This window comes from Chiloscyllium plagiosum, unplaced genomic scaffold, assembly GCF_037043375.1.
Source record: "Chiloscyllium plagiosum isolate Xiang-an unplaced genomic scaffold, Cpla_swu_hap1 HiC_scaffold_52, whole genome shotgun sequence".
Taxonomy (NCBI): domain Eukaryota; kingdom Metazoa; phylum Chordata; class Chondrichthyes; order Orectolobiformes; family Hemiscylliidae; genus Chiloscyllium; species Chiloscyllium plagiosum.
The window spans coordinates 28,194,179-28,266,267 of record NW_028270190.1 but is presented as its reverse complement, the minus strand read 5'-3'; the positions used below and the strand labels follow the sequence as shown (position 1 = coordinate 28,266,267).

Sequence of the window (72,089 nt, the reverse complement as noted above, 5' to 3'; positions counted from 1 at the left end):
ACATAGAACAACACAGCACAGAACAGGCCCTTCGGCCCACGATGTTGTGCCGAACTTCTAACCTAGATTAAGTACCCATCCATGTACCTATCCAAATGCCGCTTAAAGGTCGCCAATGATTCCGACTCTTCCACTCCAACGGGCAGCGCATTCCATGCCCCCACCACTCTCTGGGTAAAGAACCCACCCCTGACATCTCCCCTATACCTTCCACCCTTCACCTTAAATTTATGTCCCCTTGTAACACTCTGTTGTACCCGGGGAAAAAGTTTCTGACTGTCTACTCTATCTATTCCTCTGATCATCTTATAAACCTCTATCAAGTCACCCCTCATCCTTCGCCGTTCCAACGAGAAAAGGCCGAGAACTCTCAACCTATCCTCGTATGACTTCCTCTCCATTCCAGGCAACATCCTGGTAAATCTTCTCTGCACCCTCTCCAAAGCTTCCACATCTTTCCTAAAGTGAGGCGACCAGAACTGCACACAGTACTCCAACTGTGGCCTAACCAAAGTCCTGTACAGCTGCAACATCACTTCACGACTCTTGAATTCAATCCCTCTGCTAATGAACGATAATACTCCATAGGCCTTCTTACAAACTCTATACACCTGAGTGGCAACCTTCAAAGATCTATGTACATAGACCCCAAGATCCCTCTGTTCCTCCAACTGACTAAGAACCCTACCATTAACCCTGTATTCCGCATTCTTACTTGTTCTTCCAAAATGGACAACCTCACACTTGGCAGGGTTGAACTCCATCTGCCACTCCTCAGCCCAGCTCTGCATCATATCTAAGTCCCACTGCAGCCGACAACAGCCCTCCTCACTGTCCACAACTCCACCTATCTTCGTATCATCTGCAAATTTACTGACCCACCCTTCGACTCCCTCATCTAAGTCATTAATAAAAATTACAAACCGCAGAGGACCCAGAACTAATCCCTGCGGAACTCCACTTGTAACTGGGCTCCAGGCTGAATATTTACCATCTACCACCACTCTCTGCCTTCGACCGGTTAGCCAGTTTTCTATCCAATTGGCCAAATTACCCTCTATCCCATGCCTCCTGACTTTCCGCGTAAGCCTACCATGGGGAACCTTATCAAATGCCTCACTAAAATCCATGTACACTACATCCACTGCTCTACCCTCATCCACATGTTTGGTCACCTCCTCCAAGAATTCAATTAGACTTGTAAGGCAAGACCTACCCTTCACAAATCCGTGCTGGCTGTCCCTAATCAAGCAGTGTCTTTCCAGATACTCATAAATCCTATCCCTCAGTACCCTTTCCATTACTTTGCCTACCACAGAAGTAAGACTAACAGGCCTGTAATTCCCGGGGTTATCCCTATTCCCTTTTTTGAACAGGGGCACAACATTTGCTACTCTCCAGTCCCCTGGTACCACCCCCGTTGCCAGTGAAGACGAGAAGATCATTGTCAACGGTACTGCAATTTCCTCTCTTGAAAGGCACAGTTTTGAAATAAATTGATTCAGTACTGTAAAGTAGACACCTCAAGACTTTCAACTCACACCAGCAGTATCACTAAGCTAATACATATTTTTTAAAGAGTATAATATTGGCAACGGGGTCAGCATTTAAGAATACGTTTTGCAGCGTAGAATAAGGTCAACTCACACAGATATATACAATTTCAATGATTAAAGTCACTTACCAGGAAGACCGATAACACCAAGAATTGTGTATGATATTTTCCTCATATTGCGCCGTAAAGGAGTCATTTTCCATGTCAGGTAAAGCGTTTACTGCAATCAGCCTCTCTGCAGCATAATCTGAGCTAACATGCATTTGAAGCTATTATTATCTGTCGTGTAACCTCCATAGGGATTTTGAAATTGCAGGATCGTTCAACTTCATTCAAAATAGAAATCAACAATTAGATTGCAACACTGAATGCATTATCACTCGCAAAAGAATACTTTCTCCATGAGATTTAATTGCAAAAGTCAACTATAATAATGAACGAAAGAATGCACTTGATTTTTGATCAGCACATGAAGAATAGAGTGGAAACAGAAAACAATCCCAAACCTTTATGTTGAAATATGTTTCAATTGATCATGACCATTCATTATTACAATTCAAAATCTTGGACAGAATCTCTCAGTGATGCCTCACTGATGAATTAGATGTAAGCTCTTGTGCTACATATTGGCAGTGTGCTTCCAATTAAACCTGTTGGACTATAACCTGGTGTTATGTGATTTTTAACTTTGTACATCTCCACAAGATCGTTTTCTTTGATGGACTCAGATGAGATGCATGAAAACGGAAGCGTAACGGGACTGAAATGTTATGACTGATTGGTTGATGATGGCCTTATTTTCATTTCTCCTGCAGTGTAATTATTTTCGTTCGTACAACGTTACCTGACATAAAAGACAATGTTTAAAACAACATAAATGGGGTGAAAGGTGTAACTTTCTTGTAGATAATAAAATGAATATCAGTGGCAACGCATTAAGCAATTGTAATGCGAGCCAATGCTGCATTTCATCCAAATCCCTAACTACCGCGACACCATCGTGCTCCTATGCAGCCAGGAATCCAATCATTCTTGAAGTAATATGAGCTCTCAATTAACGAACTGGCGGACAAACGTTGATCACAGGCATTCGTTATAAAAATACAAAGTTATTTGTATATGTGGTTCTGAAAGAAAACACATCTTTTAGACAATGTTCTTCTGGTTACGTCAGGGACAGGATATTATCACCATGGATGAGGCTGGTATTGACATCAGTAAGTAGAAGAAAAGCATGCAGTCTTTGAAATGTCTGGTGGTTTCCAAGTTCTTCACGTGTGATCTTACGACACTGATAGCTGTAGATTCGAGGAGAGAAAGGAAAATGGCTTCGTAATGAAAACACTTGGGCCCGTGCTGTGGGACAATGGAAAGGAGTACGAACACTCCATTCATTGAGATAGATATAATATCTGCTGTCTGTGTGTCCACCAGCCTCCATTAACTGGCACTGTCCGACTTCGGAATTTCCGAACAACTTTGGAAAAGAGGCTGCTCTGGAAGTTGTTGATCACTTTGTCATGGTTACTACCTGCACTGATGATATTGATTTGACTAAGAAGACGATTCTGCTTAAATAATTGTACGCTTCTAGGAGATTCCTGTTTTATTTAAATGACATTTATAAAGGCAACGATCTTTTTTTGAGGAAATAATAGATTTTCTCAAAAAAAAAGGATCCTTTGCTTGCTCAAGTATTTGTGCTGTAGAAGTGATTATTGATTTTAAGTCATGGGGCACCAGTACTGGTTCTGTCAAAACTGGGAACCACAAGGAGATCATTAAGGAGCCAGTAAAGAAGAGCAAGGATGGCTCATGAAAACAAAAAAAAGTGGTGTTCAAGGTCAGGAAGAATTACAAAATATTCTTTATTGAGGGGAAGAGGATGACCAGGAACATTCGGGTATCCACGATCGTACTGTGCTTGACTTGGAAATAGAGGCAATGGCGGATTGAGAAACGAATATCACTCGACAAAACAAGGATTCTGTAAGAGCAGGTGTGATTTCTTAGCAGAGGGAATGAAGAGATATGTGAAAGCAAATCCTCACGTCCGAATGACGTGCATCCCAAGCTTGGTGTGAGACAGTGGAAGAAATCAAAGGGATTGTGACCCGCATCTTCATTTCTCCTCTGGCCACAGAGCAATACCAGAAGACTGGAGGAAACAATATGCTTTAACTGTTCAGTAAGTGTGATGGAATAAAAATAAGCAATTACAAATGAGAGACACTGAAGTCAGATCAAGTGAGAATATTAGATAAAATTCTGAAGGAGAGAATAAACCTTTACATGAAAATGCAAGGTTTGATAAGCTATAGACTGCATAGCTCTGCCATGTGTACAATATCCACAAAACATTATTGACATATCTTCTCGAGAAACGGATCTACTAAGTATGGGAGGACCTGAGCGTTTATGGCATTTCATTGAGAAAACTGTGTCATTGACAATGTCCTGTATGGAAAACTGAAAAAGGAAGTCAAAACACACAGGACCGATGCAAATTTGATAATTCGGACATAAAATTGGGTTAGTGATCGCAGAGAATTTGGCGTCAGTGAGAAAAGTCTAATTAGCTATAATGCTCAGTCGTTCTTGCAATATCCTAGCTGCAATTGGTCAGTGTGGGGTGTGAAACGTCACATGAAATAACAGGATGTCCCCCTTCGGCTCTGCATTCCCATATTTGCTTTTACCTTGTCAGAACCCACGCAGGATTTTGTTCTTCTGTTTGTCGACACAATTAAGTCGAGTGGGAGTTTGGGGGTGGGGTGTTTGGTGGGGTGTTTAATTTCAAAGACCTCATGTCAACAACTTCTGAACGATCAGTTACATCACTCTTACAGTGTTTTTCTCTAGGTTACCGCCTTCTAAATGTTAAATCGGGACGGGTAATGCATTTCGACCATCCAGAAATGTTCCAGTCTGACGAGTGAATAAGAACAAAAACTATAAATGTCACTTTTTTTCGACTGATTGTTCAGCCAGAGATATAGTCTCAGGACAACAAGTAGATAATTGAACGTTCTACTGACGAGTTTTGTCTTCCGATTTATAGGTTGTTGACACTTTTGACTTCTCTATTCCAGAAGAATGTGCCATAAAAATGTATGGCAGATGGAACAGAAGACTTAACTTACGAGCAATAAAATGATTGAAATGTCTGGCATAAACGGCATTTGAAAGATAGCTTTTAAATGTTGCCACTGTTCTCGCCTCCAGGGCTTCATCTGGCAGCGCATTCCATACATGTACCACACTCTGCACGAAAACGTTGCTCCTTAGGTCTGTTTTGTGTCTTTCACCTCTGACCCTAAAATTCTAATTCTGGATCCCCCCCCCCCCCTCGCGAAAAGATTTTGTCTATTTATTCTACCATGCCCCTTATAGATTTTGTAATCCTCTATGAGGTCACCTCTCAGCCTCCGCCTCTCCCGAGAAAAGAGCCCTAACCTATTTAAACTCTCCTTATAGCTCAAATTCTCCAACACATGCAAAATCTTTGTAAATCCATTCTGCACATTTCAAGTTTCACAATATCCTTCAGAGAGGAAGGAGACCAGAATTACGCGAAATATTCCAAGATTGTACGAACCAATGTCCTATACTCAATACACTGACCAATAAAGGAAAGAAGGTCAAACGTATTCTTCACTATTCTACTTACCTACGATTCAATTGTCAAGGAAGTGTAAATCTGCAACACCCCCTTGGACCTTATTCATAAGTGGATAAGTCCTGTTAAGATTTGCTTTCCCAAAATACAGCAAATCACATTTATCTAACTTAATGTCCAACTTCCAACTCTCAGCCCATTGGCCCATCTGATCAAGATCCCGTTGTATTCAGAGGTTAATCTTTCGCTGCTTGATGGAAGAGGCTGTAGGAGAGCATTACTGAGGTGAGATCGTTTTTTGATGATGTTGGCAGCTCTTCCTCGGAAGCGGTAAGTGTAAGTGGAATCAATGGATGGGAGGTTGGTTTCTGTGATGGGCTGTGCTTTGCACTCAGAATTCTGTCGTTTCTTCAGAGCAGTTGCCAACCCAGGCCGTTACGAACCCAGGCGTTATGCTTTCAGTAGTGTACCTGTGAAATTTGGTGAGGGTCCTTTATTGAAACTCCGAGGAAGAAGAGGCGTTGCTGCTCTTTCTTGAACGATAAAAGAAAGAGGTAAGCAAAACAGGTAGTAGATCCAGCAATGAATCGATTTGTACAACTAATAATAGGAATCAATAATGGCAGACGAGTTGAGCAAGTATCTTTTATCATTCATCACGTTAGAAGATACGAACAACACTCTAATAGAACCAAAGATGCAAGAGGAGAATAAATAAATATAATAACTATCAGTTAAATCAAAGTGTAAAGGAAACTAAAGGCGCGAAGTAGCGTTAAGTAACCTGTACCTGATGAAATGTAAGCACGAGTCCCAAGTTCCTGCTCTGGAGCCACTGCTTCTAATGTTACAGATATTTTGAGTAGTTGTCCCAGTGCTTTTAAAGTTATGTGGTATCCCGGCTTCCCGAAAATTGCACACACCCACCATACTCTCTGTGGAAAAAAAAGAGTATTTTTACCTGTAATCAACTCTCAGGTTTCAAGAGTTTAATGCAAATGCAGTCATCATTGTTACTGACCTTACTGCTGAGGCGAACATCCGTTTGTTTTATTCTCAGCCTGTCCCTGTCCACCATAATGAATCTCTAACAAGTACCAAAACTAAAATGCCTCTGCTCCAAAGAAAGCAGCCTTAATGTGCCTGAACGTATCAGTCTCTCCTCCGAGGTAAAATCTTCCATCCCAACCAACCTCAGTGTGACCTTTAAATGCACCAACTTCAGTGCAATCATAATCTTTCCACAGTGTGGTGAACAGTCATGGACGCAATACGTAAATTGGAACTTTAAAAAAACACAGCTATACAGTTACAACATTGCCTCCCGAACATATCATCAGTGAAGCTTCCTGTATGTCTTTTCAATTAACCCATTTTTCATCCTCCTACATTCAGGGACCTGTGCGCAAGCACTCCAAGTTCCCTCCTTTCCTTCAAGCATCTCGTGTCTGCTATAAATTTACTGATTCCTTTCTTCTTCTTTTTTGGCCAAAGTGCATGTCCTCACAATTTCCATAGATAGTTGTTTTCAGCCATTCGTCTGCCCACCGATCCATTTGGTTTATGACATACTATACCCTAACACACGTCTCCACACTGCCATCCATCCTATCAATCTCTGTGTCATCTTCAAACGTACTTAATCCTTCTGCATTCTCATCCACATCGTTACTGAATAACACAAAAAAAATATCCAGCAATGATCCCTGGTTCGATACTGCATAACGGGCCCCATGCACACAAACAGTGTTTTATTAATATTCTCTATCTCCTGTTATTAAGCCAATTTTGTTTCGATCTGGTTAAGTTTCCATTGACCGTCCGGGTTTGTTTTTTTTTAATCAGCATCTCAAGTGCGATCTTGGCCACGGCCTTACTGATATCCAATTAGATGACATCAAATACGAAATGCAGATGGAAATCCTTGATCATTTTCTCGAAATATTTCATCAGATGTGTTAAGCATGGTATTTCTCCGGAAATGTGATGCTGACCACCCCTCTATAAATAGAGAGTAGTGCTGTGCCTCATCATTTTCCACAACGGTTTCCAACCCCCAATATTAGAGTCGCTGATCTATGGTTCTCTCGTTTATTTCTACCAATCGTCCTGTAACGATGATTGATAAATATAATCCTCTAGCCTTTCCACTGAGGCCAGACATGATGTGAACGTTTTGTTTATGTCCCGCGTAATTTCCTAAACTCTGTGAAATCCAATAAAATTTGTCTCCTTATCGCAATCAGCTGCAGAAGTTCACATGTAACATCTCTAATTCTATCCTAACAAGTCCTGGCAGATGAGATTTAATGTAGATATAAGTGCGATGTTGCAGTTTGGTAAGGCAATTCAGGGCAGGACTTATACACTTAATGTCAAGGCCCTGGGGAGCGTGGCCAATCAAAGAAACCTTGAGGTGCAGGTTCATAATTCTTTGAAAGTGGACACGTAGGTAGGCAGGGAGCGAAAATGCATGTGGCACATTTGGCTTTATTGACCAGTGCATTAAGGATAGGGTTTAACATGCCATTTGCGTTCGTACAGGATTTTCTTAGGCGTTCTTAGAATAGCCTGATCAGTTCTGCTCGCTCTACTATAGGAGTGACGTTGTGAAAATTAAAAGGAAAAGGTTCAGAATCACTTAACCAAATTTGGAGTGTTCGAACTAAACGGAGAAGCTGAATAGACTCTGATTGTTTTCCAGGAAGCGTCGGAGGCTGACAGGTGACATTATTGAAATTTATAAAATTATGAGGGACGTGAAGCCTGTGAATAGCCAAGTTATTTGTATCCCCGGGACGGAGCAGTCCAAAATTAGAGAATATAGTTTTAAAGTGTGCGGGTAAAGATTTAAAAGAAACCCAAGGGGCATGTTATTCACACATAAAATAAAACATGTGTGGGATGAGCTGCAAGTGGAGGATTTTACAATTCAAACATTTAAACCGTATGTAGATGGGTAGTCGAATACAAAGGTTTTACAGAGATATGGGCCAAATACTCGCAAATGAAACAAGATCATATTTGGGTGGACGAGTTCGAATGAAAGATGTATTTCCATGCTGCACATTTCAATGACTCTGTGACATATGTCTTTACCTTTATATGTCTTTCGTCTCCCAAATGAAGACAGATGTGAAATATTCATAGAAGACGCTGTTAATGGCTTCCAGTTTATAGCAGAGACTATGCGATTGCCTCCTGAAATGATTAACTCTTTCCCTGGTTATTCTCTGCTGCAGAATGGTTGCGGCACTCAAAATGTTATGGCCGCTACCTCTCTACATGTGCCGTAAGATCTGCTAATTCTTGCAAAATTTTCTGGTTTTGGTTTCAGTGAATTTCCATGTTCAAGGCTGGGTAGTATTAACCCATGAAAGTTGCAGGGGCCTGGGTGAGAATGCTGGGCAGTTGGCGGCCTGAAGAAGTTGGAGTGATCATTGCACTCAGCGCAAATGTGTGTTTTGTTGTTCCTTTTCCAGAAAAGTACAGATGAATTGGAGCAGATGAATAATTTTTGATACTGACATTTATTAGGGGTAACGACGACTGAGAGTTGCAATGTAAATTCAGCATAGCGTTTCTGACAGCAGTTAAACAATGTGGTAAATTATGTGTTTCATGAGCCTGCACAAGTTAGACTAATGCAAGCTCTGTGCAAGAGCGTGAAGCTGTTTATTTTTAAATGCTGAAGACAAAGAAAAGAACATTCCACATTGGAATTACTTAATTAATCCCTATTTACTTTTATCAACAATCTGTTACAATCCGAAAAATATGTTTTAATAGGGATCCTTCAAGTAATCATAGTTAAAGCATCTGAAGCAGTCACAGATTCACCTATTTGGAAAGAAATCACTAAAAGCTTTAGAAAAAATGATTCAAATAAACCAGTCCTAAGTAATAAAAACAGCCCCAATATCAATACAGGATGAACTGAATTACAAGTACAGAAACGAGCAGACATTAGAATGTGAGTTGAATGAACACATTGTCCGACACCCACGGATAACGTTAAACATGGTGTAAGTGGCAAATATGTGAGAAGGAATATTCATCAATAAGTATTCATTGTTAAGAAAAACCTCAACAAGGTAAACAAGCCATTTTGGGAAACATCATGAACCATGGAGCTTTACTCGAAATATACCTATCTCCAACCGTTCAGCCACATGAGTGGCTTCATTGGAAATGTGCATCATCATTGTATAATATGATTGGTTGACAAATGTTAAAGGCAGGATAGTACAAAAGCATGAAAATATATGTTCTCCTTTATTTGGCAAAGACCAGTCAGAGAGTTTCTTTCCACTGCTGTAATTTCCATTGACTTTTGACGCTTTGTGTTAAGTGCATCATTTGGTCATTCCACTTCAACAATTTGGTACTGCGAGCAGTGCACTGACGAAAAAGGAATCAGGCGAAGCGAGTACTTTGTATTCATTGTGATGTATTTCCCCAGCTTTCTTGGAGATCTTTATGACCCCGTACACACAACTAATTTGGGTACAACCAGTCTTAAAGAACGAGGATACCAGGATGACGATGGTGTGTCAATAGGACAACAGTCTGTAGTTCGGACGTCGAGAGTGTTGTTCGCGCTTTGACTTCAGCTAAAATGGTCGGACCAGACTGTCTTTAATCAATGGATAATTAACCTGAAGTTGATATATTTTGGCACTGCAGCATAATTACTACACGGGGCTGTGTCAGGTGAATGGGGCGCACTATTTCCTGTCCAGGGAGTTGGTAGGACCTCTCACTTGGCGAAGAATTTAGTGGAATCAGTCGAGAATGTTGTGTGTGTGGGTGTACGGGGCCTCGGTGATTTCTCTTGATGATGTATGTGTCATGTCTATGTGCAGGGTCTGTTTTTTGTCCAGCAGTCAGTGGATCAGACACAAATACAGATATCAAGTTTATTGTTCCTTAATAATAACCACGAGGGGAGAGGAAGAAATAACTTGGGAGCCTGAGGACCCTCTCACCCTATTTTTAGCAGATAGCACAAAATTAACTGACTTAATGATTGACGATAAATGGAATCTGTCATTTTTATGCATTTATTAAGGGGTTTGTTGGAAAAGATTGTTGCAAGTAATTTGGAATAGCAATAATTAGTTGTGATAGCCGGTTGGGTTCGGATAGGATAACGTATATGGGCATTGTATTTTCGGTTCGTTGTGTTTCATTCCATAATTTTGTAAACAAAAAATCTGTTTGTTTTAATTCGGCCATCTGACCAACTAATTCAGTCTAAAAATATCCATTATATCATTTCCTGAAACAAACAGCAAGGTTAAGGTCTAGTCTACTTACATAAAAATGTTTTGAGGGGTGCGGCCTCGTCCATAATACAGCCAGCTGGGGCACCTTACTGGTTAAGTAGGGGAATCAACAAAATAGTAAGGAAAGGTCAAAGTGGAATCTGTATGGGTGAAGTTGCGGAACACAACAGGGCCAAAGACATTCCTGGAGTTTTGTACAGATCAATAAACAGCAGTTGTGAGTTTGGAGATGGCAGCAAAGGGGAAATTAGCAATGCTGCCGTAATAGTACACAATTTATTATGGATGATTTCAGTCTTGATTTGACAAATCAAACTGTGAGCAATATGATAGATGAAGATGTTCAGAAACGCAAAAGTTATGATTATCGCTATCAATATATCAAGGAGTCAACTAGAGACCAATAAATCGATACTAGGGATTGTGTAACAACAGAAGTTAATTAAAAACGTTGTGATGCAATATCCTTTTTGCATGAATGACCATGATAGGGCAGACGTTTTCTTTATGTTGGAAAGAGACACACTTAAGTTGGAGACTAGGATTCTGAATTTAATGATAGCTAACTTTGTTAGCGTGAGGCATACATTGGGTAGAATAAGCTGATCAAGGACACTTTTGGAGTTGACAACGGATAAGCAATGGCAGACATTAAATTAAACTTCACGATTTACACATCGTTGTCCTATGTAAGCGGAAAAGAGGAAAGGCGCGTCATCCACGGACAACAAGGAAAATCAGGGAAACATATGAAGCCAAAGAGGAGGCATACAAATTAGTCAGAAAAAGAAGCAAATCTCTGGACTGGGAGAAATTAAATTTATGCTGAGGAGGACAAAGCATTTAATTTGAATAGATAAAATAGAATAGCTCACAGCAAACATAAAAAGCTGCCAGCAAAACATTCTCTGGATAAGTGAAGGGAAAAAGACGGGTGAAGACAAATGCAGGTCCGTTATATTTGGAATCAAGTGAATTCATAATTGACAACAGAGAGATTTCAGAACAGTGGAAGAAATACTTTGAGTCTGTCTTCACTAAGGAGATTACAAATACCTTCCGGAAATGCTTGGGGACAAAGGTTCAAGCATAATGGAAGAACTGAAGGGTATCCTTACTCGACAGGAAAATTGACTTGGAGAAATTGATGAGAATAAATACCCACAAGTCTCTAGTGTCTGATGCTCTGCAGTCCAGTGTACATAAGGAGTTGTCGCTAAAATGTGGATGCATTGGTGATCATTTTGCAGCATTCTGTAGAGTTTGGAATTACTAACAATCGACGCAACTGTTCATATTACACATTATTGACGAAGGAACTGAATGCAATGTCTCGAAATGTTCAGATGACACTATGTTGGGTGGCAGTCTGTGCTATGGGAAGGATGCTGAGAGTAACTTAGACAGGCTGGCTGATTAGGCAAATAGTTGGCAAGTGCAGTAAAATTGGGATAAATGTGAAGTTATCCACTTTGGTCGCAAAAATATGGCAGAATGATGGCAGTTAAGGAAAAGGTGAGGTGGAACTAAGCAAGAGTTTCGCGCTGATAACGTTGCTGAAGGTGCACCATGAGGTAAGGAAAACAAATGCAATGGCTGCCTTCTATAGCCATTGGATTTAAGTGTAAGAGAGGAATGCATTTGAGCAGTTCATGGAGCCTTATCTTGAGTATTCTGGGCAGTTTTTGGTGTCCTGGGCTCAGAAACGATAATATTATAATTACAGGCAGCGAGCAAAGGTTCAGCACACTGATTCCGAGAATGGTAGGAATGGCATCTGAAGAAAGATTGGATCGACAAAGTTGTGCGACTTTAATTTAGAAGAATACGTTGGTTGGATCTCATAGAAACATAACATCCTAATGGAACTGAACAGGCTACATGTATGGGATAGTGTTACTGGTTTTGAGAAGATTTTTAACTCTGTTTGAGATTCTGGATGTAGATTTGTTTGCTGAGCGGGAAGGTTAATTTTCAGACGTTTCGTCACCATACTGGGTAATATCTTCAGTGAACTTGAAAGAAACTATACAGACAAGTAATACTAATATCATTTACAAAATATCGTGCAAGAGTTGTAACAAACAGTACATTGGACAAACAAACAGAACGTTAGCCACCAGGACACATGAACATCAACTAGCCACAATATGACATGACCATCTCTCACTAGTATCCTTACATAAAAACAAGGAAGGACACTACTTCGACTGGGACAACACATCCATCTTAGGACAAGGCAAACAGAGACACATATGAGAATTCATAGACGCGTGACTTTCCAACTGGAACTCTATCAACGCATGCATTGACTAGGACCTCATTAACCACCCCCTGAGAAAAATAACAGGAAATGGTATCACCATAGGAAAGGACATTACCACAGGAAATGATATCACCAACTCAAAGAAACATGTAAATAGAAAGCAGGAATCATCAGCAGTACTTCGCCCAAGGGCTCACTGAAGATGTTACCCAATATGGTGACGAAACGTCTGAAAATGAAACTTCCAGCTGAGCAAGAAAACCGACATCCAATCTTTCTGGTTTTGCAGAAGACAAGAACTAGGAGTCGCAGTCTAAGACAACGGTGTGAACCATTCAACCCTGAGATGAGGAAGGAATTCTTCACTTCGACAGTTGTGAACCTTTGGAATTCTCAACCATTGGAAGTTATTGGTGTCAGATCGTTAGAAAACTTCAAGACGTGGAGATGCTGCTTTTGGACTGTGGTGTATAGAGACAGAAAACGCATACCAACATGTTAATTTCAAATAAACAGCTTTTGGACCGCTGCTCCAAGTCTCCCCCTATTTCAAGCAAGGATTGGGAGATGAAACGTAGTAGCACAAGGAGCCCTTTTTGCCCATCAATGAATTCCTTGCTGATATGATGATCCTCAGCTCTTCTTTCCTGCTTTTATATCATCACACTTTGTTTTCTTCCTGATTATCAATCTTTCACACTTCGCCTTGAATGGACGAGACATGATCGTATGAGGTATGATCAACAATCTCACAAATGGCATAATGATTGATTTGGAGTTAAATAATGAAATAGGAATGCCTGAGAAAGGAAGCTCAGATTATCTTCAGGCACAAATAAATTTTATCCTGAAAATGTGAGAGGAAACCTTTTTGGAGAAATAAAGGTATACTTGCTATCGTTCCCGTTAAGGATGGTTAACGGAACAAGGTTATCATTTTGAATCGTGAGACTCAGGAAAGTTCGGTGAATCAGAAAAACCTTAAACTGGATGTACACAGATCCTTGAAGATAGCAGATCAGGTACAAAAATCGTTCAGAAGAATTGCTTTATTAGTCGAGCCATTATATACAAGAGCAGGGAGATTATGATGGAGTTGCACATAACTTAAGTTTAGCCACTGTTCGAATAGTGTATAGAGTTCTGGTCATCATATTATTGGAAGGGAGGCTTTCCGCTGGAGGATGTACAGAGTAGATTCATCAGAATGTACTCTGAGCTTGAGAAATCTAGATTCAAAGAAATAATTAGATTGTCTTCGGTTGATTTCCGTAAAACATAAAGCCTGAAGAGGGACCTGGTTGGAATGTACAAAGCGCTGAGAGACACAGACATGTTTGATAGAGAAACATTTCCCCTTCGTAGAGAAGTCAATAATCAGATGGCAGGCTGATTTGGGGGGCCGAAAGAAGAAAGAGTTTACCTGCATGTCACTGTCTAAAAAGCTGGCAGAAGCAGTAACTCTGAATAAATTAAAGCATATCGGTTCAAAGCGTACTACATCTGTGCCAAAAGCTGGAAAACTAGATCAGAATAGATGCTTGATTGATAACAGGCATTCGCACAAAGGAGGGAATTTCCTCTTTCACAATGTAGAAACGTTATGATACGCTCCATCTGTCCTTCTCCGACCCCATTACCTCAGTCTCCGATATTTCTCTCTGTTTTATTAGCTGATACTATATGATAGACAGCAAAGAATCGAATGTATTGTAGAACTGTAAATGTTACTCCATGAAGTTCACGTTGTCACTTAATGCTACAAAAAGGTGTTATATTACTTTTCTAATAACATCTTTCCCACTGTGGCACAATCTCCCTGCATGCAACTTTTGAAAGTATTTATTTTCCTTTCTATTCCAAGCAACGTGACTCATTCACACCCACATACATTCCAATTAGTTTTTCCTTTTCCACTCCTAAAATGTCCATATCCGTTGAGAGCGTCTTTGCGTCCTCTGAGCTTCGTTCTCACCGACCATTTACTTTCTGTCAATCTGGACATATCATTTCAATCGTTTATTTAGGATGTCAGCAAATTTTCAGTGACACCGACAGTCGGAAGAAATTATCAAACACACAGTAGTTAGCAGATACAGAGTTAGGGCTGCGCGAAATAATTCACTACAAACATTACCTCCCAGGCCAGGCACAGTAAATAGTTTATTTGTTAAATACTGCAGTGTAGCAAGAGTCAAAACATTGTGAGTTCTATATTATCAACAATGGTTAAACTGTTTCACAAATTACCATCAAATTTCGTTCTTTGATGCCCTCTGAGCTCTCCTGATCCCTGTTCGATTTCTGATTCTTAAAATGCACGAGAACAATCAAACTAATCCCACGTTCTTGGTCCTGCTCCAAAACATAACATCTGATTCCAATAATTGACTCGTATAACATAATGGAGGGGGTAGTTGTCGAGCCTGACCCAGCTGTGTGAATATGCTGTATTAATCCAGGGGTTGCTTCATGAAGCTTCAGAATTTCAAAAACCCAATAAACTTTTGTCATTCCACGACCCTTAACAGCTGCGTATGTGAATGTGCTTGTGAGAGTTTAAGCCAGTCTGATCGACGGTGAAATGTCTCCAACCATACCCGTCTATTCCCCAGCCATCCCTACTCCATTTTCTAACAGACGCTGGTCGTACATCATGTTTGTTGACTTAGTGATGGCCTAATTACCTATTAATGCCCACTGGTCACATTCCATTAATTTTCCGTACTAACCAGCAATGATACAACACTCGCTGTGTTTCCATTAACAACCATCATAGACTCACCACTGACCTATTTCCGTAGTAACACACTGCTGATTCACCACTACTCTGTTCCCCTGACAACTTTTAGATTCACTCCCACTCTGTTTATTGGCAATGGTTTGTGACCCCACAAATCACCTAGCAATAAAATAGAAATAACTGCCGATTCTGCAAAGCAGGAACAAAATCAAAAGTTGCTGGAAAAATCACTGTTAACTTTTCGGATTCAGTGGCCATTCCAAATATTTGAAGAATATATTTCCTCACCGATGCTGTCAGACCTGCAGACCTTTTCCAGTAACTTCTGTTTTTGATCGCCCAGCAATGTCCAGTTGTCCCACATCAACTCTGTTCCAGTAGCAATGGTCTGGGCCCCACCCAGATTCCTGCCCCTTAGCAACAGCCAGTGGTCCCACCCTTATCAGATGTCAATGAAAAAAGTCCTGTGGATAACACCCATCAATTTCTCTGACCAACGGCCTGCTGCTCCCATACCTACTCTCTATTGTCCCAACCTAGTCTGCTTGCCTACCAACAAACTGCAGCCTCACATATACTCTAGTCCTCTAGATATGGTCGGTGTACCGACTCTAACTCCATTCTCCTCACACTGAGCTTGTGCGTCAACTTCCACTGTTCCCTTGTCAACGGCCCATATCTCCAAAACGTTTTGTTCCTCTTGCAATGCCTTGCGGCAATGAACACTTTGTTCTGCCAGCAATGATCTGTGAATCCATAATCACTCTGTTTCCTTAACAAGAGTTTTCCCACTGCATCAGCGCTCTCCTACTAATTGTCATTGGTACAAAATCGTCTAAAATCTCCGACCAACGTCCTGAAATCCGAATTTCACTCTGTACCTCTAGCAATGGTCTGTGGTCCAAGATGTTCGACTCTGAACGGCCTCTTGCCAACCATACCCTGTTCCTCTCGCAGCGACTAGGCATTACCCCACCCACATACCTTCCATAATATCATCCTGTGACTCCTTACCCTAATGAGTTTCCCAAGCCAGTTTCCCGAGCAATGGCCTGCATTCTCACCCCATAGTAATTGCCAGGCAATGCCCTTGCATCCACCCCAAACACTGTAGCCTGTGAACTCATGTGAACTCTATTCTCTCAACAACATTCAGTGGTGCAACACCCACAGTTTCGGCTCGAAGGCGTCTGAGGCCCCATCCGCAGTCTGTTCGCCCTTCAAAGGCAGCAGCGCAGCACAATTGTATTTCCCTTTCCACACGATTCCCAAAGAATGAGCTGAGCTCACATATCCACCCTTTTTCCCAATCAAAGTCGGCAGCCCAAATCACATCTGTTTCGCCTTGAAACTGATTTTCACCCAACTCCCATAATATGCCCTAACAATGACCTGAGGACTCACGAATTCATTTTCCCCACGGCAATGACCTATGAATTCACCGCACTTTAATTGGACGGGCGGCACGGTGGCACAGTGGTTAGCACTGCTGCCTCACACCGCTAGAGACCCGGGTTCAATTCCCGCCTCAGGCGACTGACTGTGTGGAGTTTGCACGTTCTCCCCGTGCCTGCGTGGGTTCCCTCCGGGTGCTCCGGTTTCCTCCCACAGTCCAAAGATGTGCAGGGCCAGGTGAATTGGCCATGCTAATTTGCCCGTAGTGTTAGGTTAGGGGTATGGGTGGGTTTCGTGTCGGCGTGTTTTAGAATGTAATCTAAAAAAAAACTAATCTAATCTAAAAAAAAAATGGCCAGTGATTACGCACCCAAGGTTTCAAGGTTTTCACTGAGTAACTGGCCTGTACCAATCATACCATTCCCAAGGCAATGCCCTTCAGAACCAGCTTCACACTGATCACTTAATAAAGGTAATTTATTCCACAACCCAGCCTATTACTTAGCAAAATACATTTATTTCACTTTATTCAATTAATCACAATTTTTACCCCACCCACACTTGGTTCTGTCATATGGGCTTTGATCCCATTCACAACTGTGATTATCCCTGAAACTGCCTGCAACCCAACTTCCTCTCTGATACCCTAGCAATGACCGCACCCCCACACCTTTCCACTGGGAATGGCTCGTTGCATCACACATTGATCCCTCGCAAAATGAGTATGATCTCAAAGCAACATGATCACTTGTAACGACCTGTGACCCATCACAATTGTATTCCCCTCGTAACTGACTTAGTTCCCACATTGAACCTACTGCTATTGCAAGGACTGATGATCCAACAGCTACTTTTCTAATCTAGCAACGGCTGGATCACCCACTCCCACACTGTTCCAAGGCAACGAACTTTATCGCACCTCCACAGTACTCCTGCAAAAAAGGCCAGTCCTTTACCCACAATTGTGCCCTCCAGTGATGCTACACTCACTGTGCCCTTAAGTTGGCCTTGGACCAAGCCCCAGCAACAGCTTGAGTCTGCACACTTGTTTTGTTCCCCGAGCAGAAGACTGTTGTCCGTCATCCATTCTATTCCCTCTACAATGAAAAGTGAGAAAGGATTATATAAAGAGAGTTATGAAGTGTGTGAGGGAACTCGTAGAGAGGGAGATTGGGAGATAGATAGATAGTGCAAGAGGGAGATAGAGTGAAGAAAAACGGGCGAAGGAGGAGAGACAGAGAAGCAAGAAAATGGGAGGGAATCACAGGAGGAGACATCAATACAGAGAGAGAGATTCTGACAGTGGAACGAATATATGGAGAAAGATGGAGAAAGGGAGAAATATGGATTTGCCCGAGCCGAGGTCAGAGCCGATAACACCGGAGGTGAAGGCAAACATAGAGTGACTTTAAACCCAGCACCTAATTCTGGCCCAGGTCCTCCGATTTCCCTGAGGCTCGAGTTTGTCTTTTTTGAGCTCAGTTATTTTAACAGGAAGGCAAGTGAAATACTGTTAATTCTGTCGCCTGGCTGTTCTTAATTATCATGATTATCATTTACAAATGGAAGTTATAGATCCAGTAAGTGGAATGGTAATTTTCCAAACAGCATTGAGTTGATAGAAATCTTGAAATGTGTCCCAGTAACCTGTGCGATAAGTTTGAACAATCAGGACTACCATCAGTCTGTTAAAATAGGAAGAGTTTGCTTTGTCTAATTTAGGTAAAGGGATATTTCAACACAGTCATCAGCTGCTGTCTGAACTTAGTCTGAGTCACCGCATAAATTGCGGTGTTTGTGCAGCAACTGAGGAGCTGCAGCATGAAGCCCAGTTGCATAAGACAGTTATCCAGATACACAGACATATACCCAAACCAATACATTCGGAAACATATGGAATACACCATTAACATTGACCAGAATAGGATGAAATTGGCCGAGATCACAAACATTAAAATAATTGCTCTTTTTCGACTTTGCATTTCTGTGTCACATAGAATGTTCCTATTATTGTCAGCCTGAAGTCTCCTGCGAGCTCTGCTAGTCACTAAAATGTATCTGATGGTGAAACTATTGAGCAGTAGAATGAATAGAAATGGGAGGGCCGGGGTTATAATGTGGTGGAGGAACTCGATTGTAACCCAGACTTGAGACTCACGTACGTCCATTGTTATCTCACAAAACCAGGGATCGTTCACCAGCCAATACCGATCTGTGAGCATAAAATACCAGAAAATGTTCTTTAAACAGCTCAACACAGTCAATGTTCCCAGCACCACAGCTGCCGTTTTCTCACTGCAATATTTACTTTTTCGCTTCTGGCAGCAAATGGCCACAAATCGATCAAAGGTGAAAGTGACGGTAAACCAGACTGAACAGTCAGTGGCTGCATAAAGCAGGACGGCGTGGATATTACACACAGGGATAGACCTCAAGAAATCAAAATGTTCCTGATAAGTAATAGGAATGTGTCTCAATATCAGATCGAGGATCATGACCAGTAGATCCGCTACAGCCATAGCCTGCAGGTAACGATTGACACATGGAGACAATCCACAATCTTTATAAAGCAGAACGAAGATCGTCACTATGTTAACTGTGAGGAAGGAAAACAAACAAATTACCCATCAGCCTGGAAGTAAGGCTGTCAGTTTCACTGAGAGTCTGTTCAGATTTTCTGACAAGTTACTGTCGTCAAAGATTTATTGAAATAATTGAAGCTGAATTTAGAAAATCGAAGCTCTTAACTGTTTAAAATGTGAGACAAGTCATCAGAAACACTCCATCTTCAATCACACAGGCACACATTCATACGAACAGACCATTTCTATAAAACGTCCGTGGGCTTGATTACTTGAGAGCAGACACAGTTCCCCTCTTTACAGTTCAAATTACAGTGTGAAAACGTTGCCAAAAAAAAACCAAAAGAACTGTTGATACTATAAATCAGAAACAATCAACAAAAACTGCTGAAAATGTTCATCAGGTCTGGCAGAACACAGCACGTCACAAGTGCCCACAGATCTGCTGAGCTTTTCCAGCCACTTCCGTTCTTGTTTCTGAAAACCTTCCCATTCTGAAGGGTTCTGTCTGCTTTATTTGAAAACAAAGGGATTTTAGTCTAAGTTGTTGTCGATCCTCCAAAGTGAATAGCTGCACAGACAGGGAAATTGTGTTCAACGTCGCAAGTACTTCAGGGAACTTCGAAACAATTTCTCGATGTCCCTGGAACAGGACCTCTTCCGTCTGGATCCTTTGTTTAATTAAATTCTGTCTGACCGTTCAAAATGATTACAGTTAGAAATTGTTTCATGTAAAACGCTGTTAGGAAGGGTTTAAGTTAATCTGGCAGAAGATGGGAATGAAATGAAGAGATTAGTGGACAGCAAGGAAATTGTAACTAAAGCCTGGAAGGAATTAGATAATGAAGTCAAAGTGACCAAAGGGTAGAGTAGGCAGGGAGCAGAGGATGAACGCAGAGGGGCTGGTGGTCTGAGGTGCATTTGTTTAATGCAAGAGGTACCGAGGTAAAGCAGATGAACTTACTGTTTGAATTAATACCTGGGAGTATGATGTTATTGCTTTACTGAGACTTGTTTGAGTCAGGGCATAATTAGCAACTACATTTCCCAGGATATCGATGTTTCAGGCGGGATAGAGAGAAAGGTAAAAGGGGTGAAGGAGTTGCATGACTGATTAAAGAAGATATCACAGCTGTGTTGAAGGAGGACACTATGGAAGACTCGAGCAGTGAGGCAGTACGGGCAGAGTTCATAAATGGGTAGGATGCGGTAACAATGTTGGGACTGGAAAACAGGCCTCCATATAGCGAACGTGAGATAGAGGCAAAAATATATAGAGAGATCATAGAAAGATGTAGGACCAATAGGTCAATCTTTATTTTCCCAAGATATTTTAATTTTCCCAAGATTGACTGGGATTCACTTAGTGTTCGAGGTCTAGATGGAGCATAATTTGTTGGCAGCTTCCAAGAGAGCTTTCCACATCAGTATGTCATTATTCCAACTCGGAAAGGAGTCACACTGGACCTGGAGATGGGAAATGAGACCAGCCAGGTGGTTCAAGTTTCAGAAGGGGGTTACTTTGGATATAGTGATCAGAATTCCATAATCTTTAGAATATTAATGGACAAAGACGAGAGTGAACCTGAAGGATGACTGCTGAATTGGTGAGGCTATTATACGAACATTTGGCAAGAGCTGGATAATGTTGATTGGGAGCAGCTGTCTGATGGGAAACGTATATTCGATTTGTGGGAGGCTTCTAATGAGAGGTTGAGTAGAGCTCAGTAGAGATATGTTTCTGTGAAAATCAGGATGAGAAATGGCATGATAAGGGAACCATGGATAACAGGTGAAGTTGTGAGACTAACTAAGAGGAAACGGGATGCGTACATAAGGTCTAGGCGACTGAAGACAGACAAAGCCTTAGAAGAATATGGCGAATGTAGGACCAATTTTAAATAAAGGAAATAAGAGGGCTCAAAAAGGTCATGATATGTCCATACTGAGTATAATTAAGGAAAACGTCAAAACCTTTTATTCATATAAGGGGGAAGAGGGTAACTAGGGATAGGGTTGGCCCACATAAGAACAAAGGATGAAAGATATGCGTGGAATCAGAGGAAGTCGGTGAGGTTCTTAATGCATACTTTGCATCAGTGTTCATAACGAGAGGGACTTAGCGGATGTTGAGGTTAGGGATAGATCTTTGATTAGTCGAGGTCAAGGCGGCATAAGAAGGGAGGAAGTTTGGAATATTCTAAAAGGCATTAAGATGAACAAGTCCCTAGGTCCGGACCGGATCTATCCCAGGTAAGTAATGGAAGCAAGAGCAGAAACAGCTGGGGCTTTAACAGGTACCTTTGGAGCATCCTTAACACGAGAAAGGCCTCAGAGGACCGGAGATGTGCTAATGCTGTCTCGTTGTTTAAGAAGGTAGCAGAAATAATCCAGGTAATTACAGACCTGTAAGCCTGACATCAGCGGTAATGAAACGACTGAAGAACAAGGGATAGGACACATACACACATGGAAGAAAATGAGCTTAATCTGCAATATGCAGCATTGTTTTGTTCAGGGAATGTCATGTCTTACAAATCTAATAGAATTCTTTGAAGAGATGACAAAGCTAATTGATGAGGGTGGGGGGAGTAGATGTCATATATACTGACTTTAGCAAAGCATTTCATAATGTTCCCCATGGTATGCTGATGAAGAAGGTGAAATCGCATGGGATTCAGGGTGTTCTAGCCAGATGGATAGAGTACTGGTTGGGCAATAGGAGACAGAGAACAGAAGAGGGAGGGAGAATCTGAAAATGGATATCTTTGACCAGTAGTGTTCCACAGGGAACCGTGCTGGGACCAGTGTTATTTGCGATATACATAGATGGTTTGGAGGAAAAAAGTAGGTAGCCTCTAGCCTCATTAGCAAGTTTACAGATGACACTAAGTTTGGTGGATAGCAAATTGTGAAGGGAACGGTCTGAGAATCCAACAGAACATAGATATATAGGAGAGTTAGGCACAGCAAAGGCAGTTAGGCACAGCAAATCCGAACAAATGAGCGGTGATGTAGTCTGGAATATCCAATTCAAGAGCAAACTACACAGTAAATTGAAAAGTCTTCGGAAAAATATTGATGTACAGAGAGATCTGAGTGTTCATTTTCATTGTTCCCTGTAGATGGCAGCGCGGTCAGTTGAGTGTCCAAGAAGGTGTGCGGCATATTTCCTTCATCAGACGGGATTCTGAGCACAAGTGTTGGCAGGTTACTGTACAGCTGTATAAGTCGTTGGTTCGGACACACTTAGAATACTGCGTACAGTTCTGGTCGCCACCATAGCAAAATGATGTGCATGATTTGGAGAGGGTGCAGGAGAGGTTCAGCAAGATGACGCTTGGTATTGAGGGTGTTAGCTATGAGGAGAGTTGGAGTTATTTAGGATTGTTTTCATTGGAAAGAAGAAATTTTCTCGGGTGAACCGGATGAGTCCTACAAAATTACGAGAGGCAGAGACAGGGTGGATAGCTGGAAGCCATTTTCCCAGATTGAAGGACTCAATTATCATGGGTCACGAGTTCAAAGTGAGAGGGGAAAGGTTTAGTGGACACATACGTGGAAAGTTCTTGAACCTGACGGGGTGGGTGCCTGGAAGTAATTGCTCGTAGAGGTCGTAGGGCGAGAACGATTGTGTCATTTAGGATGTATCTAGACAGACACGTGAATGAACAGGGAACAAAGGGATACAGATCCTTACAAAATAGGCGGCAACTTTAGTTACAGGACCTGGATCAGCGCAGGCATGGAAGTCCAAAGGGTCTGTTCCTGTGCTGTTTTGTTCTTCGTTCTTTTGTCTATAATGTCTGTTTTATAATATTCTAGAACGTGTCCATTTTAGAATGTTGCAGATAGTGAGTGTTCAGATCGTGCAAAGTTTGTGAAGGATTGTACCTCAGACTGAGATTTAGGGCGTAGGTTTGCTCGCTGAGCTGTAGGTTTGATATCCAGACGTCTCGTTACCTGGCTCGGTAACATCATCAGTGGGGACCTCCAAGTGAAGCGAAGCTGTTGTCTCTTGCTTTCTATTTATATCTTTCTCCTGGATGGGGTTCCTGGGGTTTGTGGTGATGTCATTTCCTGTTCGTTTTCGGAGGTGTTGATAGATGGCATCGAGATTTATGTGTTTGCTTATGGAGTTGTGGTTGGAATGCCAGGCCTCTTGGAATTATCTGGCATGCCTTTGATTAGCCTGTCCCAGGATAGATGTGTTGTCCCAGTCGAAATGGTGGTTTTTTTCATCCGTGTGGAGGGCTACGACCGAGAGAGGGTCGTGTCATTTTGTGGCTAGCTGGTTTTCGTTTATCCTGCTGGCGAACTTTCTTCCTGTTTGTCGTATGTAGTGTTTGTGGCAGTCCTTGCATGGAATTTTGTCAATAATGTTGGTTTTGTCCATGGGATGTCCTGGGTCTTTTAAGTTTGTTAGTTTTTGTTTGAGAGTGTTGGTGGGTTTGTATGCTACTGGGATTCCGAGTGGATTTAGTAATCTGGATGTCATTTCTAAAACTTATTTGATGTATGGTAAGGTGGTTAGGGTTTGTGACTGTGTTTGGTCTAGTTGTCGTGGTTTGTTCTTGAGGAATCTGTGCACTGTATGTTTTGGGTATGTGTTCTTTTTGAATACGTTGTGTAGGTGGTTCTCCTCTTTTTTGCGTAGTTTGTCTGTGCTGCAGTGTGTGGAGGCTCGTTGGATTAGTGTTCTGATACAGCTTCGTTTGTGGGTGTTGGGATGGTTGCTGGTGTAGTTGAGTATTTGGTCAGTGTTTGTCGCTTTTCTGTTTTCGCAGGTTTATAGCTCTCCGTTGTTTTTTCTTTCGACTGTGACATCCAGGAATGCAAGTTTGTTGTCGGTTTCTTCGTCTTTGGTGAACTTTATGCCTGTGAGGGTGTTGTTGATGATGTTAATTGTCTCTTCTATTTTTGAATTTGAATTTCAACCCAAACTCTGGGTCAGATACGTTGATGACACCTTTGTAATCATTAAAAACACGGAAATAGAGAATACACACCGGATCATCAACTCCACACTCACAGGAATCCGATTCACGAGAGAGGAAGAAAAGGACAACCAACTCCCATTCCTAGACGTGAGGGTACAGAGAACACCAAACGGAGAATTCACCACTGAGGTACACAGGAAAGCCACACACAGAGACCAAGTCCTGAACTATGAAAGCAACCACCCCAATACACACAAACGAAGTTGCATCAAGACACTATTCAAAAGGGCCACAACACACTGCAGCACACCAGAACTGCGAAAAGAGGAAGAGGAACACCTATACAAGTATTCGCAAAAAACGGATATCCTCGCAATTTCATCAACAGATGCCTAAGGGAAAGACAACAGAACGAGGACATGCCGCAACCCAAAGGACTAGCCACACTACTATACATCAAGAACATCTCTGAAATGACAGCCAAACTACTGCGACCACTAGGACTTATAACAGCACACAAACCAACAGCCACTCTCAGACAACAACTCACCAAAACGAAGGACCCGATACCCAGCATGAGCAAAACTAATGTAGTGTACGAAATCCCATGCAAGGACCGCACAAAATACTATATCGGACAAACAGGAAGACAGCTAACGATCCGCATCCACGAACATCAACTAGCCACGAAACGACACGACCAGCTATCCCTAGAAGCCACACACGCAGACGACAAGCAACATGAATTTGACTGGGACAACACTACCATTATAGGGCAAGCGAAACAAAGAACAGACAGGGAATTCCTAGAAGCTTGGCACTCATCCACAAACTCCATCAACAAACACATAGACCTGGACCCAATATACCGGCCACTACAGCGGACAGCTGAAACTGACAACCGGAAGCGGCAGGGACAGGCCACTATAAATGCCGGAGGAAACACCACAGAAGCGCTTCACAGGAGGCTCCCAAGACTGAGGATGTCATCTAGACCGGGGACGAAACGTTTGCAACAAACACTTCCAGCTCGGCGAACAGTACCACAGCAACGAGCACCCGAGCTACAAATCTTCTCACAAACTTTGATCTTGATAACTGCCAGATTGATTGGGCAAAACAGCATTGCTATCACGTTGCCCCTTGGGGGTTAAAAATCTTGAATGTTCCCACAAGGCTCTGAAATAGTGGGTCATACTAAAACCATCATGAAGAGTCAGTGTAAATTAGTAGATTTTCATTTTGCTCGGATGAAAGCATGTCGATTCTCCACATCAGCTCCAATGTAACATTAAAAACACATCTCTTCCCACTCGCCACATTTCAACAGTTAAAGCAAGGGCCAGGCATTTGTCCTTGGGGGATTTTGCTGTTTTGTTGCAAGTCTCAAAGGTGAAATGGTGGGGCCGGCCTGGCCCCATTGTCAGAGTTCCCTCGGGAAAAGGTGGCACAACAGTGGTCGTCGGGTGGCATCTGAGGTAGGTTCCACCCCCAGTGGGTATACTGGTTCCAATCAACCCTTCAGGGCTGGCATATGGCATTTGCGATTGCGAGGGCGCTGGACATAATTGGTTTTACGTGTAACCTGCATCGTGGTTCAGTCCGTTTCTGGCCATCCCAATAGAAAATTACTGCTCATTCATTTGCAACTGGAAATTTCTGGACTACATTGTACCGATGTCTGGATCATGTCAGTGACTCCAGGTGAAAAACGTTACAAACGCATAGGGTTAAACAAAGGTAATTGAGCTTCTTGGTTATTGACAATTGTGGATCCCTTCTGTCAGACAGATAGCCACACATTTCAGTCTTGTAACACAAGCCTTGCGTATTCAGGCTACTTCCAGAATTTTACTGCATTTACATTCATGTCACCCTTGGGCATGTCGACCAAATTGAGCCAGTTTTGTTTTGTGTCAGGGGCATGCTTCATTAACATAACTCTAATTCACAGGATGGGATCCGGTTTAGGAAGCAGAGATCACTCAACCCTGTGATATCGGGTAAGAAGACTGGAAACTTCAGTTTCAAAAGAAGGAAAGATTTGTAACATGTCGGTGGTGTGCTGTGGATAATCAGGAGTTGTTAGGGGCTCAGTGGGTTTTCTAGGAACAAAATCCCCATCCTCAAAAAGGGTTGGTATGCCAGATATTGGCTCTGATTCCTGGTAGAACCTAAGTTCTCTGTTTTTTTGTTTTAATCCTGTTTGTAAATTATTGAAATTGTTCAATCGTTGAAATTGAATATGGTTGGCTTTCTAGTAGGGATAAAGGAGATTAGTTACAAACTGCCTGGAGGGTAGTCATGGCTTGTAAGAAGAACAGGAATCAATACTTCATTTCATAATCACTGAACGATCCTTAAACGTAAAGAAATCATGTTAAATTTCCAAAATGCAGATCAGATTCAAAACTGTCCCAGATCTCGAACTCTCGGCAACAAAACCCAAACATTCAATCACCAACAAACGCATGTGCATTCAAACCGAGTCACAAAGGGTTAAACTTTCTACAAACTCTCAGTCTCTCTCTCCTCCTCCTCTCTCTGTCTCACACACACACGAACATTTTCCAACTTTCTTCATATCTCAGTTTTTAGCTATGTTTATTCCATTCTTGTAGGGTTAATGATGCCCTCACATTCCTGAACATTCAAAGTTAGGGAGTTTATTCTCATAAATTCTGACTGTGATACATAACTTGTTATTCAAGTGTGCAAAATCTAAATTCCTCTCAGGATTTCCGTTTGTAATTTTAACAATATTTTCAAGATAAGATTTCATGCCTCTGCGTTCGCCCAGAACCCAGGTGAAATACAATTGCGTCTTTAACAATTGTCCAATATGTCCAATATGCCCTGTATGCCAAATCCATTAAAGTCCTGAAGCAAGCAGGTATAATTACAGCAGATTTGTACTAGCTAATTAAAACTAATGTTGGGCACTCAAATAGATCATGGGCATCTTGAAGCATGACGTGGACCTTGGTGTGTGTCCAGGGCTTATCAAAAGGGGTTTCACTTGTCATAACCCTGGGGCAAGCAAAATCCGTGTGACTAATTTTGTAAATCTTAAGATGTTTTCAGCAGAACCTTCTGTCCAAATGCTAAGGCCCTGTTGAGTACACAAACTAGTATTTTGTAGCCTAGTAGCAAGAATTGTATCAGCATTTTAAACAACATTTTGTTGTCCCTGGCCAGCTTACCTCTTTTTTAACACGACAAGAACAGCAATCACCCTCCACATTTCAGAAACAAATAAATGTGCATTCAAACCGAATCACAAAGGGTTACATTTTCTGCAAGCTGAAGGGCTCTCTCCTGCTGTCTCTCTCTATCCCTCTCTGTCTGTCGATCTCTCTCTCTTTCTCTCACACACACACTCTCTCTCTCGCACAACACGCACACCAAACAAACAGAATAACAAAACTAATCAGCAAAGCAACACAAGCCGCGTCAAACATATACGACAGGTACAACAAACAAAAAGACTAATGAGTAGCCAAGTATCGAACATTTGACTACCAGTCATTGGTGCCTTTTGCTTTTGTTTCTATTGATGTTTAACTCGAGGACATTCATTTTAGAGGACCTCAATAGATTTCATGGTACCATTATTAGTTGATTCAATTCCCAATTTGGTGGCAGTATCCTGCCATAAGCACAAACTGATCTTTTGTGACTTTTGTCACAGAATTGTCCCCACAGTCTAATTAATTGCCAAATCAATTACTGGGCTGACTTAATCAATTGAATAATTTTATGGCCAGCTAGTAGCTACTTCTCATCACTTAATGCCATTGTTAAGGCGCCAAAAGCTTTCACAGACTGTCAGATTTCTCCAGAAACTTCTCACACACATCTCATAGAATAATTTAAGTGACAATTCAAATAATGCCATCCGACTGAATCACCCTATTCAGATCCGTCTCTCAACTCTGTCCTGAGATCCCCCATCTGAGGTGGAGTTGTTGCCTCTCACAAAGGTTCACGACTTTCGTTTCACTTTAAAACCTGGAGTTTCCAACTTCAGACGTCGCTGACTTCTATCTGTTTAAAAATGAAGTTCCCAACCCCAGACGTTTCCGACTTCTATCTCTTTAAAAAACGGAGTTCCCAATCCCGAATCCTCGACTTCTATCCCTTTAAAAATGTAGTTTCAAACTCCGGAAAGCTGCGATTCCATCTCTTTAAAGAACGGAGGTCTCAGCTCCAGAAGTCTCCGACTTCTATATCTTTAAAAACGGAATTCACAACTCAAAAAGTCCTCGAATTCTATCTCTTTAGAAAACGGAGTTTCCAACTCCCAACTCACGCTTATTCCACCATTCCCCTTTTTCATAGGATCCCTCTGACCCTATCCTTGCCAAGACCAATCCTTTCTGGCTGGACAAGACAATAGACAGCGAGGGTTCAGTTCAGCCACTTCTTGAATGAGAGGAAAACCAAACGGATATAAAACACCCACGTCTGGCTGACCAATTACTCAATACCCAATATTAGAGGAATCAAGGCTCTTACAACACTGCCCACGATCCGTCCGGCCCGAATCCACGAGGCAAGGCACCATATGAAGACCTAGACCCCCGGGAGGGGCTTCTCGTTTCTGTAATCGGTCAAAAGAATCACTAGGAGTATGGTCTGCTTCAGCAAGGTTTCACAATTTATTACAATGCCGGGCACATGTTTGACCCACAACAAAGAGGTTAACATTTTCAGTGCTCCTTGGAGATAACTGCGCAACCGACTTTCAACAATAAGCAGTTTTATATGTTTCTTAAGAGATAGTTCAATCTTAACTGCAAAAGAAAACCAATGAAATGTAATGAGGTGACGTAATGGACAGCAGATTAATACAAAGATATTTCTTGGGAAACAATATTGTCTTACGTACATTATTGCCTCATACTTATGGTTCAAGGTTAGCCAGGGTAGTCAGCAAATGTTTTATGATTTGTATCATGAAGACTCCATTGTCTGCTTTATCTTTTAATTCAGCTAGCTCAGCAAAGCAGGAAGGCAGCTTCCAATCATTTTAGCATAGTGTTAACCTGAAGCCATTTTTTATATTACTTCAAGTTGAAAAGTCATTTTTGGTTAAGAAAAGCTTGCACAGATTTGTTGGTCATGACAACATCCTGAATCTAGATTTTAGATCCTCAATATCTCCAGTGATTTGGAGCCTTCTGTGGAGCGCTCTTGTCCTGTGTCTTCTGGAAAGTATTTGGTTCCGTTTCTGCTGCTGGTGGTTAGCAGTTCTGGTTGTTCATTGTAGACGCTAATATATTTGGTCAACATCAATGTGTTTGTAGATCGAGTCCTGGCAGAGCGACATGTTTCTAGAAGTACTCAAACTGTCCTTTGTTTAGATTCTCCTGTGACCTTTGTCTTGTCCCAGTCAATGTTGTGGTTCTTGTCATCTGTGTGCATGGCTATTGGGACAGCTGGTCATGGCCTTTAGTGGCCAGTTGGTGTTGGTAGACGAGGATTGCTGGTTGTCTGCTCGTTTGTCGTATATAGTGTTTTTTTGCAGTCTTTGCATGGAGTCTTTTAAATTATTTTAGTCTTGGCACATGATGGGTATAGAGTGTCTTGGTCTGATGATTTGTTGTCTGAGTGTCGCAGTTGGTTTATGGGCTGTTATGAATCCGAATTTTGGAGACGTCTGGCTGTCTGTTCAAGACAATTTTTCATGTGAAGTATCGTGGCTAGTGAGTTAGGGTGCGGCATTTCCTCGCCACGTTGTTTGCGAGTTAAGCGTACATAGCTCCTTGAAAGTGGAGTCGCAGGTAGATAGGGTAGTGAAGAAGGCGTTTGGTATGCTTTCCTTTATTGGTCAGAGTATTGAGCACATCAGTTGGGAGGTCATGATGCGATTGTACAGGACATTGGTTAGGCCAATGTTGGAATATTGCGTGCAATTCTGGTCTCCTTCCTATCGGAAATATATTGTGAAACTTGAAAGGGTTCAGAAAAGATTTACAAAGATGTTGCCAGGGTTGGAGGATCTGAGAGACAGGGAGAGGCTGAACAGGCTGGGGCTGTTTTCCCTGGAGCGTCGGAGGCTGAAGGGTGGCCTTATAGAGATTTAAAAAATTATGAGGGGCATGGATAGGATAAATAGGCAAGGTCTTTTCCCTGGGGTTGGGGAGTCCAGAACTAGAGGGCATAGTTAAGGGTGAGAAGGGAAAGATATAAAAGAGACCTAAGTGACAACTTTTTTCACGAAGTGGGTGGTACGTGTATGGAACGAGCTGCCAGAGGATGTGGTGGAGGCTGGTACAATTGCAACATTTAAGAGGCATTTGGATGGGTATATGAATAAGAAGTGTTTGAAGGGATATGGGCGGGATGCTGACAGGTGGGACAAGATTTGGGTTGTGATATCTGGTCGGCATGGACGGGTTGGACTGAAGCGTCTTTTTCCATGCTGTACATCTCTATGGCTCTATGACTCTATAGTTGTTCTTCTTCATTCCTTCTCAGGTTTGATGTGGTGCAGTCTTTTGTAGCCCGATTGAAGACGGTCGTAATGCAGCTTATTTTGTACATGTATGGGTGGATGCTGCTGTAATTCCGGACCCTTTGTGGCTTTCCTGTACACTTTTGTGGTGCATTTACTGTTCTGTGTTCTTTGTGCCATTACATCCAGGAACGGGAGATGATTGTTTGTTTTCGCCTCTCTCATAAATCTGATCGTTGTGAGCATGGTTTTGATAATCCGGCGTGTATTCTCGATTTTTATTCTCTTCATGTGTTGTCTTCCTATCTGATCTAGAGTTTGTGTTTGGTGTGTGATAAGGCTGTTTGGTCAAATCTTTGAATCACTGTTTCTGTTGTCAGTTAAAGGTGGGTGAGCTAAGTAGTGTTCCACTGATTTATTTATATATTTTCTGTTAAATGTGACTTGAATCGTCAAGCACAGGTCTAGTATTTTGAGCATGTATTCTTTGTTGTTCGGTTCCCCGTCGTGCTATCTGTTCTGCTTATCCAGAAGGTTTGTTGTTGTGTCTCTGTCTGGAAATGTGTTAATTGAAATGAACAATGCCATTACATTAAGGTAGACCATTGTATCATCCGTGTCTGCATTTATGTTCATGACTTTGTCTCAGAATTCTTGTGGTGATTGCTTGAAGTGTTCCGATCCGCTAATAAAATGTTATAGTTTGCCTTGGAGTTATTTTGCCATTTTATGCGATGGCAGTCCCGGGAGTGCCACAATGTGTGTAATTTGTATTTGTAGATTATGTCCTTTGGGTAATCCGTTAAAACTTGGGATGTTGTTGCTTTCTGGTTCATCATCTGTAGATCAACCCTTGTTATTAGTCCCTTTATTTTACGGTTCTGCAGTGTGTGGTTTGTTCAGATGATGAGCTGTGGAGTGAGGCCATGCTCCCTCTGTGGATATGTGACAGTATCTGCAAGTAGCTTCTCTGCTTTCTGAACATATTCTGTCTTGTGATGATAACTGACATTCTGTCTTCTCCGCTGGTACTATGATGGACTCACTTTCAACTTCTGCAATCAATCAATATAATTGAAGTCAGGAAGATGCATAACTGATTGTATAATGAGAAAGAAGGAAGAAGCGAATATTCTCATTTGTATCCCATGCGTTTCTATGCAGCACACTGTTCACTTCCTTCCAACATTTTGACGCACTTAGGAACAATGTCCATCGGTCACGTCTGTAAATTGTAATAAGAATATTAGAATGATTGCAAAGAAAATTTCAAAGGATGATGCCAAAAACTGAGAGACTGTAGCTTTTCGGAATTGTCTGAAACACCTTGATGCTATTTCTTCTGGAAAGTGGAAAATCAAGAATCAGATGAACGACATAGTTTAAAATTAAGAAGGGAATCGTTGAGGCAAATGTCCAGAAGGTGATTTCCACTTGTGACTTCCATTGAATATTGGTCATCAATAAATTGTAGTCATTCCTAAAGTTATTAAGTTATCATGAGAAACATATTTACACACAGAGAGGCCAGAAGGTGGCGCTTGCTACTAAATGAAGCAGAGGAGGCAGATTCACAGATATATACACAGTGTGGCCACAATGGGTCATATAACGTTTTTTTGTACTGGAACGCTTCTATATATGTTACAGGGAAGCTTTTCTGATTCCAGAAATATTAAAGGATAGGAAACAGTGAAAATTTCTGGATGGACTGGGTGGCAGAAAGATCAGGTGGAACATAAACAACAGTTCAGAAAGATGGAGAAAATAAATTGGCATGTCTCAGTGCTATATATCCTACGCAGCAAGTCTACAACATAGTGTGTGACGCACAAACTCCGCTAACTGTGTCACTACAGATGTAGAAAAGGAAGATGGTTGGTTTTGGCAGTCAAAACACAGCATGCTTCATCAAACAAGCAGCTGTTTTAGAAATTTTCTGTCTGTGCATGCGCGAAATAGAAACACGGTGGGTCAGCAAAGTTCAGGAATTAGAAGTGTTGAGATTCCAAAACATAAATAATGTAAAGCTTTCTGTCTTCGATTGACAATTTCACTGCCTTACCAGGAGGAGTAGCGAACTTGAATTTGCATTGTGCTTTCAACACTTTAAATCGTCGGAAGCAACTTCGGTAATTGTCCACATGCACAGGTTTACACTGAGTTCAAGGAGGAAATGGATGGATGAGGTTGTCGGGAGTAGAAAATACTGTGCATCAGGCCACCATTCAATAAGACTAAGGCCTCAACTTCTCTTTGACCAGCTCTTCATGTCAACAGCCCGTTAGTATTTACAACTTCTGTCCATTTCGTAATTTTTAAAAAAATCTTTCAGTGATCTATTGTCCACGAAATTCTAGGACAGAAGATTTCTAACATTGATTAAGGTCTGAGAGAATAACTCTCGTTGCATCTCGCTTTTAATTGGTATCGCCTTAGCAGCGAGTGGAACCATCTTCTTAAATTTTACCCTGTCCAGCCCCTGGGATATCATGATCGAATAAGTTCATCTTCCATTCTGGTTAAGTCTTCTGATTAAAGCGTGTTTATCCATTTTTGAAGCGTTGAAACCTTCATCCCAGGCATCAGCCTAATGAATCTCTACGAAGGTGTCTTCAGTGCGAGGCTCTCTTTTTTAAAATGTGTGTTCAAGACTGTACACAATACTTCAGATGCAGTCTCACCAATGCCATTACTGTTATAATCAGAGTTCCCAGAGTTTAAACTCGGGCACCCTCATAATAAAGTCCAAAATTCATAGAACATAGAACATAGAACATAGAAGAATACAGCGCAGTACAGGCCCTTTGGCCCTCGATGTTGCGCCGATCCAAGCCCACCTAACCTATACTAACCCACTATCCTCCATATACCTATCCAATGCCCGCTTAAATGCCCATAAAGAGGGAGAGTCCACCACTGCTGCTGGCAGGGCATTCCATGAACTTACGACTCGCTGAGTGAAGAACCTACCCCTAACTTCAGTCCTATATCTACCCCCCCTTAATTTAAAGCTATGCCCCCTTGTAATACCCGACTCCATACGCGGGAAAAGGTTCACACTGTCAACCCTATCTAACCCCCTAATCATCTTGTACACCTCAATCAAGTCACCCCTAAACCTTCTTTTCTCTAATGAAAACAGCCCCAAGTGTCTCAGTCTATCCTCATACGATCTTCCTTCCATACCAGGCAACATCCTGGTAAACCTCCTCTGCACCCGTTCCAGTGCCTCCACATCCTTCCTATAGTATGGCGACCAAAACTGCACACAATATTCCAGATGCGGCCGCACCAGAGTTTTATACAACTGCATCATGACCTCAGGACTCCGGAACTCAATTCCTCTACCAATAAAAGCCAGTACGCCATATGCCTTCCTCACCGCACTATTTACCTGGGTGGCAACTTTCAGAGATCTGTGTACATGGACACCAAGATCCCTCTGCTCATCCACACTACCAAGTATCCGACCATTAGCCCAGTACCCCATCTTTTTGTTATTCTTCCCAAAGTGAATCACCTCACACTTAGCTACATTGAATTCCATTTGCCACCTTTCTGCCCAGCTCTGCAGCTTCTCTATTGACTGTCTTTACCTCTGTCTTAATTCCTTGCTGATCCTGCGTGCTACGATTTTCAATTTTATACAGAAGAACACGCACTTTACTTTGTACCTCAGCTTTTATGGACTCTCTCTTTCGTTAAAGAACGAACTGAATAGTTTCATTCTTCCTATCAATGAAGATATCGCATATTTCCCGATTTTAAACTCCATCAACCACTTTTGTTCTCACTCAGTGAATCTATATATACATATATCCACTTAGAGATTTGGATGGCCTCAACAGAAATAACCTGCTGTCTTTTTTGCATCATCACTTAATCTGGAGACATTTCACTCTAACCCTTCTCCAAGTTATTCAAACAGATCGTACGTGAATAAGGATCTACGATTTATTCTTCTTGCACTTCACTAGTTATTTATTTCCAAAATGAAAAAGACTTAATAATCTCAACTCTGTCTTCTGATTGCTTTCAATCTCATTCTCAATCCATGCTAATTTTTTACTGTCAACACTGAGCACTCCATTCTTGTGTAATATCCTTTCAACTAACACTTTATCGCATGTCCTCTGATAATCCAATTACACAACATCTGCTGGTTAACGTTCAGCAGACTTGCTTCTTTGATCCACAGAAAACTCGAACAAATTTGTGAAACTTGATTGTGTCAATTACAGGCAATTTCTGCATAAAAAACCAGTTATCCAGCGCACCAGTTCTTTTCCAAGCTGTCGTTTTGTTTTGATAGTCCCATTGATGGCCTTTGATCATTTTAGGTTATCCAATTTCTCACGACCTCCTTCATTTTGATCATAATATACAAAAAATCGAAAAAAACAAATAATACCTGGTAAATTGCCCTCCACAATTTATCCATTCATCTTGCTCGAGTGTGTTTTCACATCTCGCTTCAAACAAAAAGTAAGCCGTTCAGCAGTTAGTTAGTCGGTCAGTTTTGTTCAGTCCTTGCAATGGGATGCCTCGCACGGCTGAACATACAGAGATATATTGTCATACGGTATAGAAATAGACTCTTATGTCCAACTTTTTCACGCAGACGAGGTTTTCTGATCTAAGCACGTGCTGGTTGCCTGCATTTCACACGCATAACACTGTACATTTCATTTTCATGCAGCTATCCAAATAGCTTTAAAATGTTGTGAATGTACTCACATCTACGACTCCTTCTGACAGCTCATTCATCATAATCACTAACCTCTGTCCCTTTTGAACCTTTCCCCTCTCATCCACAACATATGCCCACTAATTTTGGTCTTCCGTTTCATGGAGAATAGACCTCGGCCATTCATCTAATCTATGCCTGCAAAAGTCAGCAGAGTCAGCCTTCAGCCTGCGACACTGAAGGGAAAAAGTCGAAGCGTATGGAGTTGATCCTTATAGGTCAAGCATACTCGCCTTAATTGCTCAAAACGTTTCAGTGTAGGAGTTGCAACGCCATGTTCATGCTGCACAGGTCGTAGGTGAGGCTACCTTTAAAGTAGTGCGTGCCCTTATGGACGCACTGTTATAGAAAGGATATTACTCAAGAGGAGAGGGTTTCAGGAAATAGTTGCCAGGATGATTCCAGGTATGGAGGGTTTTAGTTACAAAAACACCCTCGGAATTTTTTTCCATTGGTTATTAGGCGGTTGGGTGTGACTGATTTATGTGACTGATTTTACAGATTTATAACATGTTGAGGGGGACTATTATGGAGAATAGCAAAGTCGTTTCCCTGGGGTGAGCGCGTTCAAAACTGGAGTGCATGTTTTTCAGGGCAAAAGCCCTTCATCAGGAATACAGGCAGAGTGCCTGAAGGGTGATTTATCTCTCCATCCTTCAGGCACCCTGCCTGTATTCCTGATGAAGGGCTTTTGCCCAATACATCGCTTTTCCTGCTCCTCGGATGCTGCCTGAACTGCCGTGCTATTCCAGCACCATTCTAATCCAGAAGTGATGGGCTCACGGGCCAGAGTCGATCGGTGAGTAGAGTAGCAAAAGGTGAACGGGATAGTGTAGGTCGTTGAGTACAGGGGTAACTTGTGATGGGGATAATGTCGGTCACTAAGTACAGGGGTGATAGTTGAATTGGACGGTGTAGCTCAGTGAGTACAGGGTTGATGAGTGAAATGGGCTGTGAAGGTGAATGAATATCTGAGTAATGGGAGAAAAGGACAGATTTGGTGAATTACAACGTAAGTCATGGGGAATGGAGCACTGAAGGTCAGTGTGTAAATGCATGGATTGGAAACGGGACAGTATAAGTCAGTGAATGCAGGACTGGTGGCTGAACGGCTCAGTCAGTAGAGGGATGATGGGTGAATGGGACAGGTCAGATCAGTGAGTATAGGAGTAATATATGAAGAGGGCAGTGTTGGTCACTGTGTACAAAGGTGACGAGTGGACTTGGCCCTGTATGTCAGTGATTACAAGAATGATGGTTGAATGGAACAGTGCAGGACAGGGAATGCATGAATGATGGGTGATTGGGAGAATGTAGTTTTGCGAGTACAGTGATGATGGCTGAACGGAACACTGTTACTCAGTATGTAAAATGGTGGAGTGTCAACGGGACTGTGTAGCTAATTATAGAGTCATAGAGGTGTAAAGCATGGAAACAGACCCTCGGTCCACCCCGTCCATGCCGACCAGAAATCCAACCCAACCTAGTCCCATCTGCCAGCACCCAGCCCACATCTCTCCAAACCCTTCCTTTTCATATACCAATCTAAATGCCTCTTAAATATTGCAATTGTACCAGCCTCCATCACAGCCTCTGGCAGCTGATTCCATACACGTACCACGTTCTGCGTGAAAACGTTGCCCCTTAGGTCTCTTTTATATCTTTCCCATTTCACCCTAAAACAATGCCCTCTAGTTCTGTACTCCCCGACCCCAGGGAAAAGACTATTTATCCTATCCATGCACCTCATAATTTTGGAAATCTCTATCAGGTCACCCCTCAGCCCCCCACGCTCCAGGGAAAAGAGCCCCAGCCTGTTCAGCCACTCCCCATAGCTCAAACCTCCAACCCTTGCAACATCCTTGTAAATATTTTCTGAACCTCTTCAAGTTTCACAGAATATTTCCGATAGGAAGGAGACCAGAATTGCACGCAATATTCCAACAGTGGCCTAACCAATGTCCTGTACACCCGCAAGGTGACCTCACAACTCCTGTACTCAATGCACTGACCAATAAAGGAAAGCATACCAAACGCCTTCTTTACTATCCTATCTACCTGCGACTCCACTTTCAAGGAGCTATAAACCTGCACTCCAAGGTCGCTTTGTTCAGCAACACTCCTTAGTACGTTAGCATTAAGTATATAAGTCCTGCTAAGATTTGCTTTCAAAAAATGCAGCAGCTCACATTTATCTGAATTAATCTCCATCTGCCATTTCTCAGCCCATTGGCCCATCTGGTCAAGATCCTGTTGTAAGCTGAGGTAACCCTCTTCGCTGTCCACTACACCTCCAATTTTGGTGTCATCTGCAAACTTACTAACTGTACCTCTTATGCTCGCATCCAAATTGTTTATGAAAATGACAAAAAGTAGAGGACCCAGCATCGATACTTGAGGCACTGCACTGGTCACAGGCCTCCTGTCTGAAAAACAACCCTCCACCATCACCCTCTGTCTTCTACTTTTCAGCTAGTTCTGCATCCCAATGGGTAGTTCTCCCTGTATTCCATGAGATCTAACCTTGCTCATCAGTCTCCCTTTAGAAACCTTGTCGAACGCCTTACTGGTGTCCATATAGTTCACATCTACTGCTCTGCCCTCATCAATCTTCTTTGTTACCTCTTCAAAAAGCTCACTCAAGTTTGTGAGACATGATTTCCCACGTACAAAGCCATGTTGACTATCCCTAATGAGCCCATGCCTTTCCAAATACATGTACATCCTGTCCCTCAGTATTCCCTCCAACAACTTGCCCACCACTGACGTCAGGCTCACCGGTCTATGGTTCCCTGGCTTGTCTTTATCGCCCTTCTTAAACAGTGGCACCACGTTTGACAACCTCAAGTCTTCCGACACCTCACCTGTGACTTGCAATGATACAAATATCTCTGCAAGAGGCCCAGCAATTATGTCTTTATCTTCCCACAGAGTTTTAGGTTACGTCTGATGAGGTCCTTGGGATTTAACCACCTTTCACCTTTTCAAGACATCGAACAATTCCTCCTCTGTAATCTGGACATTTTGCAAGATGTGAGCATCTAATTCCCTACAGTCTACAACTTCCATATCCTTTTCCACAGTAAATACAGATGCAACGTATTCATTTAGTATCTCCACTATTTTTTGTGGCTCTTCACAAAGGCCGCCTTGCTGATCATTAAGGGGCCTAATTGTCTCCCTCATTACACTTTTCTCCTTAATATATTTGTAAAACCCCTTTGGATTCTCCTTAATCCTATTTGCCAAAGCTTTCTCATGACCCCATTTGCCCTCCTGATTTCCCTCTTAACTATACACCTACTTCCTTTGTACTCCTCTCAGGATTCACTCGATCTATCCTGTCTGTACCTGACATATGGTTCCTTCTTTTTTCTTAACCAAACTCTCAATTTCTTTAGTCATCCAGCATTCGCTATACATACCAGCCTTCCCTTTCACGCTGACAGGAATATACTTTCTCTGGATTCTTGTTATCTCATTTCTGAAGTCTTCCCTTTTTTCTATCTGTCCGTTTACCTGCAAGCATCTGCCTTCAATCAGCTTTCGAAAGTTTTTGCCTAATACCGTCAAAATTGGCCTTTCTCCAATTTAGAACTTCAAATTTTAGATCTGCTCTATCCTTTTCCATCACTATTTTAAATCGAATAGAATTATGGTCGCTGGCCCCAAAGTGTTCCCCCACTGACGCCTCAGTCACCTGCCCTGCCGTATTTCCCAAAAGTAGTTCAAATTTTGCACCTTCTCTCACAGGTACATCCACATGCTAAACCAGAAAGTTTACTTGTACACACTTAAGATATTCTTCTCCACCTAAACTTTTAACACTATGGTAGTCCCAGTCGATGTTTGGAAAGTTAAAATCCCCTATCATAGCTACCCTATTATTCTTACAGATAGCTGAGTTCTCCTTCCAAGTTTGTCTCTTAATTTCCCTCTCACTGTTAGGGGGTCGATAACACCATCCCAGTAAGGTGGTCATCCCTTTCTTATTTCTCAGTTCCACCCAAATAACTTCCCAGGATGTATTTCTGGGAAAATCCTCCCTCAGCACAGCTGTAATGCTATCCCTTATCAAAAATGCCACTCCCCCTCCTCTCTTGCCTCTCTTTCTATCTTTCCTGTAGCATTTGTGTCCTGGAACATTTAGCTGCCAGTCCTGCCCATCCCTGACCAATGTTTCTGTAAATGCTATGATATCCCAGTCCCATATTCCTAACTATGCCCTGAGTTCATCTGCCTTCCCTGTTAGGCCCTTTGCATTGAAATAAATGCAGTTTAATTTATTAGTCCTACCTTGTCCCTGCCTGCCCTGACTGTTTGACTCACTTCTGTTCTTAACTGTACCAATTGATCTCCTTCCTTAGTATCTCCCTGGGTCCCCCCCTCCCTCCCCGCCCTTACTAGTTTAAAACCTCCCAAGCAGTTCTAGCAAATTGCCCTGCAAGTATATTAGTCCCCTTCCAATTGAATACGGGGTAATGGATAAAAGCAACAATGTAGGTGAGTGAGGACAGAAGTGAAGTATAAACAGGACAGTTTAGGTCAGTGAGTACAGGGGTAATGGGTAAGAAGGGCAGTGTTGGTCAGTGAACACAGAAGGGATTGGTGATCGGGAGTGTAGGTACATACTGATTATTTGGGTGGAGCACTGAGTTCATCGGTGAATGGGGTGATGGAGTTCAGTGAGTATAGGATGATAAGTAAACAGGTCAGTATAGGTCAGTGAGTACAGGGTGATGGATAAATGTTGCAGTGTGGGTCAGTTTGTATAGGAGTGATGGGTAAATGGGCAATGCAGGTCAGGGAATACAGGATGATAAATGGATCAAAGACTGTGAGTACAGTGAGTACAGAGGTGATGGCTGAACGGGATCGTGTAGGTCCTTGAGTGATAAGATTAAGGGTGCAAATTATAATGTAAGTCAGTGAGTACAGAGGTGTTGGGGAAACGGGACGGTGTAGGTCGGTGAGTACAGACCTGTTGGAGAAACGGAACAGCGTAGGTCAGTGAGTACAGGGGTGATGCCTGAACAGGTCAGTGGAAGCCCATGAGAACAGGGATAATGCGGGAACCGAACAGTTTCAGTCTACGAGTAGAGAGGTATTGGGGAAATGCTCGTCAGTAAGTACATTGAAGATGTATGAATGGGGCAGTACTGCTCATTTTTTAATAGGTGTGATGGGCGACCGGCAATGCAGATCAACGAATACCATGTGACAAATGATTCCAAGTGTGCGGGTCAGTGGGTACAGGATGATGGATTGAACGGGATACCGTAGGCAGTGAATACAATGATGATATGTTGATGGGACAGTGTAGTTCAATGAGTACAGAAGTGATGGATGAAAGTGACAGTGTAAGTCATTGAGTTCAGGGGTGTTCAGTAAACGGGGAATTATTCGTCAGTTAGTACAGAGTGAAGGGTGAATGAGACAGTGGAGTTCAGTGTGTACAGGGATGAAAAGTAAACAGAGCATTAGACGACAGTTAATGCAGCAGTGATGGATAAATGGAACAGTGTAGATCAGTGAATACAGTGGTGGTGAGTGAATAGAATAGCACAGGTCAGTGAGTACAGCAGTAATTGTTGAACTGGACAATGTCGGTTGGTGAGGCCAAGGATGATAGATGAACATCGCACTGTTGATCAAGGAGTACAGGGTTGAGGCATAAATGGGACAGTGTAAATCAGTGAGTACAGGACTGATGGTGAATGCGACAGTGTAGGTCAGTGAGTACAGGAGTGAATGCTGAACGGGACAGTGTAGACAAATGCCTATGGGGCGATGAGTGAATGCTCAATGGGGCGACAGTGTAGCTCAATGAGTACAGAGATAATCGATGAAAAGGATGGTGTACGTCATTGACTGCAGAGATGATAGGTGAAAGTGATTCGCTCTGAGTACAGGGGACATTCAGAAGGGTCGTGGATAACCAGAAGTTTAGTGAGTATGCAAAATGTGTCGTTGAGGCACTAATGTTAGAATAGTTGTGTATTGGATCTACCATAGAGATGAATGAAAATTTCTGCAATGGAGAAGTTCAGACAAGGATGAATGTAGGAAGAAGTTGTTAGTCTTCATGATGTATATTCAATGTGGTCAGAAGATCAGCTCAGTGGAAAAGAGAGCATTGAGGTACTGCAAAGACATGTTCCTGCTCAGATATTCCAGAAGAGGATTGAAATCAATAAATAGGATTTGATCCAGGATGCCGCGATGAAGACTGATGATTAAGTCTTCTGTTGTTCAATATCACACACACATTCAGGTATTTCCTGTGGAACATAGTCGCAGTTGGAAGCACAAAGGGAAATGAATTTATCAAATGAGCATTAATCAACAATTTGATTGTTTTAAATTTATCAGAAAGTAATTTCATCACTTAGCCAACAGACAACGTTTACCCACAATGATCACGTCAATATTCATGGATGGCATAGTCTGAGTAATATGTAGAACACAACTCCTTCATTGTTTGTGAGTGTGTGGGGGGTGCGGCGGTGGGGTGTTCAGTCAGCTTGGTTAACACAGACCAGCGAAAACGAGAGGAATGCATGGAGTTCAGTTCCCTCATTGTCTCTGTGTGTGGGATTAAGTCAACTGGAGGAACACAGACCAGGGACAATCTTAGTCATAAAGAGCGCACGGTTCTCTCACTGCATTTTTGTGTTTGGCTGAGTCAGCTGCTCCTGTACAGATCAGAGACAGTCTGAGTAATATATAGTACACGTCTCCCTCACTGTATCTATGTGTGGACTTCAGTCAGTTGACTTAACATAGACCCGAGGCAGACTTATTAACGAATAGAACACAGATCCCTTACCGGCTCTGAGTGTAGGGTTTAGACAGCTGGGTAAATCTATACTAGTGACAAGCTTGGTAATATATAAAGGACTACTCCATCACTGTCTGCAAAATTCATATATCTTTTCTAAATTTCAAATGTGTAATTTTGGCAGAATAACCTGGATTAAGAAAGACCTTGGATAGTCTGAATCATGTACAAATCATATTATCTGTATGTGGGTCGTTCATTCAGATGGGTTATTACAGACCAAAACATTGTGATTAATATCCAGAGCACAGCACAATCTCCGTCTCTGTGCGTGGGGCTCAATGGGCTGCGTAAGCTCACTTCAGGGGCAGGCTGCAAACATGGTCTTGTAAGGTATGGAATTAGGATAGAGACGTCCATGTGCTACAACTTATCCAGTTAAAAGAGAAAGTGCCGTTCATCTATGGAAATGAAATGGGCGTGCAGGTGGATTGGCCGGGGAATCTTAGAGGGCTGACGAACACATTAAACACAATCGTGGGGAACCTAGTTTGATGGAAATAGTTGGCATTTCTGAACGCACACCAGCAGCTCTCCCCAACCCTGGACAGAAGGTACCATATTGGAAGAGATGCGATGGAAATTGATAAACTGAGATACTGGGATGGAATCATCACAAGAAGCGGGCTGTGAGGATGTATAAAAACAACGTAGGTTGGTGTTGGTGGGTTTGAAGTAGATTTTGCTGACACCCAATCTGCAGAAAGAGAAAGAGAGATTTTCGAGGAAAGGAAAGGACCAATCGCAAAAGGATCAGATAAAGGTCAGATGGGAATGGAAATTTGAAGCAAATATCATATATTTTTTATCAATTCCAAATATGTGAGGGAAGCAACACCATTATCAGGGAAGGCGGCAGGAGCTCGAGAATTTAAAATTCTGAAATTGACATCAAAGGAAGAAAATTCATCGATGTAAATGGGAACGGATCGACAAGGATAGAAACAGCACATCAGGTATGATGCAATAAGTTCCACGAGGCAAGAACAGGCAGAACAATATGTTTGCAATCGCAGTCCTATTCATGCCTTTTGTAGGGTTTGGTGGCCTATTTACTTTGAAGAGTTGTGTAGTGGTGGTGATGAGGGTGGGTAGTTCGAAGGAATCCCCATTTAAGCTCAGTGATAGTTGTGAAAAAGTAGTTTGATGTCAGATGATGGTGGGGTGATCATCTAGGGGTAGATAGGAAGACGTGTCCGAGAACTGGCCCTCGGTTTCAACAAGTTAGAGCACATTTAACTTTGTCTACTCTGGTCACTCTCACAATGTGTTCTCCTCTGCATGGGTGAGACAAAGAAGAGACTTCCTGATTGTTTCACCAAACACCTACATTTTGTCCGTAAAAAATGACCCTGAGCTTCCAGTTCCTTACCACTTTAACCCCATTGCCGTCTTCCCATTTCAGCAGTTCTATCCTAGACTTGCTGCGATGAACCAGGCAAGCTCAATGCAAGCTGCAGGAGAAAAACCTCATCTTCTTTCTCGGTATCTTACATCCTTCCAACTCAAAAATGGGATCGACAATTTCAGAATATAAACACCCACCTTCATGTCAATTACCCACTTCACACACTTGGATCCCATTTTTTCAGGAGTGCAGAAGCACAGCTAGACGAAAGGGAGGACTGCAGTTGCTGGAAACGAGAGTCAACATTAGAGTGGTGCTGGAAAAACACAGCAGGTAAGGCAGCATCCGAGGAGCAGCAAAATCGACGTTACGGACAGGAGAACTTCATCAGGAGAACAGCCACCCCATTTTCAATATATGAAAATAAGCATTTTCCGCATGTATTACCATAAGATTTACCTCGTACTCTGATTAACATCAGCAGTCACTTTGTTAGCCTTTCCCTTTGTATCCCTCCTACTCTATCTCTTTCGACATCATTTCCATGTATTCTGTAAACTCTCCCAAACAATCCCACCCTACATTATCAGTAGAAATGCCATCATTTCCCAGCTGGTTTAAGTTATGTCAAAAAGGTCACTACTTTTTTTCACCAGACGCTGCCAGACCTATCTCATTTCTCCATTACTGTCTGTTTAGGTGTCAGATGGAAGTTCTGAAGATCAGCCGCATCTGAAACAGCTCACGGACCGAGGAGACTCCTCCTCATGTACCTTCTGTCCACAACAATGGGGAAGCCCAGTGCATCTGGATAAAAACCAAAACAGTGAAGTGGATGGTCCACTAGCATGTTGTAATGATGTCATCAGTATCACATTCGCAGTCTTCATCCAATTCGATTTACACCACGTGAGTTTAATATAAAATATGTGAGCAGAATAAGACCACTTAACCCATCAAGCACGGTCTGCAATTCGATAACTGCTAATCGACTTCTAAAATCCATTCTCGTACCTTCCCCCTGTAACCCTCGACTTCGTTTCTACTCAGAGCTGAAAATGTGTTGCTGGTAATGCGCAGCAGGTCAGGCAGCATCCAAGAAGCAGGAGAATCGAAGTTTTGCGCATGAGCCCTTCTTCAGGCTCATGCCCGAAACGTCGATTCTCCTGCTCGTTGGATGCTGCATGACCTGCTGCGCTTTTCCAGCAACACATTTTTCAGCTCTGATCTCCAGCATCTGCAGTCCTCACTTTTTCCTTTCTACTCAAGAAACTATCTGTCTCTGTCTTAATAGTATTCAACAAATTTGCCTCCGTAGCCCCCTGTGGCACTGACGCACACCATATGGCCGTAGAAATTTCTGTACAACAATGTTCAAATGGGTTTTCGTTCACTCTGAGGTTGTGCTCTGCATCCTGATTTCTCTTATTCAGTGAATTACCTTCTTCACCATCGAGGCCTCTCTGTATTTGGTAAGCTCAAATTAGATCCTTTCTCAACGTTCTAACCTCCAAAATGTACAGAAAGAGAGATCACAAACACTGCTCATATGAAAAGCCCCTGTGAACATCGCTGAATGATTTGAAGGAAAAAAAAACTGAACGCAATAGGAACGGCAAAGTTATAGGTCCTGAATTCGTGCAATAAAACTAATGATTTTTGCAGCAAGGTAAGCCATTTCCCTGGCCAACACAAACTCTGATATCTGATCAAAAACGTAGAAAATTGTACAAATGGTCTCGGCTCCTAAAAGGAAAGTACGTCCATTCTGATCAATTTCCAACCTGTCAGTGCCATTACAATAGCCAAATTGGTGGACGTTCTCTTTGACACAGCTGCCAAAGCAGCACATGCACAAAAATTACCTACTCCGTGGGATTTCTGACAGGTCCGCACGTGAATGCGGTATTTTGATGGAAATATGTTTGAATTACGAATCCAGAAAACCGGGGCAATGCTGCTGCAGCTGCTGAAAGTTAAAATCATTCTTAAAATCTGAAATTTCAAAAGCTGGAATCAGTAATAGTGACCTTAAAACAATGTCGATTGTTCATAACAATTTCATTCCTCGAATGTCTTTAAAAACGTCAACTTATTGTCCTTCCTGGTCAGGTCGAAAAGTGACTCCAGACACACAGAGATTTGCTTAAATCAAAGGCACCCTCTTGCCAAGCACGACATTCGATTATACTAAACTGGTCGAAGTTCTAATAGGATGAAACTGGACAGAAGACCTGGAACTGCTCTAGATGGGGCGGCACAGTGGCACAGTGGTGAGGTACTGCTGTCTTACAGCATGGGACCTGTGGTCGACTCCAGCCTCGGGCGACAGTCTGTGTGGAGATTGCACGTTCTCCCGTGTCAGTGCGGGTTTCCTCTGGGTAGTCCGGTTTCCTCCCACAGTCCAAAGATATGCAGCTTATGTGAATTGACCATTCCAAATTGCCCGTAGTGTTCAGGGATGTGTAGGTCATGTGTATTAGTCCGACATAATTGTAGAGTAAAAGCCTAAGCAGTTGGCTTGGCCGAGTTACTCTTCAGAGGGTCTGTTTGGAGTATTGGGTCGAAGCGCCTGTTTCTACACTGTCAGGATTCTAGACATCAGACAACGAGAAATAGAAACCCAGACATTTCGAGCCTGTACAGGCCACTTTCCACACATCTGAGAGCTTGTAACAACATTTTAAGCGTTTTTCAAAATACTACAAAGAAACATTGGGAAAGAAGTATTGAACACAATGAGCCTCCTGCCCTGCCTCCTGCAATTTTGTTCATGGTTGTCCACCTCCTCAATACATTTTTAAACACAACATACACATCATTTTCATGAGTATAGGAATCAAAATGTAGAAATTCGGAACTGGCCGATTGAAGCTTGTATCCCATCATCTAAAATGATTGGTAAGCCTCGACCACAACACCATGTTCCTGCTTTCTCCCCATCCCTGTCGTATCGAGAAATGCATCTACTGTGTTCTTATTTATATTCAATACCCTGGACTCGACAGATTTATGTGGGGGGTACATTCGCAGCTAATCAGTGTCTGAATTTAGAAAGTACTGCACATCTCAGTACAAATTGGCTTGTCTTAGATACTAAGTCTGTGACCCCTTGATATATACCTAACAGCCATCCCTGTATCCAATCTGTCCATCCCTGTCAGAGCTTTTATTTTATGTTTCAGTGTTTCTGCCTATTGTTATTTAGTGTAGCGAATGCACACTTGGTCGAACAAGTCTCTTTTCACAAGTCAAACCTGGAATCCCAGCGATCTGGTCATTCCTGCTGGTCATTCAGCCTGTGAAAGCTTTTGCCTTTATTAGGTAAACATGACATGGACGTGCCGGTGTTGGACTGAAGTGGGCAATGTTAAAAATCACATTATACCAGGTTAAACACCAAACTGGTATATTTTGTTCCCATACACTGTTTGCTCTCAGCTGCCACATTCTGAATCCAAGTTTGTATATTTTTAGATTCGATTCCCTACAGTGTGGGAATAGGTCCTTCAGCCCAACAAATCCACTCCGATCCTCCGAAGAGCAACCCACCAAGACCCATTTCATACATTCACCCCTGACTCATGCACCGAGTACTACATGCAATTGAGCTGACCAAATCATCGAACCTACACATCCTTGGACTGTGGGAGGAAACTGTCGCACCCAGAGGAAACACACACAGACATGGGGAAAATGTGAAATCTCCTCACAGACAGTTGCTCGTTGCGGGAATTGATCCTGGGTGCAAAGCACTGTGTGTCAGCAGTGCTGACCACTGAGCTACCGTGCTGCCCTCTCATATTACCGCACTCTAATGTGATTTTACATAAAACAGTAAGTGTGCTGGTGGGGTTTTGACAAATAATTTCTGAAAATGAAGGTATATTACATATAATTGATATCCTATTAGTTATTGTTACAGGCCAAGCCAACCCATCACAAAATATATGAGGAAGCTAGATTACCACTGTACTTCTTTCATATTTCCAAAGCTGTATTCTGTGAACGATGAGAACTTAAGAAGATATTAATTTGAGGGACAGCAAATTATATCTAGGGCAGGTGCAAGGGTGAGTTAATTGGGAGGAGCTGTTATCAGGCAACTCCACATTTGACATGTGGGTGTTTTTCAAATCAATGCACAGGATTAGTATAGAGTCATAGAATCACAGAGATCTATAGCATGGAAACAGACGCTTCTGTCCAACACGTCCAAGCCAATCAGATATCCCAACACAATCTAGTCCCACCTGCTAGCACCCGGCCCATATCCCTCCAAACTCTTCCTATTCATATCCGCATCCAAATGCCTCTGAAATGTTGCAATTGTACCAGCCTCCACCGTTCATTCCATACACGTACCACCCTCTGTGTGAAAAGGTTGACCCTTAGGTCTCTTTTATATCTTTCCCTTTTCACCCTAAACCTATGCCCTCTAGTTCAGGACTCCCCAACTCCAGGGAAAAGACGTTGACTATTTACCCTATCTTTGCCCCTCAGGATTTTGTAAACCTCGATAAGGTCACCCCTCAGCTCCCTGGAAAACAGCCCCAGCCTGTTCAGCCTCTCCCTGTTCCACAAATCCTCCAACCCTGGCAATATCCTTGTAAATCTTTACTGAACCTTTTCCATTTCCACAATATCTTTCCGATAGGAAGGAAAGCGGAATTGCATGGAATATTCCAACAGTAGCTTAACCAATGTCTTGTACAGCCTAACATGACCTGCCAACTCCTGTACTCAATACTCTGACCAGTAAAGCAAAGCATACCAAACGCCTTCTTCACTGTCATAAGAACCTGCGACTCCACTTTCAAGGAGATATGAACCTGCACTCCAAGGTCTCTTTGTTCATCAACACTCCGTAGAACCTTACCATTAAGTATATAAGTCATTCTAAGATTTGCTTTCCCAAAATACAACATATCGCATTTATCTGAATTAAACTCCATCTGCCACTTCTCAGCCCATTGGCGCATCTGGTCAAGATCCTGGTGTGATCTGAGGTAACCCACTTCGCTGTCCACTACACCTCCACTTTTGGTGTCATCTGCAGACTTACTAACTGTACATCGTATACTCAAATCCAAATCATTTATGTAAATAAACAATATTAGAGGACCCAGCACCAATCCTTGTGGCACTCCTCTGGTCACATGCCTCCAGTCCGAAGAAACAACCCTCCACCACCTCCCTCTGTCGTCTACATTTGAGCCAGTTCTGTATCCAAATACAGAGTTCGTCCTGTATTCCGTGAGATCTAACTTTGCTAATTAATATCCCATGCAGAACCTTGTCGAACGCCTTACTGAAGTCCATAGAGATCACGTCTACCCCTCTGACCACATCAATCAACTTTGTTCCTTCCTCAAAAAAGCTCAAATCAAGTTTGTGAGACTTGATTTCCCACGTACAAAGCCATGTTGACTATTGCGAATCAGTGGGGAATTCAATGAAGGTAACAACATTTAATGTCAACTTGCGGAGTTGAAATTTTCTCTATTTTGCGATTGTTAGTGCCTCGCATTTGTCTAGCGTGCATGTTACCCACCAACTGCCAGCTCAAGCCTGTTGCATTTGAACATGGACTGTTTAGTACCGGAGGAATCGTGAATGTTGAACACATCACACTCAGCAGAGAACATCCTGACTTCTGACGTCATGATGGAAGGAAGGTCAGAAATGAAACAGCAAAATATGTTTGGGCCTAGTTACTACATGCAGAACGTTGCAGATATGGTTTGGAGCAAGAAAAATGACATCAAACACCAACAAAGATCTTGATACATGTCAGAGAAGACCATAACTAGTGGAGAGCTGCCCCTGCGTGGATTTATCACTTGCTGTATAAATGTTCTGGATGTCTTTCCGTGACTCTCTAAAGACCAGTAGGCCATCCAGATATTTTGCACAGATCATTATCTCAGCCACAACTTTGTTCATGAGTATTTGGAATGTGGCTGAATGTGAAGTTCTTCATTCCAAAAGGCATCATTTCAAATTGAGAGAGTCCATTTGCGGTTTCAAACGCAGAAACGTCTTTTGCTTTCTCTGATAAACCCTGACCCTAAGCCTAACCTTAACCCTAATCCTGACCCTAACCCACGCAGTAAGTCCAACTTTGTAATGTAACTTGCTTATCCAACTTTTTCTTTCCAGCCCTCCAAACTTCGAATTGTGTGTGAGCCTGATTTGTAATGGCATTGATCTTTCGGTAGTCCACACAAAATCGTTGAGTCCCTTCAGGTTTGGGAACTAACACGATCCGAAAACTCCAGTCACTCTGACTCAGTTCGATGATATAACCGACAAGAATCGCATCCACTTTCTTCAGGACATGTGTGACTTTGAAAGGTTTAAGTCTGTGTTGATTTACCGGAACAGCATTCCATACTTCCACCTTAGGCGCAATGGTATTAGCCCTCCCCATCTTAGTGCTGCATATGTCCTCATACTGCTGCAACAAACCTTTCATCTGGGTTCTTCTCTCCTAAGACAGATCGTTCACTAACCTAACCCATTCCTCAAGGACTTCCTCATTCTTTAACGTATTTTGAGGCACATCAAACTCCATGGAATCTGAATTTGATTCGTCATGCTGCGGGGTAGTAACTAACACCTGTTTGCCAGTTCCTGGTGTCTTTTAAAACAAGTTTCACCTTATTCACGTGATGTATCCGATTCGGTGTTTTTTCTATTCGGCATAGATTTTTCCTTGCCTGATAGTTACCTGGTTTAACTTTTTGTCCATTTGATAGGGTTCACTAAACCTAGCTTTGAAGGGCTCTCCTACCACTGGTACAATACTAATATGCATTCCAGTTGGAAAACGTCCACATTTCAGAGTTTTCATCTGCCACTTGCTTCATTCTGTGCTCTGCCGACTTCAGGTCCTGTTTAGCTCACTCAGCTACCCGAGTCAATCTCTCCCTCACCTCAGAAACATAATCAACGTGTAAAATCTCCGCCCTCCATCCTGTCAATTGTTCTTTAATTAATTTCACTTAATTAATTTCAAATGACCTCTCACCTCATGCCCAAGTATCAACTCAAAGGGACTAAACTGAAAGATTTGCCCAAGGTTTCTCTTATAGCAAAAAATATGTATTGAATACCTATATTCTGATCATTCGGGTAATCCTGACAGTACACTTTTAACGTGGTTTTCGGGGTCGGATGCCAACTTTCCAAAGCTTCCCAGGATTGAAGATGATACGCATTTTATTTAAAATGCTATATCCCTAAGCTATCCATGCCTTCCTTCAACAGCTGAGCAGTAAAATTAGAGCCTGGGTCGGGCTGAATCTCTCTCCCTAGCCCATACTGAGTGAAGCAACCCATTAACTCCTTTGGCAACATTTTACATTAATTTTCTGTACTGGAATTGCTTCCAGAACTCTGATAGACACATCCTTTATTGTTAGCAAGTGCTGTTTCTCTCTCTTAGTTTTAGGAAGTGGAACTACATATTCAATCATAATTCACTTGAAAGATTTTTTGAATGCAGTAATTGGCAACAAAGATGTCATTTTGTTTTTACTGCCTGTCACTTACCTATCATTTGGCATGTATGACATGTATTTCAAAATGCAACAACATCCTTGTGTAGACCAGACGAACAGAAATGCTTTTGACCCTTAGTCAGAGGTTTCGTTAAAACTCCGTGACCTCCTACTGGTAGTTAATGTGCGACACATAACACTTGCTGCCTGTATGCTTCTGCCAACATAATCTGGAGCACTTCTGCCCATTTCCCCTTTGCACTAGCCTGCCGTGGTCTCCCTTTTCATCTTAGGATTCAATCCTTAACATAATGAACCGCAATAATACATTCTGACTCATTTCCTGAGGATGCATTATATGTCTATATATGTGTGTGCATGCGCATGTGTGTGTGTGTGTACATATAATGTATATGTGTGCGTATATATACATATCTATACAGTCATATACACACCGATTAACAGATCAGACGATCATTAGTCACTGTACAAAGCAAATGCTAAAGAGAAAGATGAAGAAATTGTGTTTCATTTAGCGGATGCACTGTTCAATATAATGCTGCTGGAGAAATCTGAACAGGCAGAGGATCAGGCAGATGTGCCCCGACCTGAAAGGCTGATGGATTTACAACAGAATAACGAGACAATAAAACTTATCTTTAATTGTCTCCGCTCTCTGTTGTAAGTCGATTAGCCTTTCAGGTCGATGCAGTTTTGCCTGACCTTTTGGCTGTACAGGGATTTTTTTCTCCGTCCATTATACATCAATGTGTGTTAGCTAATTGAACCTTAATTTCTTCGTCTTTCTCTTCGTTTTAACTTCCTGCTGTGACTTATGATTGTGGGACCTTGTTAATATCCACTCTGGAAAAACTCCTGTGTATTTTTTATTTTAACTCTTTCGTTCCCTGGTTTTCTTTTGGCACCTCCACAACAAGGGGTATCGGTTCCACCTTACAAACCACTAAATCGTTCCCAAGATCAAACTGTATTCCTGGAACTGATGCTGTGTCAATCACTACCCTGTTACTTTCCTAATATTGAGTTGGCACTCATTCGGTGTCACTCTTTCGGTGACAGGACAGAAAAAGTGCAAATATATTTATGTTTTATTATTAGAGTATCTCTGAAACTTAAAACTTTTTTTCCCTCCCCCTTTCCCCGCCCCCCCCACTTCTTTCTGAGTAAACTTGACTCACAGAGGCGATGTCTTTATACAGATCAGGCACCAAATCCCCTACGCAGCCTCTTCCGAGGCTGTGCACTCTCTTTGGTAAACAATTACCAGTGCTCTCTGCACATTTCTTTCTGTTGTACAGGTTCTCCTCTTCCCCCAATTTCTATTGCTCACAGGATGAAATACTTGCATGAAATACATGCTAAAGTTTGCCTATTTGTACTAATGCATATTCATCTGACACCCCTGTCGCCTTTCTCATTCCTGAACTTGTTGTTCATCCACATGAATACTTTTAATCTCTCAGAGCCTCATAGATCTTATCAATTCTTAAGGGCCACACCTAAATATCAAAATTGCTATTTTTCATTCTTTTGATATCAAAATGAATCTGTACTGGTTCCTTCTTTCTGTCTCTGAACCGTTGTCTATATGCTTCTGTTACCAATTCATAAGCATTCAAAATAGCGTGTTTGAGATCTGCATAAACTCTTGACCCCTTAGCTGATAGCGCTGCAAATGCCTCACGAGCTCCACTGACCTCTTGTGTCTGAACTAACAATACCCACAAGTTATCTGAACACTGGATCTGCTGATCCACGTTGTCAAAGGAAGTAACTAAGGCTTCGACATTTTTCTCAACAAAAGGTGAAAAAGCTTTCACAAAAATGTATACATCACTACTTTCTCTCTTCATCTTCATCCTATTAACTTAACTTCCCCAGCTAATTTGCAACTTTTGAATTTCAAATTCTCTCTTTCATTCTCTTTCTCTTTCATTTCTCATGACTCTGCATTCCCTTTCTTTATTTTCTAACTGAATTTGTCTCAATTTTAATTTCGGTTTTTCTAACTCTTCTGCGCTTGTTTGTTTCTCTAACACACCTAACTGCTTGACTAACTCAATTAAAATTTCAGCTTTCCTTTTGTACCTGTTGAGATCCAAATCTAACCTAATTGCAAATTCTAAAAGTATAGCTTTCTCTTTCTTTCTAAACTTCCTTCCCAAATTTGGGATTCATCTTTAAACCCCATCTTTAAACCTCTTTATCAATCTTAAAATACATTTTCTCACTTATGATTTAACCAATCATACGTAACTGTATGAAATACATTTTCTCACCTACGTTTTGTTTAAAGTTCTAGAACATGTATCGGCAAATGCTTAAATTTGCTGGGATTTTGAACAACAGGTCTTTTCAAATCTCTCCAAATCTCAGACTGTATTTGTTTAACCCTGTCCCAATTATAGACTGGAGCCCCCAAATTGTGATGACATGGTGATTACATCCTCTGTTAATTCAACCAAACACCCAGAAATACTTACCTCACCTCGCAATCTGTTAAATTATGATTGATAGAGAACGGACAAATTCTACTATTTAAGAAAAATAATATCCATTTATTCTTTAACTAAAATAGTGAGCATTAAACTAAAACGGAACACAACTCCAAGCCCACCTTTCTCTTAACTCCTTGTTATCTGTCTCCAACTCTACACCAATATATTTTTCCATAAGATAAATATAAAAATTACATCAACTTAATTCAAAATCATACAATGACTGTTATCGTCGGTCTTTTCCTTCTTCCGGTTGAATATCTCCCTGGGTTGTCTTCTTCCTTTTTACTGTAAGATGTATCATATGAAAAGATGCATTTGATTGAGAATGTTGCAAATTGTCTCGATGGCAGTTATTCTCTCGCTGGCCGTTATTCGGTTCCTCTTACAAACTGTCTGTTTTTTTAATTAAACCCCCAACACTATATTGTCTGATTGGTTCGATGTTGACAAAAGCATTAAATTCAATCTCGATTGGGTCTTCTTATTCTGGGATATAATTTAAACTGATTGGTTAAGTTCCCAATTGTTGTCAAACCATCAACCAACTCAAGTTATTATTTCGCAGCCAAATCGTATATATTTTCAATTTTTCAGTGCACTCTGACACTGCTCGTTAGGATTACGACGGGTGTTTGTAAGCTGTCATTTCAGAATAACATTCATTCTCTCTCTCACAGGTAGAGTACAGACCTTAAGCTTCATAATAAGTGCTATTACTGAAATTAGTTTTCATTCTAAATTTTATTGTTTGAACTTAAGTTCTGCCATCAGCTGCGGTGAAATTTAAATTTTTAATTAGTTAACTCTGAACTATCTGTTCAGTGGAATTGGTATTCTGACGTGATATCCATGTTCTGAAGTAACTGTAGAGACAAGCACAAGTTTGCAGTCTCAGTATTGAAAACTGAAAGAGTGGCCAGAACAGAACTGGAAACATAATGTCTGTATTTTTTAATCACTGATGCTGGGTTATTTAACAATAACACGGAGGCAAGAGGTGGAGACCAGGAATATTACTGGGATAGTAATGAACAGGTTTTATGACAGAGAAAATACCGAGATATGCGTCAGGTCAGGGCAAAAGTGAACCTTGAGGATTTGAACAATCTCCTTCCTCCTCAGGTGTTTGTAAGTGAAGGGTATGAAATTCATAGAAAAGGGGTGGAGTTTGTGTTTGAAAATGAAGATAATAGCTACGTAACAAAAATGGAAGCTGCTAAAAATTCTCAGAAGATATGTAGAGAGAAATCAAATTGAATGTTTCGGGTGGAGTGACCCTTCCTCTGAGGAATAGTCCAGGCATGCTTCCACTGATCTTACACATATGTTGCCAGGTCTGCGAAGATCTTCGAGCAAATTTTATTTTTGTCTTTTATTTACAATCTCCGCAGTTATTTGGGTTGTACAATAGGTCTTTTTTGCCAAACATAGGTAACATAAATTTTAATAACCTTCACAATGTTTGCAGAAGTAATAAATGAAAACTTACCAGGAACACCAACAATAGCGAGGATTGGATAATAACCCACTTGGATAATCATCAGCACAGCTTCTATCCGCAATCCTAACCATGCCCAATCGCGAGAAAGGTAGTAAAGACCCCAGGACAAACTCCTGTCCATGCTTGTAACATTCTGATCTATTGATCTCAGATTCTTATCCATGGCTGCAACATTCCCGTTTATTGATCACAGATTCTTTCAACTCTCGTCCTGGAGCTGCTGATGCCTGTCAATGTTGGAGATAATAGCCCTGCTGCTACTGCGGGAAAACTGATTGAAATGAGTCTCTTATTAATAGAACACGGAATCCCTCCAGTGACAAAATTCCATTGAGACTGGCATTGATCACAGTCACTGAACAAATAGCTCCAGTCAATTCCTTTCAATGCACAGCATTTTATTCCACAATAATACCTGGTCTGGGTTAATTACCACAAAATTGAAATTGTTCCAGCGAGGTTTGTGATGAGGGAGAATGATGGATGCTTACTTTTCACAGGTGAGATGAGATGATTCTGCTGGTTTGTACACACGCAATACCGCTGTACCCGCAAAAACAAAATCAATAGCTTTTTCTCTTTCTATGCTGATATTTCCTCGGTGGAAATGCTGCCAATTAGGGAAGGTCTGTGGTTGCAATTGTCTACACAGAAGAAGTGTAGATTTAATGATCAAAGCGCATGAACCCATCAGGTTTGTCTTCAGACTGAGGTCACAATACGTTCCTCTCACTGCATTAATAAAGGCAGCGTTGTTTCTTAACTCACAATACGCTTCAGTACAATTTCAGCGAATCTTTTCTTGGAATCAGTTTGATTTAGAGCAATGACTTTTGGATGTTTTGACCTGACTGCGAAGACAAACGTGATACGTTCACCTACCTTCATATTTTAAGCCAATGGATTAAAGAGTCAGAGACATTTAACAGTCTCCGTTTGCTGAGATTTGTGAACAGCAATTTCTCCGACATTCTATGTGTTAAAAGATATGACATGAGACTCTGAATTTAAACATATTACACTACCATGCATTCACTGTGCAAAGGACTAGATCGCACATAATTTTCCAAAGCAATTCGGGAAGTACAAATACTTTAGTCAATAATCCAATTTTCTCTTTTACTTTATCGCTTCATCTATACATTTTCTCTCCATCTCATAAACAAATTCTCACACTCATCTCTGTGTCCCATCTCTCTTGCCTCCCCCTCTAAGCTTTGTACTATCGATCAATTTTTTTTTATCACGATGCATGTTTCCTCCCGCCATCATTCACATTTGCTTTCTCCTCAACGTCAAATTCTTCAAGAACGAAATGCAGTAAGAAAACAAGGAGATTAGGAAGACTAATGATTAACAGTGATTATGCCCCCATGTGAAATATTCTGCTTATTTCTAGGCACCACAAAGGATGGGAAGGAACCAAGAGAGATTGCAGAAACGATTCACAGGGTGGAGGAATGTTAGTCAATTTTACAGAATGAGGAAGTTGGGATATGGTTGCAAAAAGGAAGATTGAAAGAAGATATGGTTGAACCGTTCAAACTTTTGCCAGGTTTGTCCATGATCGACCAAGAAAAATAACATATCCCAAATATTGACAGAATGAAGAGCCAGCGGCAACACATATTGTTCGATTGGTAAAAGATGCGAAATACACAGGAGTGGAACCTTCAAAGCGATATATATTTTGCATGCGCTGCATAGACAGAGAGAGTACAGAATCAAGTCAAATCATGGAATTGAAGAAGATAATTGAATTATTATGAAAGAAAGAAATGTGCAGGACAACAGGGACAGCTCAGGAGGGAGATAGAAAGGATACAGCTCAGTCTGAGCTTGAGCGGATGCGAAGTGTTAATGACCAACATCTTCGTGTAATGATGTACATTAAATGCTTTCAGAACCTGGGGAGATGGTTGTCATTATAAATAAATAATGCTGCAGCTGTACAAAAATCTGGTGTGGCCACATTTGGAGTATTGTGGACGGTTATGGTCACCACATTACAGGAAGTATGTGGAAGCTTTGTAAAGGGTGCAGAGGAGATTTACCAGGATGTTGCCTGGTGTGGAGAGAAGGTCTTACGAGAAAAGGATGAGGGACTTGAAATTGATTTTATTAGAGAGAAGAAGGTTGAGAGGCGACTTAATTGAGACATAAAAGATAATCAGAGGGTTATATAGGTTGGTCAGTGAGAGCCTTTTTCCACGGATGGCGATGGCTCGCACAATGTGGCATTGCTTTACATTGTGGGGTGATAGAAAAAGGTCAGATGCCAGAGGTGGCTTCTTTACTCAGAGAGTAGTAAAGGAGTGGAAAGCACTGCCTGCAATAGCAATAGACTCTCCAACTTTAAAGGCATATAATTGTCAATTTACAGGCATATGGACAAGAATGGAATAATGTTGGTTAGTTCGGCTTCAGATTAGTTCTGCAGGTCGGTGCAACATTGTGAGCTGATGGGACTGTACTGCGCTTTAATGCTCTATGTTCAATTTCTAATGAAATGGATTTCCTGAGGTTCGAGCATTTAAGACAAATTAACAAATTACTCTTTTGTTCTAACTTCAATAAAAAGCAGGCACCGATATGATACAAGTTACATTGGCTCAACAGCCTGAATTGTTGGAATCATTTCAACATCTCGACTTGTCAATAAAAGCAAAACACTCGGGATGAAATAAATCTACAATGAGAAGAGAAAGTGATGGAGATGATTAGATCACAGCAGCTCAGAACACATATCAAAAGAAACTGAATTTGAACATATTGGAAGTAATATGAACATTTTGTGCCACAACGCGACGTTCGACTCAAGAAGTTAAATCTGTTTCTACTGCACAAATGCTGCTAAAATTGCTGAGTTTCTCCAAAACATTCGATTTCTATATTGTCCTTTCTGGACGATGCCAAAGCGTCTGATTTTAACAAGAACAATGAAGTAATTATTTCAGTTGACTCGCATGCATTAGGCTATGAACATTGAATTACAAATTATGAAATTTATATATTGGAAAGGTTCCTCAATATGGACGACATACCACTTTGTGATTACGTGCCATAAAAATGTTGAACCCAGTACCTCTGACATCACACATTCAATCTCCTGAAAACAACTAATTGAAAATGATAGGGAAGAAACCCTCAATGTAATGTCGGCTGGGGTCACACTCATTCAGAAAGGTCTTACTTGTATGAGAGCTAAAGCGAAATGTTAAAATATAAAACATCTTATTATTTTAGTATGAGATATTCTTCGTGTGTTTTGGAAGCAACGAGCAAAACAAAAGTTGATTCATCATCTCCAACAGCTCTGCCGAATGTGATGGAAAGCTACCATTTTGAACCTCTGTTCAGGGACACACACTCAACTCAAAATGACTTCAGAAGATTAGCTGTAACAATAAAGAGAAAAAAATACAGTGCATGGCTTATTTAAGCAATTTGCTCAAGAGGATTGGTGAGATTTGTTCTATTTGTGATGAGGATGTTTGATTAAGCATCATCACAGAAACGCCGGTAAAAACAACTCGACTCTGTAGCACGGGGAGCAAGTGCCATCCTGTTCACTGTGCATCAACCTGTTGGCTGTTCCTAAGGGGCGTTGCTAATTTCGACTGCAACATTCAACGATCTGTATTAGCAACATAAGAATCAGCAGCTTCCATCTTTTTAGTTGTAGACTGAAAATGGAAAGGGGAAACCAGATAAATTAGGGGAAGTGGTGTGATACACAGTGCAACTGCAAAATAGGAGGGTGAAGGGAGATGGTCATTGGAAGGGTATGCATCAGAATACTGGGCAACGCAAGTGAAATAGAAGCATATGAAGATAAAGGAGGAATGCAGGTCACGTGTTTGTGACAATGAAAAGTGTGCACGTGGAAAAGAGAGTTTGATGGGTGAACAAAAATTACTGTTCAGGAAAGTTAGTTCACGTGGAAAATTAAGAAATTATCGCTTTTTTTCAGACACTTGCTTCTTGTTCATCCTGGATATTCAGTCTGTATCTCTTGTGTCCATAAAGTGCAGACGACATTTGTTTCTTTTCCTCCCTGAGGGCAATGACTCGTGTTTTTCAATTTATGGACATTTGAAAAACAGTGGACATTTGTTCTAGGAATTTGCTTTCAATTGAAAGAAGACGTTAGAATCTGATTTTTCTCCAACAGTGTGTTTGCAATGGCATTTAATTTAACGTTGCACCTCCTCAAATTCGCTCTTTCAATGAAATTTAATTAATGAAACTGCATCAGTTCCGCCAATGAAAAGTTCCTTTCTCTCTGACTATTGGAGGGAATGTTACAAGGAATAGCATCCGGGTCTATGTAAAATACAAACGTTGCAGTTCAAGGTACCAAACCTTAACGACGTCCAAACAAAAACATCTATCTCTGGGAAAAAATAACTGAACAAATCTGGTAGCATCTATGGAGACAAATCAGACTTAACGTTTTGGTTTTGGGGATTCTGCTTCCGAACTGCTACCAACTCGGAACAGGTTAGATTTTATGCTGGGGATAGTGTGCGAGGAAGGATAGAGTAAACAATAGGTGGAGAGAGGGGGTAGAGAAAGAGAGAGAGAGAGAGAAGAGTGAAACAGACAAACGAAGGACTAAAAAAGCTAATTCCATGAGAATGAGAAGCTTCCATTGGGGACAGTTTCGACGTGACAATGTGTTGTGTGTCGTAGCAAACCATGTCATAACAAGATCTGGAATATGAGGGCACGGAAACACATGGGGAAAGGTGCACAACCCCTAACATTTTGAACTCGAAATTGAGTGCAGAAAGCTGTAGATTTCTCAAGTGGAAAATGAAGTGCTGTTCTCCCACCTTATGTTGAACGGCGCTGCAGCATTGCAGCAAGCCTGAGGCAGAGATGTTTGCTAAGAAACAATGTGGGATGAAGAAATAACGCGCAACTGTAACTTCTGGGTATTGTTAGCGGACATCATAGCTGTTCTGTGAAGCCATCACCCAATCTGTCGAGGAAACTACACTGTGAGCAGCGAATACAGTCTACGAGATGAAGTGACGTGCATGTAGACCGCTATATCAAATGGAAGGTGTTTTGTGTGCTTGAATACTGAGGATGGAAGAAGTAAATGGGCGGTAGATACATCCTCTGTGATTGCAAGGGAAGATGCTTTTACGTTATGGGGGTGGAAGAGAGTTATGAGTGAAGAAGGAGTGAGTCATGGCATTACAGAAAGACTGGTCTTCATGGATGGCTGAAAAGTGAGGGGAGGGGAACATGTGCCTGTTGGCGTCTTCCCGGTGGAAGTGAAAGAAATGACAGCTAATGATCCTCTTCATGTCGATGCTGGTGGCATGCTAAGTTATATCGTTATTGAGGGAGAGAGGAGAGGGAGTGAGGGCTGAATTTCAGGACATGGCTCAGACGCTGCTGAGGATCCGGTCAACTACGGTGCTTGGGAATCTTTGGTTGAGGCAGAATGGGGACATTTCGACCACACACCCCGCCTTGTCGAAGTTGTCAGTCAGATCAGACGGGACAGAGACAGAGGAACTGGGAGAATGGAATAGAATATTGAGAGGAAATAGGCGGTATATAGTTGAGAGGATATTGCTGGAAAAGCGCAGCGGGTCAGGCAACAATCAGTCAAGGTAGCTATGGGATTAGATTAGTTTAGAGTGGATTTTGATGGACATGTCGAGGAATGGAATAGAGGAGTCAAAAACTGATGAGCTGAAGGTGAGAGCTGGTGGAAAGTGGAAGGGATATTGAAAAAAATTTCCAATCCCAGATGAGACAGAAAGGCAGTGAAAATAATGCCATCGTTGTATCAATGAAAGCGAAAGTGGACGTGCACAAGAAATGTTCCATCGAGCCCAGAAATATACAGACGTAACTGGGGCCCATGTGGCTACCCATGGCCATGCCTTTGCACTGAAGGAAATGAGATGAGTTAAATAGACCTTGTTCACAGTAAACACGACCTCGTCCAGGCAGAGCAGGGTGTAGGTGGATGAGAAAGTCTCAGTCCTTTTTTTCCAAGAAGCGGAGAGGCATGATAACATTCTGATCGAGGAACGGCACGTTGACAAAGACATGAATGCGGCTGGCGCCCGTGAACTGGAGTTTCGGACACTGACTTAAAGCATCAGATGAATAGCAGATGTAAGTGGAAAGGGACTGGACGGGGGGTGGGTGGGGGGGAAGGAGTTGGTGCAGGAAGAGGTAAGTTCAATAGTACAGGAGCAATGGGTCTGCTTGGGCAGTCCTGTGCATGATTTTGGCTAGAATGTAGAAAAAGACTGCATGGGTTTGGGAGCCTTGGTTGTCCTCTTGTCTACATGTGATGCCACCTTCAAGTAAAACTATGCAACTGTAACCACCGGTCTCTGTGTTCGACAATTAACTGTCCGCAATTACCAGGTATTGATCTCCTGTTTTCCCCCATGACGTTACTCATTATTTTTATTACAATAATCATCCAAACTCCTCTCAATTATTTTTGTTAAACATGCGTCAACAGTTCATTCCAGCAACCAGAACTATCCATCGAGTGAATACCTCAGATCACTCTGTCTTGTTTTGCAAATCACATTAAATCTGTAATCTCTGGTTATTATTCAGAAATGAGACTGAGCAGTTTAGTACTATTTACTCTATTCAGCCTGTTTCGTATTTTGAAATCTACCAGCAAATCTGCACTTAGCTTTCTTCTGTCCAAAAAGAAAAATCTCGAAATCTTCTGCGTTTATAACTGAACTCCCTCATACCTGGAAGTACTCTTGTGAAGCACTTCTTCAGTTTCTCCAATTTATGACACCAAAAGCTCTGTATGATATTGCAGCTGAGGTTTTACAATTATTGTGTAAAAAAAATCCACATAATCTCCTTAGCATGTACTCGATGTCCATGTGTATAAAACCAAGAATACTCTATGCTTTACTTATCAGTCTCTTTACTTGTCTTGCACATATGCATCCTCATCCCTTTTCGTTCTTTTTTCTTCACATTGTATGTTCTATTTTATATGGTCTTCTCTTTGCTAGCAAATTGCGATGTCTCACACTTCACTGCATTCAAATTCTTCCACCACGTCACAATGCTCTCTACCAATGCCAATGTTATTTGGAGTTCTACTCTGACTTCCTCACAGTTACAATTTCTCTCAGTTTCACGGTAATGGTGAATGTTGAAATTGACCATAATCACCAAACTCCAGATCACTCGTATACATTTATGAAAACAAACGAGGGTCCAAAAACCTTCCTCATTCCTAAATAAAATACTTCTGGACCATTTATTTTTGGTTCCTATTACTCAGCTATTGTTGTGTCCACATTATTGCAGTCCCTTTTGTTCCATGATATGGAACTTTCCAGCGAAGGTTTGTTGAAATGCATTTGACGAAGCACCTTATGAAAGTTCATGTTCATCACATGAACAACGTTACTATCACTTATTTTCCTTTTGAAAAAACTTATTGACGAATTTACCAATCCTCACAGAGGGCAGAAAAGTGCTAACCACATTGCTGTGGGTCTGGAGTAATATGCAGACCAGATGAGGTAAGGATGGCAGTTTCTTTGGCGAATGGACATGAGTGAACGAGGTGTTTGTTTTGAGACAATCGACAATCGTCTCATGGGCATCATTAAATTCTTAATTCCAGATTGTTTTAAACTATACGTTCTACCATATTCCATAATAGGATTTGCCAGGGCATCTTCCAGATAACTACAACAAGTTTGCCAAGCATGATTTCCTATTTAGAATCCAATTCTGACTTTTCCTACATCACCCATCCTTTTCCATGTCATTTTTAATATCAGCCCAAATAATTGTTTTTGAAAGCTTTCTAAACAGTGATGATAAACAGAATGGTTTGCAATTGCTGGGCTAATTCAAACAAGCTTTCTTGGACACTGTGACTCAGTGGTTAGCACTGATGCCTCACAGCGCTTGGGTCCTACGTTCGATTGCAGCCTTGGGCAACTGTATGTGAGGAGTTGGTACTTTCTCCCCGTGTCTGCCTGGGATTCCTCCAGTTTCCTCCCAAATTCCAAAGATGTGCGAGCCAGCTGAATTTGCATGCTAAATTGGCCAGTGTTGGCTGCATTAGTCAGAGGGAAATGAGTCTTGGTGGATTACTTTTTCGAGGGTCGGTGTGGACTTGTTGGGCCGAAGGGTCTACTTCCACACTGCAGAGAATCTAGTTTACACTTTCCACTCCTCTGTTTTCTCCCCTACGTCTGGGCTAGACTCACAGACTTTTGAAAGTGCCCCTGCAATATCTGCATTCATATCTATCAAAATCCTTAAATGCATCTGATCAATTTCTGGCATTTTCCAAATTTAAGTGCCAACTGGCTCTAAAGTACAACAAAGATTGTCAGGCTTACACTTTTTGGTTTCAGATTGACCGCAGAAATCTGCGCTGCAGAGGAACTTGGGAGCCCTTCTCTCTAAATCCGGGTAAAGTTGATACAGGTTGGACAGGCAATAGAGAAGGCGAATGGAATTCTGATATTTATTACAAACGGAACAGAAAAGAAAAAATGTGGAATTCTTTGAAAATTATAAAGAAGGCACTCGGCAAACCACATGGAGAATATTATGAACAGGTTTGGTCTTTACCTGTAGAGAAAACGTTTTTACATTGATTGCAGTCGAGAGAATATTCAATAGGTTGATCCTCAGTGAGGTTTTCATGAGAAAAAGTGGAGTAGATTGAACTTGAACGTATTATAATTTAGATTGATAATGCGAATTTATTGACAGACGTAGAATCTTCATGGATTTTCGAGAATATTGTAGATGCTTGGAAGTTGGCTCCCTAGCGCGAGGATCTAGAACCATAGGACATAAAATGACTGTAAGGGCTCACTCATTGAGGGAGATTAAAATGAATCTGTTCAGCCAGTGGGTAAGGAACATCCATCTGCAGGAAAAGTGCAGGGAACAGGATTTGTCTCATTTCCTTAATTGTGCAGATCTGCTGAAAGCATTAGGATTGACATGATTTGGGTAAAATTTGCTGTCCCCCAAAACTGTTCAGTCTGATCTGCATTTTGTATGATCATATGCCGGTACTCTACAGTCTAACAACACCATATCCGTAGTTACAGCATGACAAATGGAGTGAATCAGACGGCATCTCGAATTCGACAGTTCACAAGGAAGTTTGATAACCAGAGAATAGCAATAGTTTCTCTCAGGGAGAGAGAACAGTTTGACAGTGAATGATGAAATAAGGAATGAGATCGGTGCGTTTAAAGTTTTGAAAGGGATTATATTAAATTACTGCTTTCCAAATTTCTCCCACTGTGACCCCTTTTTAATGCCTCAGAATCAGTGTCATACATAGTAAAGTAATGTTTGGAACGGAGGTCTTATATTTGGGCGGCACGGTGGCACAGTGGTTAGCACTGCTGCCTCACAGCGCTAGAGACCCAGGTTCAATTCCCGCCTCAGGCGACTGACTGTGTGGTGTTTGCACATTCCCCCCATGTCTGCGTGGCTTTCCTCCGAGTGCTCCGGTTTCCTCCCACAGTCCAAAGATATGCAGGTTAGGTGAATTGGCCATGCTAAATTGCCGGTAGTGTTAGGTGAAGGGGCAAATGTAGGGGAATGTGTCTGGGAGGGTTACGCTTTGGCGGGGCGGTGTGGACTTGTTGGGCCGAAGGGCCTGTTTCCACGCTGTAAGTAATCTAATTAGCTGGTCAATGAAGCAAGGGGAAGCAGTTGAGATGTTACTAACAGATTATTTAAGTATTTGGACTTGCCTTATTAATGCAAATATATCCCGATTAGTCATCTTTTATATTTTGCAAATGACTTCAATATAACAGGTTCATGATAATTGATGTAATACGACTGTGATTATTAAATGTAATAATTTTGCTATAGAACCTGGAATAGCGAACATCACTGTGCAGTACAGACCCTTCGATCCTCGATGTTGCACCGACCCGTGGAACCAATCTGAAGCCCCACTAATCGATACTATTCCATTCCCGACCATATACTTTTGCAATGACTATTTAAATGCAATTTAATCTGGCGAGTATACGACTGTTGCAGGCAGTGCGTTCCATGTCCCTACTACTCTCTGAGCAAAGAAACAACCTCTGACATCTGTCAACCTTCAATTTAAAGCTATTTCCTCTTGTGCTGGATATTGCCATCTTTGGAAAAAGGCCGTCATTGTCTAAACTACCGAACCCTCTGATTATCTTACATGACTCAACTAAGTCACCTTTCAACAGTCTAATTCCTAACAAAAATAGCCTCAAATCCAGCAGCCTTTCACCGAAAGACCTTCGCTCCATAACGGGCAACATCCTCGTAAATCTCCTCTGAAATATTTCCAAAGCTTTCACACCCTCCTCTAATGCGGTCAACAGAACCATACACAATGCTCGAAATGTGACTACACCAGAAACTTAATTCCTCTATCAATAAAAGCAAACGCACTGTCTCCGTAACAATTCTAACAACCTGGGTGACAAGTTTCAAGGATCTATGTACCTGGACACCGTGATCTCTCTGCTCAACTACACTACCAAAATTCTTACCGGTACTCTTCGTTTTACGCCTTCCAAAGTGAATCACCTCATACGTTTCCGCATTCAATTCCATTTGCCACCTGTCACCCCAGCTCTGCAGCTTTTCTATGTTACTCTGTAACCTAAAACATCCTTCGTCACTATCCACAACTCTACCGATCTTAGTGTCATCCGCAAATGTACTAACCTATCCTTCTATGCCCTCATCCAGGTCACTTATAAAAATGTCAAACAAATTGCACCCAAAACAGATCCTTGCCGCACCCCACTCGTAACTGAACTCCAGGATGAATATTTTCTATCAACCAACACCCTCTGTCTTCCTTAAGCTATTGCTTTACTTAGATGGTGCAATTATTACCAGTTGTTGAAGGAAGAATCAATTGCTTATTAGTGAGACAAGAGCTGAGCAAATAATTAAACTTTGACTCATTATAAATACATAAAATAAAACTTGAAAGTACAGAATGCGACCTTTTGGCGCATTATGCTTGGATTGTTCTGAAAATCCTGGACATTTATCCCACTCCCCTCTTACTTCTCCTTTGCCTGGTAAACATTTCCTTATTGAGCAAAATTCCAAGTCACTTTCGAAAGATCTGCTTCCACCAGACTTCAGATCATTCAGATCAACAGTACTCAAAGTAAGATCATCTCCTATCATCCCCACGTGGACTTCTGTCATTTATTCTCAAGTTATGTTCTGTGGTTACTGACCATCTTGCAGTGAAAATAAAATTTCTCCCCGTGGAGATGAAAACTCCTGAAGTCTTTCCATAGTTCGATAAAATCTTTCTTTAACATCTGTGCTCAATGGTAAATGAAATGTTTCTTTCTGTGATATGTGATCAACAACGTGTTCTGAGGTTAAATATAATACAGAAATTGAATTTTTGAGTCTCATGCATTTCCCCTGGCGAGGGATGGAACTGGTCGCTCAGGAACAGAAGTTGTAACAATGAATAAGGACAATGGCTTTATCTTCTCCGTGTTTACTAGGATGAATTTTAAAATTATCTTTCATTTTCTGCATAATAATGGGTTTAAAATAATTTTGTGGCATGTCGTCAGTGTACATGTGTAGACTAACAACGTTCAGTTGATGCTACCCAGTGCTGAGACATGAGAGAGAGACCTCGGAGAAATCCGTAGAGGACACTCTGGGAATCGAATTCAGGGATTCAGAAGTGGGACAAATGGAGAATTGATCACTGATAGGACATAAAGGGAGATAGGAGAAATATTCGAGACTAGTATGAGTCGAGAATTCAAATAAGAACGTTAGAGATAGTTTGGCCTGGTGAGCAATCGGAAGAGAGGCAACTGATTAGATAGTCATACTATTAGTGGTAAAGTCCATCAGCTCCTCACTTGTTGTTGGAGTGGATGATGGAGGAAAGCTTTCAAAATGGAGCAGTAGTAGTCTATTCCACCTTTGAGCCTGCTCAACCATTTCGTGAGAGTTGATCATTTCTTTCCTGCATTATTGCCATTTTTCATTATGTCATTTGCCTCAATAATTGAGATTCTATCTATCACTGGTTTAAGGATTCTGGAGATTCAGCACCATCTGAATGAAATGTTCCTCTTGAACATGATCTTCAATGGCCTACCGTTATTCTAAGTCTATGTCCTCTGGTTCAAGCATCAACAGCTGGGAAGAAATTTTTGCACATTCAACTGTACGAATACTGTAAATTTCAATGAGATTACCACTCATATCTGAACATTATGATCCAAGTAGATGGCAATAATGCACAGGTCAGATCTCTGCGTGAAACCTGGTTGAACCGATTATACGTTCTATTTATGCAGTTTGGATAGGATGCTGGTTAATTTCTGAACACAATCCTATGAGGCTTCCAATGTTCTTTCAATAAAACTGAACAAATACTTTTCGCAAAATAATAATAAGCTCTGACGTTTCGCCATGGCTGCTGGTTACCATGGTGTGGTTATGTTCACCGACCTGGCAACTTTATTTTGCAACGTTTAGCCCCGTGTCCAGGTGACATCTCCAGTGCTTTGGAGCCTCCTGTGAAGCGCTGTGATACTGTATCTTCTGGAATTTACTTGGTTCCGTTCTGTTTGCTTCCCGTCTCCAGTTCTGGTTGTTCATTGTACTGGCTGATTTATTGGGTCTCGGTCTAGGTGCTGTTAATGGAGTCCATTCATGAGTGCCATCCCTGTCGAAAATCTCCGGCAGTGCTCTGTTTCGCTTGTCCTATGATCGTTGTGTTGCCCCAGTCGAAATTGTGCTCCTTGCCATCTGTCCGTATCGCAACTAGTTATAGCTGGTCGTGGTGTTTTGTGGTCACTGGGTGTTGGTGGATGCGCATTGCTAGTTGTCTGCCTGTTTGTCCTATACAGCGTTTCATGCTGTCTTTGCATGAAATCTTGTAGATTTCGTTAGTCTTGCACATGATGCATAAAGTGTCCTTTTTTTATGTTGTGTTGTCTGAGCGTGACAACTCAACACGGACATCTACTATAAAGCCAGCAACTCCCACAGGTACTTGGACTACACCTTAGCCCATCTTTCCACGTATAAAAACGCTATTCCTTATTTTCAATTCCTCTACCTCTGCTGCATCTGCTTCCAGAAGAAACATTTCCACGACAGAACATGCCAGATTGCCTCTTTTTTCAAATAATGCAATTTCCCCTCCCAGGAAGTCAATGATACTCTCCAGCACATCTCATTCACTTCCCACACTGTTGCCCTGTAACATCACCCCTCCAATTGCAACACGCCCTGGTCTTCACCTGACAGAACACCCTGGTCTTCACCTTTCAACCCACAAACGTCCGCATACCTTGTCTAATCCTTTGCCATTTGCGCCAGCTGCATACACACCCCACCATGAGGGAAATATTCCCTCCCAACCCATATCGGTGTTCTGTAAATTCCTCAGTGACGCTCTTGGTAAGTTTATGCCCCCACCAATCACCTTCCCCTCCCGACACCTTCTCCTGCGTATGCAAGAATCACACAACCTGCACCCACACTTCCCCTTGTTTCCATTGAAGGCCCCAAAAGAGCCTTTCACATCCGTTCAGAGATTTACCTGCCCTCCCATACATGTCAATTACTGTATCCATTGCTCCTAATGTGGTCTCCTCTACATTGGGGAGACAGTATGCCGACTTGCAGTAAGTTTCAGAGAACATTTCTAGGACACACGGATGAAGCAGCCCCACCGCCCCGTGGCCGAACACTTTAATTTCCGCTCCAACTTCTCCAACGACATGCAGTTCCTGGACTTCCTCCATTGTCAGACACTTACCAGCCGACTCCTGGCGGAATAAGTCCTCATCTTCCATCATGGGACCCTCTAACCACACGGGTTCAACTTGGATTTCGCCAGTTTCCCTGTTTCCCCTCCGCCCCCACCTTATCCCAGATTCAACCTTCAAACTCGACACCACCCTCTTGATCTGTCCTAACTGACCATCTGCCTTCCCACCTATCAGCTCCACACTCCTCTCTGACCTATCCATTTCACCCCACTTTCATCTCCCTATCATTCTCCCAATTACCTTCCCCCCACACCAGCCCCACGCCCATCCCATTTATCTCTCAGCTCCCTTGGTCCAAAAGCCTCGTTCCTGATGAAGAACTTATGCTCGATAGGCCGATTCTTCTGTTCCTCGGATGAAATTGTCGGGATATCCGTTCTTGGGGGGAAAAAAGCTTTTTTCCAAGCATGGGAATGGCAAACACGAGAGGACACAACTTTAAAGTCAGTAAAGATAGGTATAAAACAGATATCAGAGGTAGTTTCTTTACTCAGAGAGTAGTAGGTTCATGGAATGCTTTGCCTGTAACGGTAGTAGATTCGCCAAATGTAAGTGCATTTAAGTCGTCATAGGACAAGCATATGGACGGACATGGAATAGTGTAGGGCAATGGGCTTCAGATTAGTATGACAGGAAGGCGCAACATCGAGGGCCGAAGAGCCTCTACCGCGCTGTAATGTTCTGTGTTCTATGTTCTGTGGAGGTGTTCTTCTTCTTCCCTTCGCAGGTCGGGAGTGCTGCAACATTTTATAGCCCGATTTAACATTGGTCCTAATATAGCTTCTCTAGCGTGCACGAAGTTAAAAATCAAACAACACTAGGTTAGAGTCCAACAGGTTTATTTGCAAGCACTAGCTTTCGGAGCACTGCTCCTTCATCAGGTAGTTGTGGAGTATAAGACCATAAGACACAGCATTTACAGCAAAGGTTTACAGGTGATGCAACTGAAATTACATATTGAAAAAGGCCTGGAATTCTATATTGAAAAAAGAGAGAGAAACTCTAAAATACTCAAAAATGACAAGAATATCATCATAGTATCAGCGGGTAATGGCGGAATAACGTTTCTTCAGGACAAGCCCAATACATTGAGAATGCAGGGAAACTATTTGTAGATGGTGACACCTAACTACAGGGTGGCCTCACGCCACGTCAAAACAATAGGATCAACGAAACACTACAGAACCAATTAAAAACACCTTAAAAAACAATGCACATCCATGAACACCATGCTGCCACTAAATGCCACGACCGGCTGTCCCAAGCAGCTATGCACACAGATGACAATGTCCACGAATTCGACTGGAACATCGCAACGATCTTAGCACAAGCTAAATAGAGGACAGCCGGAGAATTTATAGAGGCATGCCAATTATCCACGGATTCCATCAGCCATCATATAGACGTAGACCAAATAGACTGGCCACTACAGTGAACAAGTGGAACAGTAAACCAGAAGGAGCAAAAACGGAGTCAAAAAAGTTCCAGAAGACACAGTACAACAGCTCTTCACAGGAGGATCCAAAGCACTGAAGATATCACCTGGACAGGATGGTATGTTTGCAATTCCATTTGCCAGCTTGGCGAACACAGATACAAACGCGCCAATAAACGGCTCTGTTTCATCGCAAATTATGATGTTTTCCCCAAAATATCGCAAATTCAGAAGGTTGCACTTTATTAACCAACTAACCAATGCATCGTGCTGGATGCGACTAACAACAAAGCTCAACTCCTGTACTTACGCGTGAACTCGCTGGTAACTCTTTAGTAGGGCTTTCTGAGTGAATCCTTTCCCACACGCATTTCAGGTGGTAAGCCTCTCCCAAGTGCGAAATCACTAGTGTGCTGTGATGTGAGATGATTGTTTGAAAGCAGTTCCACAAGCAAACAGACTCTTAAAGGTGTGTTTTATGTGTGAACACATTTATGTTTCATCAGATAACCAGAACTCGGAAAGCACTTCCCGAAGTCCAGGCATTCAAAACGTGTATTGTGAGGTGTGATGACCAAGGGAATTCACTGCCACACGCACTGCATGTAAACAGGTTCTCTCCAATGTGAATTCACTCATAAATAGTAATTCCATTTCACGTTTTGATTATTTGCCTGCAGGGAAAGCATCTGAGTATTCGTTCTTCAGGGTGCATCGATGGGCCGTTCTCACAGGTCATTTACAACTCTTCCCACAATCTGTACATGTAACTGGTGTATCCCCACTGTAAACTCAATGGAGGATCATGAGGTGGAAAAGTGAATGACTGCTGTTCCACACTGGAAGGACGTGAATAGTCTCTCCCCTGATTTTGCCAATGGACCCACAGTTCTATCAAGGGTCTGAATCCTTTGTCGCAGTTCCCACCCCAGTGTAACTGTCCTAATATATTTCCACCTCAGACTAGACTACATTCCGTCCCAAACTGTCCAAATTTCCATGATCTCGCCTCGGTAAAATTATATTTGCTGCTGGATCTGTGATCCCTGACTGTAATTGCTCCTCCTCTAGCTGCCTCTGAAACTGTTTTAAATCAGAAAACAAACAATGAAACAGCACCCAAAAAAATACAAATGTCTCCTGTACCATTGAACTGAATGAATATGCTAATTGATTTTCTGAAGAAGGGTCACTGGACCCGAAACGATAACACTGCTTTCTCTCCACAAATGCTGCTAGACCACTGAGCTTCTCCAAGAATTTCTAATTTTCTGAACGTGAAACTTGTCAGAATTGCCAAAAGAAAATTAGCAAGAGAAGCTGCCACCTATTTTTAACACGGAAATATCTCTGGCCTCTAAAGGATAAAACAAGGAGAGAAGTGAGAGAAGCAGTGGCAAAGGAGTGAGATTGCATATAGTTACAACTCGGCCATGTATTGACTGAATCATTTAAACTCTCAAACCTCACCATCTGTAAGGACGAAGGTAGG

At 41.8% G+C, this 72,089-nt stretch overlaps 1 pseudogene; it reads right to left on the bottom strand.

Annotated features, from left to right (window-relative positions):
- Positions 1-18,554: 18,554 nt before the first annotated feature.
- LOC148134897 (putative G protein-coupled receptor 139) lies at positions 18,555-55,478 on the bottom strand (annotated as a pseudogene).
- Between the last annotated feature and the right edge of the window lie 16,611 nt (positions 55,479-72,089).